Genomic DNA, 72,089 nt, shown 5'->3' on the forward strand with positions numbered 1-72,089 from the left:
GGTAATCCAAGAATCGATTCCCATCACTCGTTCTTTTGGCTCTCTAAACACCAAAAAAAAAAGTAATGAAAAATGAACATGTAAAAAGTGAACACATAGTATATTAAAAATGAACATGTAGTGTATTAAAAGTGAACATGATTATCTAAATTCATATAAGTTCAATTTCAATATATATTCTTATTAACCAACAATTTAGATAAAAAAAATCGTTTAAAGTATGTTCTTTATAAATAGTTGTATGATCATAGATAATAATGTACTAAATGTTCATTTTAAAGTAATAAATGTTTATTATTTTAAGGAAATATTGAATTTTGGTACCTCATAAATGGCCTATATTGATTTTTTGGTACCTATTGAAAATTATATTTTATTTTGGTACAGATTCAATTAAAAAAATCCGTTAGGGTTTTGTTAAATTAGGTGTATTATCAAATTAATTAATGATTTAATTTATTACGAGTAAAAAAAAAAACTTTAAAAAATAGAAAAAAGGAAAAATCCCAGCCACTGCCACCCCTCACCCATCCCCGTTAGCTACCCTTCCCCCTCCCCGTGCCGGCTACTGGTGCCCAAACGTTCCCTCGGCGCCGACGAACCCACCCCCTTCCCTTTCCTACTCTCGACATGCCCCCCACTCCCAACCCGACACCACCCAACTTCATCAGCCGCTACTCTAGCAACTGCAAAATCAGCCGCCTTCAACGCAACTCTAGCCACTACATCAAAGGCAGCCTTCATCGCAACTCCATCACGCAACGGTTCCAGCATCAATGCATACTCCGGCAACCCGCAAACTCTGGCAATAGAAGTGCGCGGCATCATTTGGCAGTAATACGACATTGAAAAGCTCTAATATGGGTCCAAATTGCTCTTGCTTTCATTAACTGACGATTTAGAGTTGGACGGAATTATACGGCTGTTATATATGGACGACAATGGTGGTTAGTGCGGCTGTGTGTAGTGTTGTGAGGATGCAAGGAGTGGTTACAACGGTGGCTTATGTGGTGCGGATTGCTATAGGCTGGTGTTTGGAGAAGGGGGTGGGGTCGCCGACAGCGAACACAGGGAGAGGATCTGGCAGTGAAGATGGTTGAGGAGGTTAGGGTGGCTGGACGATAGATGGGTCCACTAACGGAAACCATAATAACAAAAGTTAGACCGAGGTACCAAAAGCTATTATTTTTAAACTTGATAGGTGCCAAAATATAATGAAATTTTAGATGGGTACTATGATAGGAATGATGTCCTTCGAACAAGTGTATTATTCCGATAGTGGGTTCGGAATTATTAGAAAGCTAATTATTCAGTGAGGTCAAGTGATCGGAATGCCTATTTGGAGGCTGGTTCCGATCAGTAATATTAATGTATAATTGATATTACAGCTTAATCTTGAGCGAAACCTTTAGGTCATACCCAAGCAAACAGAAAATCCGTCACGACGAATTAAGGAATTAATGAGCACTCAAGTATTATGATCATTGGCGTCGGATATCGAGCTAAGAACGTCGAAACTAAGCATCACAAATCGAGTTGAATTAATAAGACAACGAGACGGTAATAATCAATTAATCATCAATTAATCATCAATTATCAAAATACCCCTAGCATCGGATTAGTCCGAAGAAAGTTTCCATGCGGACAGGACATGACATGTGGTTCAGGGTGTTCGCCCCTTCAATGAGCGGACATGACCTGTCCGCCCCAAGTTCAAGCTCAAATCTCTGCATACTCAGACGCATTAAGACGAGTAGAAGATCAGAGGAGGCGGCCAGTAAGCGTACGAGCCACCCCCTCTGAGGGGCAAATGTTTAGGGTAAAAATTACCCCAAAAACGTGGTCCAATCCCATAGTGACACGTGTCGCCCTTCACGCATCCCTATGGGAAGATGACGCGTGTCATATGCCCTAAAGGGCACCTGAAATCAGCAAGAGAAAAGGCCCTTATTACATCAGGGCCCAAATCCCGAGAAATGTTAGTGAAAACCGCAAAACGGCGCCCCTAGGCAACACGTGGCACTCTCTGATTGCGCAGCCAATCATGTCACGGAATTTTAGGGTACAAACCCTAAAGGGGAACACTCCCACCCCTATAAATACTCCAATCATTTATGATGGGAGGGGTGGATTGTGACATAAACTTAAAAAAGAGCATTAAAGAGCTCTAACTTCTCTCTACTTTCTCTCTCTAGATTTTCCGTTTCCCGATCTCTAACTTGATCGTCGGAGGCGAATATTCCGGTAAAGGAATATTCGTTCATTTTGCAGCTATCCGTGTCTCATTGCCTGATAAGCGCGACCAGTATCCGAGGACATCACAAAAAACCCCAAAACAATAGTGATCCTTAATATATCTAGTAATTGCACTTATCGAAGACACAATTCCTTAAGTCAATGTGTGTCGATTTGATAATATGATTGCATCTTATGTTGTGACCATATTAATCTACAAATCTTTTCTTGAAAACTGAGTTAGAATTACAAAACAAATGATTACTATGTAATCCATTTGAGCAAGGTGGCCATGCATTTTCTGAATTCTCTCTCCTCAAGGGGCCAAGACACATTCCTAATTAAATAGGTAGACTCAATCCAATCTTGTGGCAACCAAAGCTCCCACTCAACTTCAGAAATAACCGGGAACATACCCTTTATAATCTCCAGTTACGGGCAGACATTTGAGTGCACCACAACCATAACATCCATTGAATGAAATCAATATTCCACTCATGTCAAAGGAATCCACTAATATATTTGGAAGTTCTATACTTGAACTTCAAAGTAGGTCTATAGTTCGATCATGCATCATTCATGCATATCCATGTGATTGACCGAACATCACTACGCATTTGAAAACACTAAAATTGAACTTCGAAGTACCGATTCAAGTTCTGCTACTTCAATTACATAATCAAGCGAAAAAAACAAATATAAGTAATAAATTGCAACAAAAATAAACAAAATAGTATGAACTTTGAAGTTGTGATATAATACCTAATATTAGTCAATTTTCGCCAATTTTCGAAAATTTTGTTCCAAAAATGAAATATATAGACAATAGAATTAGTTGAAATTGAGCAGTTGTAACAACAGTTATGGCAGTTTTCGAAGCTTTTGAGCGATTGAAAATGGCTTGAAAAGTGCCAGAGTAGAGAGAGAGGAGAAAGAAAATGGCGGAGTAGAGAGAGAGGAGAGAGAAATCGCGCCTAAATTTTCATGCAGCATTCAATATGTCTGATTCAATCTGAGCCGTCGATCGCGCGCCTAATCTAACGGTCCTTATTAGTTCCCAATTCCTATTTTGCAATTGGTTCTCATTATAACCTTGTGTATAACATATCAAAAAAGATGATAATCCTTGCTCATTACATTGCCCTGGCCTATACATTTACTTGGTCATTTCATTTTTGTTTTGAATTGCAGACAGATTAAATGGCCAAAACTACAAAGAAAAAACCTCCAACACAACTAGATCCAGCAAAGGAAATTCCTGCAACAAAGAAGGTTGTTGCAAGTAAAAACGTTACTGCAGGAAAGAAATATCCTGCAGCCAAGAAACCTCCTGCAGCCAAGAAAGTTCCTACAAAATCAAAGCAATCTCCAATTAAAGGTATATAATATTAAAATACAATTGTAAACCATAAAAATTCAAACCTGCAATATATAATTAAAGAGGTAGAAAAATATACGTAAACAATTATTTCATTGATAATTTGTGGGGTTACAACTCTCGTAGATCTCTTGATTCCTCTCTCCAAAGGGTTAGGGTTTTGATATTTGTTTATAGTACGGGACCTTGTCGGCTTATTCCATACTGTATACCTACAATGTTTGGTAGTAGGGAGGAGAGATGGGGTCTTTGTGACTTGTTCCATCTGAGCCTAATTAAACCCTAGATACGACCCTCTTTATATAGAGTGTCGTAGGGTAAAAGATAATAATCTATGAGATTCTGAAGATAAATATCTTATATTTTTTTGATATTATCTCCTTATTTACATATATCTAACACCTAATAATTACAAAATTTCGGTGTCAACAACAATAATTATTTGATAAATTAAATATAAACTTATAAAGTAAATCATTTATCTATATAAGTCTATGTTACAAATTTAAAGATGCATACTATTACATAATTGAATATAAAGTAAATGGTTAGTTTAGTAAAGTAAATAAAAAAGCTTATAAAGTAAATATATATGGTTTAAAAGTTCTTTAACATGTCTATACTTATAAACTGATTGTGTAAACTAAGGGCCTGTTCTCTTACGTTGAAATTCAGTTCAGTTCAGTTCAGTTCAACTCAGTTTAGTTCAGTTCAGTTCAGTTCAGCTCCTAATTTCCTTCTCTTATAAAATATTCATTTCAGTTCAGTTCAGTTCAGTTCAGCTGAGTTCAATTCAGTTCAGTTCAGTTCAGTCAATGAGAACAGACCCTAAATGTATTAGGTGCTAAGCTTCAAAGGATTTCAAAAAAGCAAATATTGATAAAGAGAAGGATTAAGGAACTGGAAACATCAAAAGGTTCATGAAAGTTTATTAAATTAAATTCATATGTTATGTATAAAATTTATATAGTAAAGAATCTATTACTCCAAGGTATTAAAGTAAATGGAGACTGTTATAAAGTAAATAGAAATTGTTATAAAGTAAATAGAAACTCTTATAAAGTAAACATAAACTGTTATAAAGTAAACTGTTATGAAGTAAACTATATACCATTATATGTCTATGATGTCTATTGATAAGTTTAATAGAGTTAATAAAAATGCTAATAAGGTAATATATATAAATGTTTTCAAAGTTAGATAACATGTTTTAACAAATTATAGGAACAAAGAAAAAGATAAAATCTGAAGTGAAAGATAGCAATTATGAACTAGAAGAAGATCAGAATGAGGATGCTGATGGATCACCAGAGGCAAACAGAAAAAAGAGAAAAACCCAATAAAAGAAAAAAATGAAGCTTGACTATTCTGAACTTGATGTACATGAAGTTATTGCTGTTAATGATGATGATGATGGTAATTTGGAAATCAAGAAAACACACTGCAGGCCCAATGCAGTTGTTGATGCTTGACTAAAGTTAATAAGAATTTCAACAAACATGCTTCCATGGCTTTGTCACCATTTCAATGAAAGCAGCTGCATGTTCAAGATTGACATGCTGAAGGAATTTTCAGTTAGTTCTTATGATGTTGAAGATATATTCTTGCTTCTTCATGTAACTGAGAACAAGGTCAGTTTTCAGTTAAGGAAGCAACCTCTATCAAACTTGTTGATTCAAAAAGAATGGAAGAAGAAGCTATATATATATATACATACATTGATACATATATATATATATATATATATATATATATATATATATATATATATATATATGTATATATATACATATATATATACATATACATATATATATACATATATATACATATACATATATATATATCTTATTTTATTGATTATAATTAAAATTTATAATCCTACCTGATGCATTATGAAAATTAGATATATACGAAGTATTATTATTATTTTTTTTTTATCAAATATCGCGAGTTGTCCCGTATCATAAACACCCAAACACCCATGGACACACAAATATACAATACACCAATATAGTACCGATTTTAAGTTACCAGAGCTGAAACTAAGTAACTTTTCCGACGACATCTCTTCGCTTCAAATCTTAAAGTTTCATTTCCACCTACCATTGTTTTTGCAATTTCTTCCATTAATATAGCTTTTGGAGATCAAATGTACGGTGGTTCAAGCGACGGCGAAAGCCATGAAGTACCAGGCCAAAGGAAGATCCCGTCGGCTTCATCCATGTTATGGGTTCGAAACCTGCGCCGTTTCATCGGATCTGGTGCCGGACTTGGTTCTGAAGCTTTAATGGGTCTGTTTTTTTTTTTTTTAATCATTTTCTCTCTCTTCATTGCTCCAATTGATTCTTCTTATTATTTGTTACCTATTGCTATTTGTTTGTTGCAATTGTCACAATTTTTGCCTCTTTGTTGCTGGGAATCAACGAATTTTTTTTGTTTTTTTTTTTTAAAATTTTAGATGGGTAGTAAGCTGATTTTGAATGAGCGGAAAATGTATTTTCTCATTTTTGAAAATTTCAGTAATTGTAGGAGTAATTGTTGTTGGTTTGTTTTTTTAATCGTACTTTGTAGAAGTTGTATTCTCCTAATTTGATTCAATGTTTATTCTTTTATTGTGGTGGTGGTGGTGGTGATTGGAATGTTCTATTTGATGGATTGTTAAATTAATGTGGGCGAAGGGCGATGTCATTTAGGGCTGTGCAATGATAGTTTATGAATTAGTGAAAAAGGTTGAACTGAAAGCTACAGTATTGAATAGCGTGGATTAGTGGATGTAGTTGAGTGGGGAGTATGGTGCTATTTTGACAAATTAGATCAAACTCATAGCATGTATAATGCCATACACATCATAAAAGCTGCGTGAAGCATAAAATGTTGGGTTAACTTTTGTTGCGGCTTCTGGATTTGTTGTATCAAAGTAAGGTCAAATCTGGGGAAAGGTAGGAATTACATGAGAATATAGCAACTGCTGGATCCTCTAAGCAAAGCAATAGGCCATTTTATCCAATATTGGAGAGGAAATTCTCTTATCTTTTCTTATTTCACAATTTTCTTTCCTCATAAAATATATAGCTTAATGCTTCTTTTCCCTTAAATGTTCAATCAAAATTGGTCTAAAAGAAATGCAACGTGTGCACAAGCTTGCGGTTGTTTGTGATAGTAGGTTTAGAGTGTCATAAGATCAAATATAATTGGCTGCTTTAAGAGCCTTATCGGCTATTTTGATGGACGTCAATTATCGTGGTGTATTTTTATTTTTCTTTTCATGTTTGTGGTTGGGATGGGGAATGAATTCTTAAAAGAAGAAAGTGTGCTGTACGTGATACCTCGTTTGACCAACATTTATTTACTTAGTAGTTTGGAGGTGGATCATGGAAGCATCCTATGCTTCAAAGTATGTGCAATTTGATCCTTAATATCTGGGTTCAAGTGTTTTGCCCTCTCTCTTTTTCATCTTCCTTACTTGAAGCTATTCTTAGCTTCAGATGGTAATTTAGTATATTGTTTGAAATTATCAGTTATATGAAAAATGCTCCCTCTGTTCCATTATATTTGTCAACGTAGACTTTTTAGATTTACTGATGAATGTAATTGATGAGTAGACTTTAACCAATTTTAGGTTAATATAGTGGGAATAGAAAAAGTCTGTAGATGATTATTATTTTTTTAATGAAAGAAGAAATTGTTTTGGGATGCTGAGTGACAAACATTGGGGTGGAGCAATTGTTGTGTAAGATATTAATATAAATATGTAGTGGCTATTTTTTCCTGTCATGCTGATTGCATCAAATTTTGAATATGAGAATGTGCATTTGACAAACTGTCCTTTATGTAAATTAGTAAATACAAATGACAAGTCACTGCTGACTAAATTGTACTTTACCTATAAAAACTGATAAAGGCAAAAATTATAATATTGTTTGTTGTTTTGTGCTTGTCAAATCATGGCTAGCATCTACAATTTCTGCGTATTGGTTATACTGGAATATTGTGTCTGCGATGTGTTGTTTGTCATAGGATTTTTTTTATTTTTAATACTACCTCCGTTTTTAATAGTTGACACCGTTTGACTTTTAAACTATTTACTAACTACCCTTTGACTAGCATTTGTGATTTATAGCTACGACAAAACATAGTTAAGTGGGATCTTGTTTAAATCGTCTCAAGATATATTTTATTAATATCCGCTTTTTATAATTTTACAATGCCGAGAATTAGACATATTAATCATCAAAATAGTGTGTTGGCAAGCGTGAAAAGAGAAAGGTGTCAACTAAATAAAAACGGAAGAAGTATATATTTTACTTGGAGTTTAGTGGTGAGGCATGGGTATTGTGTAGTACACTCTTGAACTGAATATCTCTGCAGGTTCTATGACTCATGTCTTACATATGTCCTTTATGTCTTTGTAGAGCTTGAAACAAAGAGAATCTTGCTTGATATTTTTAAAGAAAAGCAACAGAAGAGTTCTGAAGCTGGTGCTATTCCAAGCTTCTACAAAAAGGTAAGAGTTGCTGATGTTAGGTGTAACGTAGATTTGTGCTAGTTCAACTGTAGGTTGTGATGTAGATGGCAAGAAAATTGTGAGTGAGGTTTATATATATCATTTGATTGTTGCATGGTATGAATTTTGTGAATCAAGGTATTATAAAATGAGTTGACGATGTTAATTATTCAAAGACAATGTCTTGATGTCCTCCCTGATTCTATGCAGTTTCATCTTTCCAGATTTGCCACTTATTATATTTCACTCATTTTCCTATGGCACAGAAACCAGAAGAAGGATCTATCAGTTATAGAGTGCAGAGGCTAGCAAAGTATCGATTTCTGAAGGTATTGAATGAACTTCCATTGGGATATATATTATAAATTTATGTGTGTGTGTGTTTGTGTTTTATTTTAATCAGTTGGAAACAACTTCTCTGCTCGCTAGGGGCAAGTTGCCTTTGTAATGACCACATGGCAGGATTTAACTTATTCTTATTGGTGTTGGTGGCTTTGTTTGTTTTTTTGGATGGTGAATCTGATCAAATATCCGGGGAGACTATAATCAGTGACCTCTTTGAAGGATCTAATTGTAGATATGAAAATATTCATATATGGTGTTTAGTCCATGTAGGGCATTTAGAGATTGAGTGCATTATGCGATTATTCTCTTACGTTTTACTAAAACTTAATGAACTTTTGCCTTTGACCTGTCGAACTGCTGGCTGATCTTCGTTGTGGAACCGCATTAAGTGATAAAGATCTTGGTGGAAATCACTGCATATAAGTTAGAGGGAGACTTAATGTGTAGAATTTTTTAATTAGGTTGATTGTGGTATCATAGGTGCAAATGACTGATAATAAGATAAATTGTTTTGTTATGCATCTCTAAGTTAGTGCATCGTGTAGATATTAAATGTTATTTCTAACAACTTGCAACATCATTTCTTGTTACAGAAACAATCAGACCTTTTGCTAAATGCTGATGATTTGGATGCTATGTGGGTTTGCTTAAGAGAGAACTGTGTGATTGATGATGCCACTGGTGCTGAAAAGGTCATCTTGCCTCTTTTAGTATTCATCTCCTCTTTTTTATATGTACTGTTTAAAAATTTTCTATTTTTGGCCATTGGTTGTATTCAGTTGTTTTCTATTTTTTGGCCTCTTACTCAAATTTTTTGTACTAAATAATTTTAATCGCAACTCCTCATTTCTATTAGCAGAATACTGTATATGGATCATACATGATTTTTTTTTTCTTAAAAAATAAAAAGCTTAAAGGCATCATTTTTGTGTCTAGCTTCGTATTGTTTAGTAATCTTGAGGTAGGAACCTATCGTATCCAACCATCTTTTTGTTAAAATGGTGGCCTTACAATGGCATTTATATGACTTGTGTTCAGGGAGCGGTAGATTTCTTTGAGGCAAGGAAGGGATTGGCTCGCTATTGGCCTATTGCATTACTTTTTTTTTTTTTTTTGTAGTCTTTCCTTTTTTCCCCTTCCTATAGTGTTAATATCTTCGGGTGCCATTTGTTTTCATAGAATCAGTAAAGGAAAAGGGTACCACTGCCTATGATTTTCCTTTCGTGTTGGTTTTAGTCTATGTTACTCGGACTCTTCATTTGACCTCACATACCCGTGTCAGACCCTCGACACTCGGACATGGGTGGGACACTTAGACACTTCATTTTAGTTCAAAATCATGGAATTTTTTCACAAAATAGCCATGTTGGACACTTTGACACGTATTTGTGTCGGACACGGGTACCCGAGTCCAAGTAACATAGGTTTTAGTGATCCTTGTAAGTACTCGCTGGTGACTTCCAACACCACCCCTCGACGGCTGCTCCAAACCAAGAATCATGACCTCCTTTGGATTGCAAGCGTAAATTACAAACACCATCTATTCTGAAGCGCTATCCTAAATTCTTCACAATGTACAGCCCCACACCCTTTGAGATACTATCGAAAACCATTGTCCTATCCACCTCCACCATCAATACCATCCCCACTATCCATTGCTAGAAACTTTGACATCCAACCTCACATCCTCTTCGTCCACTCTACCAAATTGACATTGGTACACCATTTAGCCATTTACTCCACCTTATCTGTGCACTATGCTCAATTCCGTTAGAGATAAAGAGTTTGATATGGAAGCATCTTCTGTAGCCACCAATAATCTTCTGCGACAAAGTTGATTAAATTATTGTTTATTACTATTATGGTTGAACTTTGACTTTGTGGCCAGTTGGCCACCTTATAGCTGGATTAAGTGTCGTGGTGGTTCAGAGATGACAAAGTAGTATTGGGATTGTGTTTGTCGCCAGTAACATAATGAACTTCTCTTAATATTGGCAACTAGTTATTAGAACCTAAGTATACAAATCAAATTCCCATTCTTGATTCCTTTCCCTTTTCATGTAGTGAACCAAACCTATGTTACTTGGACTTGAATTAATCCTGTCCACAACGGCTATATTTTTCAAGTGTCCAATCGGCTATATTTTGATTTTTTCTTTTCATGATTTTAGCCCAAATTAAATTGTCCCCGTGCTTGAGGAGTTGAGCGGAGAGGAGTTGACATAGGTATTTGAGAGGAGTTGAGGTGATATGAAGAGTCTGATTATCATAGAATCAAACAGCTACCTCTTATTTTATTTGGCTTTAGATTTTTTACTTTCAATACTTGCTCTCTATATATAAGAAAATAGCAAATTATCATTTCTTTTGAAGAAATAGATATTGTACAACAATGACCATGTCACAAGGACACTTCATTTTACATCATATATCCATATCACATTCTTGACACTCCAACATGGGTATGAACACTTTGAGAGGATGCGAGTACATGTGATTGTGTTACGTAGAACAACAAATTGATGTGTAATAGAAAATTATTAGTAATTATCATTTCTCATTAAATATGTCTTGGACCTATGACTTGTTGTTATCGCTGTTTACTATGCTCTGAAATCTGATCATATGCTTATGTTTGATGCCTTTTGCAAGTAAAGCAAATTATGTTTTTCATAATATCAGTTTCCAATGCTGTCATGTCAATGCGTATTACTGAGTACCAACAATGTGGATTGGTCTTAGGCCTATGACTTAACATGATCACTATTTACTATGTTATGAGGTCTGATTGTATGATGGTGAATTCCTCACTTTATTGGTTTGTTGGTTATCTTAATGATGGATATATCTTTCTTTTGTAACTTTCTATATCTTGATCTGTCTTGAAGCCTTTAATATTAAAGTATGTGCTATGATTGGATAACTTGCACAATTGGGTCCATATTGTTTCTAGTTTTCCAATTTAATCAGCTTCTAATATGCTATATTTTTATTTGGTTTTATAACCTTGCAGATGAACTATGAAGATTTTTGTCATATTGCCTCAGTATGTGCTGAGCAAATTGGTCCTAAATGCCGACGTTTTTTCAGCCCTTCAAATTTTATGAAGTTTGAGAAAGATGAACAGGGGAGAATTGCCATCCTTCCGTTCTACCTTTATGTGATGCGAACGGTATGTCCTGTTATCTATATAGCTGTGGTGTTTCTTAACCGTAATGTTTTTTTTAATCAGTTCATACAATGATACCTTTATGTGATACCGTTAACTTTGCTTGATCAGTGTCTTTTGTCCTTTTTGGAGGATGCTTAATAAAGATGTATGAAACTGGATAGGTTTCCTCAGCAGTAAGTCTTAATTATCTGATTTTGTCATGCCATAGCTAATTTACTTATTGTACAGGTTTCATTAACTCAAGCAAGAATAGATATGAGCGAGCTTGATGAGGATTCTGATGGCTTCCTTCAACCACATGTATGAAGCAATTCTACTTTTGATTTATTTAGTTTCAAGTACTTTTTTCATTTACTAAGTTTAATTATCTGTGATATATAGGAAATGGAGGCTTACATTAGAGGGCTGATTCCTAACTTGGCACAACTACGTGATATGCCTACTGCCTTTATGCAAATGTATTGCCGGATAGCTGCACATAAATTCTTTTTCTTCTGTGACCCACACAGACGAGGTTAGTTTGCTTTGCTATTTTATTTCTTTGATATGACCCGTCTTAAGGCAACTGTACTGCTTGGATAACTGTACATGAATTAAATTGTTCTTAAATTTTCTAAGGTCCAAATGTTTAAATTTTTATTATAAAATGCATTGATTTCCTTAACTACTTTTCTCAAATACACAGCTATCTTGAATACAACAAGTTTGCTTGCAAAACCGTTAGTGATAGAAATGCTAAATTTTCAGTGGGACGGTAAAAGTGACTTCAACTAATCAACTTCTGAATACCATGTCTTTGAGTAAGTCCTGAGTGTAGGTCTTTAGGATGACTGTCTTGTTAAAATTGGTAGTATCTACAATAGGACAACAGAACCTGGCTTTAAGACATGGAAATCTCAAACTCTGCCAAATATTGATATATTACCGGTTTTTTTTTTTTTTTTTGAAAGAGATTTATTACCTTTTATAATTAAGGTGTATGATAATTATGCTTTGCAAGCTTAGCCAAATCAGTGTAACATACGTTTCCATAGGGCTTGAATGTGGGGGGGGACTATGTGTGAGCTGTATGCATGTGAAGGAGATGTGACTGTATGCATGTGAAGGAGATGCGACTGTATGCTTATTATAATCAGGGTCAATGTTCTGGGCTACTGGTATGAGAGCTATTTAATAATGATGATTATCATTCTCTTTTGTTACTCCTGTAATATGTGAGTGTGATAGGGCTTAGGTAAATCATAGTAATAGCTTGGGATGACTAATAATGTCATCATTTTTGAATGACATATATTTGAACAGTTGTGTAATAGACTAACATTAGGGAGGGCAATTTGGGAAGGCTAGTACTTGGCCTTAGTATAAATAGGGATACTATATGCAGTAGGATGTTATGTGAATTGTGAGGAAATATGTTGAGAGTGGTAACCTCAAGTTACTAAGAGAGTGATAATTTAAAGTTATCAAGAGTGATAGCTTTAAGCTATTAATCTATCCTTTTGTATCCAAATTCTGCCATTATTAATCAAAATTCCAAGCTTTCATCTCATGCTCCATATAATGTACAAATCTGGAAATCAGTCCATTATGGGAAGTCTGTTGATTTTCATTTCAATTTTTTTTTTAAAAAAAAAAGTCAGCAATGATTTTTGAATCTGCTGAAAGATGTAACACAGCATATGCATAAGTGGATACGTGAAGAGTATCCAGCAAGAGAGAGCATGGAATTTCGGATCCCAATTAAGAGCGTAGAGTCCGATGCGAGGTTCAACTTCCAGAGTTTAATGGAAGAAATTTGGATGACTGGATTCTTCAATTAGAGGATTCCTTCCAATTTTTCCAGTTAAACGAGGAGGTGAAATTGAAGGCTGCCATCATTGGGCTTAGTGGCAACGCGTTGCAGCGGTTTGAATGCGAAAACCTATGGCAGCCATTTCGTAATTGGGCAGAATTGAAGAAGTGGCTGCTCCAATATTATGGGTTGTGGTGGCCATATAAGGAGGAAATGAAAGAGATCTTTCAAAAAATTTCAGAGAGGAAGGAGCGTGAAGTGAAAGAATCCATGAGGGCGGTGGTGGAGGCGGCAATTGCACAGGCAATGGTGGCGGAAAGAAAGAGGTTCAAGGAGAAGAAAGGCCATCTGGAATCCAAACCCTTACCCTTGGCCGAGCAAACCGTGGGCACAAAGAGGAAAGGTGAGGAAAGTTTCACAGATGAACCAACTTTCAAGTCTGGTGGTGCACTGGTTTCAGTGGAAGATAACCTGGAGTTGCCGGCGAGTTTGGTGGTGGACCGTGGACCTCAGGGGCGTGGTGGGTTGACCGGTGCCAGTGATTTTGATGGTAGGGCGATTGTTTTTGAAGGTGGCTTTGATGGTGGTTTCACAAGCAAACCTACCGAAGTTTTGTTTGACAGCAGCAGAGATGGCCAAGGCAGGTCTGAAATTGACTTTTCACCACCAATGGTCGCAAGGAAGGTTGGTGATTTCTCTGGTGGATTTGCTGGTGGAGGTCACGGTGGAGTGGACGGCGGAGCTCGTGAAAGGTGGGCTGTTTTTTGGACCATGCAAAGGGTGGAGGTCGATGTGTTTGACAGTGGTGGGATAAAATATTTGTTTGAGAAAGGCAGTGCTGACGGTAGCGGATCTGGTGGCGGCCCAGGTTTCCTAGCCAGAAAAGGGGAACATGACTGTAAGGCCACCATTAGCGGTGGCAGGAACAGGGACGGAGTTGACTTCGTGAAAGGAAGGTCCGGTGGAGGACCTGGAGTTATGGCCGGAAGAGGTGAGCTGAGTTGTGGTGGTCAGCACAAAGGGGAGGGCCCCGGCACAAAGGGTGGTGATTTCTCAGATGGTTTTACCGGCAGTGGGTGTTAGGCCGGAGGTGGAGCAGGAGTAAGGTTTCAAGGGGAGTGGTTAGACTGGTTACTTGGTGGGTTCTTCAAGTATGCAGAAGGAGCAGCTTGAAGGTTTGGCAGAAGGTTGACTGGAATCTTTGGCTTGTGGAGGAAGCCAATTTTGAAAAGTGCTGGTAAGGTTATTGTAGTCATACACCTTAAAGATATTGCAAAGGCATTCAGCCAAGAGCCCAAGACTCCCAAGAGTCATGTGCTTCAAACAAAACTGATGGCCAACACACCAAATATAGTGGGGTCTAGAGGTTAAGGTTTATGGGGCTTGCTTATTTAAAATTCTTTTTTTCTGTGAAGAAAGAAAGGCAAACAAATGGGCTTAATGACTTTAGGCCCAGTTTCTTTCTCCTTTTCTCACTGCCCAACTCACCACTCCACCTTACATGCAGCCTGCTCTTTCCACTCTCAAAAGTCATTCTCCTCCTTCATCAACTTTGAGAGATCATTGCTTTCGCCGAGAATCGAGTGCTGATTATTATCTACCTTGAGGATAAGGTGGAAGTTTAGGGGGCCGGTATTGTAACATTAGGGAGGGCAATTTGGGAAGTCTAGTACTTGACCTTAGTATCAATAGGGATAGTGTATGCAGTAGGATGTTATGTGAATTGTGAGGAAATATGTTGAGAGTAGTAACCTCAAGTTACTAGGAGAGTGATAACCTAAAGTTATCAAGAGAGTGATAGCCTTAAGCTATTAATCAATGCTTTTGTATCCAAATTCTGCCATTATTAATCAAAATTCCAAGCTTTCATCTCATACTCCATATAATTTACAAATCTGAAAATCAGTCCATTACAAGTTGTTTGTCAACTTGATTATACACTTAAGTTTTTATAAAGGCGAGAAACAAATGAAATGTGAGGGGCTATAGATTGAAGGGATTGCCAGAAGAGAAACTCTTTGCTTTCTACTCTTAACTCAGAGTTTTAAAGGGGGAAAAAGATAAAATTAATGGCTGTTTAAATAGTTCTCTTGCACAGGTCACTTTTATTCAGTACCCTCACCAAATAGTGTTTACATGCATGGTTAGGTGACAGGATAATGAGATTCAAAGATCTCTCTCAGCTTCTTTTTATATTATTTATAAGTTCTCAACTTGGCTCCTTGTCAGTTGTCAGTCTTGTCACAATTGCAAGAAACTTCATGTATACTATACTGTAAGTTTTTGGGATATTAAAGTGATTGTGTCTATACTTATGCAGGAAAGGCTTGCATAAAGAAAGTGCTCCTGAGTAATTGCTTGCAGGAGTTGATGGAACTTCACCAGGTAGCATCTTGTCTACCTTATACCGCCATTAGTATTTAAAGCTTTGAATAGGACCACCACTTGTTTTTGAATTTGTAATTTCCTTGCCATGATTTCTATGTGAAATTTCCTTGCACCAAGTGTGACTTTACTTTGTGTTTATCTTACGAATTTATAATATATGGTAAAATGTCTAACTTGTGTGTGACATAATCTCAAACTTGGTGTGTTCTTACTTTCTCTATGTTTTAGGAAAGTGAGGAGGAAGTCACTGACACTGAACAAGCTGAGAATTGGTTCTCGTTGACTTCTGCACAGCGCATTTGTGGTAGGTAATTCTGTTGGTTTGTTTGTTTGTTTGTTGTCTTTTTTTCCTTTTTATTGCTTCTTACAGCTGCCTCAAATATCGTTTTTGTTTTATACTTTTTTTTTGACAGGCATTTTTGTTTTATACTTGTGTTTCTTATAATATTGTTTTCTAGAGTCTAATTAAATTCTTTGAGACTGTTCTTTTCCATGTACTCTTTTGTTTTCTTTGCGTCCTATCAATTATGATGTTGCCATAAATAAAAAGTTATTACGTAGGTCAGTAAATTGTTTGTTGTGATAGTTTATAGATATGATATAGAAATATATGGGGAGCTCCAAGAATTTGTTTCTATTTAAATTACTGAAATAAAGCATGTTTAACTCTAAAAAACATTTGTCAGAAATTGCTTAACTCCATTGGTTTGAGCAAGAACTAGCAAATATAATCAGTTTCATTTTTGAAATGTAGCCTCCTGCTTTGATTTTTACTATTTAAGACTAAAAGGTCTTGCTTGACCCAACATATCGGCTGTTTATAATTGGCAGTTATAATGCCTCTATTTTCATATTTAATAATAATTCACATTATTTGCTTGGTTGTCGAGGAGAAGTGGCTTAGTATTCCCTGTTGCTCAAAATATGAATTTCATTTATATGTTTTGCAGCTGTGCACTAGTCTGCTAAACTTGTCTGTACGCTATATTGTTTTCATGTGTAAAGCAGTTACATTTTCTTTGCATGCTTTTTGTTATATATTTTGCATGTCTAACGACTTGATTCATGAACTTCGAAGATATGTTTCTGGCACTTGACAAAGATATGAATGGAACCTTAAGCAAGCAAGAACTCCGAGAGTATGCTGATGGAACACTGACAGATATATTTGTTGAGAGGGGTATGCCATTTTTTTTTTCATTGCAATTTTAGTCACTACAGCAAATGTCATTATTTTGGAAACTTCTCCAGTCATTTGCATGCATTTCTACATCTAAACTTTATAATGATTAATGATGACCCAATGCCTTAGCCAGATCTCTTATATTGTCAGATATGCTTTATGAATGTAGAAACGTATTATTCTGCCATACTTAATGATTCCCCTCTTTACTTTTTATTATGGGTATAAGATAGTGTACATGAACTTTCCACTTTTTCAGTGTGAGGTACTCTCTTAGTCTTTTATATTTAGATTTTACCTAGTTATATTGCAACTTTAATTCTAGATACTATTAATCATATACCCACTCCACACTAGACAGCTGGGAAATTTCAAACCCTCTTGTTTAAGTGCTGAGCTGGTCATCGTTCACTATTCACTCTCAATTACCATTTCTGTAGTTTTTGATGAGCATGTACGCCGGGGGAAAAGCGGTGGAGGAAACAGTCGGGAAATGGATTTTGAAAGCTTCTTGGACTTTGTTCTTGCTCTTGAAAACAAAGATACTCCTGAAGGTTTGACATACTTGTTCAGGTGTCTTGATCTTAATGGAAGGGGTTACCTAACAACAGCTGATGTCCATACACTTTTCAGGTACAACATTTTCTGTATTAGATGGATGTAATTCCTGCTTTTTTGCAGTTTTCGTACAAAATTGTCATGAGCTGTGCTAATATCTTGAAACCAATATCTGTGCAATAGTTGAGAATAAACATAATACACTTGCAATAAATGTTTAAGTAGATTGCTACTCCAACTTTTAGTTCCATGTGGTGGTTCTCATTTTAAAGCAATTCTGAAAGCAACATCCCTTGACATTTGATGATCAAGCCATGTAGTATCTGTCTAAAAGGTGTAAAAAAAGGAGGGTGAGGGGGGGGGGGGGGGGGGGGGCATCTGTTTAGGATTAGAATTTAAGTTTTGTGTGGACTTGATTCTTGTCAAAAAAAAATCGCTTCTGTCCTTTTCGGATGATCTTGATATTTCTTTTAGCTAAAAATAGCTGGATAATAGAGTTTTTACGAAGTAGAAGGGAAAATATGGACTAATCTTACTGTTCTGATGCTTGGACTAATCTAGGTTATTTGATAGCTCAATGGTGGTTCCTGTAAGACTTCTGTTCATACTACCATATTTTACACTAAACCATTTGGGATTGAGACTTTGTTGTTGTCATCATGCATAAATTATGGAAGAAAAGAAGGATGGCATCTGTAAGCTAGAGATGTTACTCGATACAATCTTCCTATAAAAAATTCTGTGCTTTCCTTTTCACAGTTCTCTAGTGTAGTCTGTGAATTCCAAACTGACAGAAACAGTACATTAGCATGATGTAATATTGCATTACATAATTTACATTTATGGTCTTTGTTTAAATATTCTATTTTGGCCTATTTAATCTCTTATGTCACCTCTCTCTCTCTCTCTCTCTCTCTCTCTCTCTCTCTCTTTTTTTTAATATTATTTTTTTAAAAAATATTAATCAGAGATGTACACCAGAAATGGATTGAGGGAGGAAATTATGAATTATGTATCGAAGATGTGAGGGATGAAATTTGGGATATGGTGAAGCCTATGGATGCTTTGATGATCACATTGCAGGATTTACTTGCGTGCAAGCAGGGTGGTACCGTGGCTAGCATGCTTATAGATGTCCGTGGTTTTTGGGCACATGACAATAGAGAAAATCTTCTTCAAGAAGAAGAGGAACCAGAGGAAGAGCCATGACTTTAGGGTGATCAATACAACCTTTACTACTGTATCTAAAACTATATGAAATGTTTTTTTTTAAACTTTTTTTTTTTTTAATTTTATTTTTAATAAATAGTAGAACTTGTATCAGATGAGTACTTGAGGTAATATTGGTGTAATGGTGTATGTAGTATGAGGATCTGATTAACGAAATCGAGTGAAACTGAACTATGTAGCTTATACGGAGTATGTAAATACATCGTTGGATAACTGTATCAACCAGTTAACCAAATGCCTAGCAATATTTATCAGAAATCTCCCAAGTTTCAGAATCACGGGATAAAATCTACTTCATCTATTCTTTAATATATATATATATATATATAGGGAGAGATCCGGTGAGAATAGGTCCATATGTGAGAATTCATACTTATATGTGAACTGATTTAAAATTTAGAACATGTGAGTAAAAATTTAGAAAAAGCGAGTTAAAATTTAGAACATGTGACTCAAATTAAAATTCTGAACATATGAGTAAAATTTAGAACATGCGAGTTAAAATTTAAAACATATGACTCAAACTAAAATTTTTGAACATATGAGTAATAATTTAGAATATTTGTACGAGTAATATATTTGTTTAGAACATCTGATTTAAGAATTAGAACAAGTGATTAAAAATTTATAAAATTTGCTTTATGGAATTTTAAACATATGAGTAAAATTTAGAACATCTGATTTAAGATTATGAACATGTGAATAAAAATTTAGAACAAACTGAGAATATCAGAGTGCGAGTAAAGAATTTAGAACATATGTGTAAAAAAATGGAACATACGCTTTAAAATTTGGAACATATAATTAAACTTAGAACACACATTTTAAAATTTAGAATATACTACCTTCGTTTTTATTTAGTTGACACGTTTTGACTTTAGCACTATTCACACACCTCCCTTTGACCGTGTTTTGTGCTTTATACGTAATGAAAAATATAGTTATGTGGGATCTTGTTAAATTTGTCACGTTATATACTTTCTAAATATTAACTTTTCATATTTTTTGCTGATTGATAATTAAAGATATTAATGATTGAATAAGTGCATTGGCAAATGTGACTAAAGAAACGTGTCAACTAAAAAGATACAGAGGAAGTATAAGTTAAAATTTTGGAACAAGTTATTTAAAATTAATGACATCAAACTTTACTAATTTATAGTTTAGAACATGTGAATACTAAATTAGAACATTTGATTTAAATTATAACACCTAAGGAAAAGTTTAGAACATCTGATTTAAAATTTAGTTTTATACGAGTAAAAATTTAGAACATAAAGAGTGTTCTCACATAAGAAAAATTCTCATGAGAGCCTACCCCAATACATATATTATTTTATTTCTTTTAAATAATGTCACACTTTAACTTTTGCACTATTCACAAATTAATGTTTAAGTAGAGTGCTACTTGCAATTTTGAGAAAATCTATACTAATATAACGTCGATGTGCCACGTAGTCCCTATTTTGTTGTGCCACGTCATCTTCTCACCATTTCATGACATCACATCATCATTCAAACAATGCCATATCACCAAAGCAACCAATATTACTCCATATAAAAAACATAAGGATATGGAGGTTCGAACCCTCAAACTCTTATAACACATGATTATTTAACCGTCTAAGTCAACATCAATTACGTTATTAATATGAAAAAAAAAAAAAATCATAAAGTGCAAGCCACAAGGATCAATTAAAAAAGAAAAAAAAGATATTTAAAGAATAAGTCAATTTTGGTTTGACAATAATGACAGTTGCAGCTTTGAAAAGTTTTTATGAAAGTTTATCAATTGCACGTCTACAACAGTAGCAACCCAGGGCAACGCACTAGTTGTAATTTATAACTGGTATGATGACACAGAGTTATGTGGGATTTGGCTTGAATCATCTCAATGAAAAATTTATTAATATCCATTTTTTTCCTTTTTCTTTTATTTATTTTATTATATATGTGTATATATATATGTGTATATATATATACATATATATATACATATACATATATATATATATATATATATATATATATATATATATATATATATATATATATATATATATATATATATATATATATATATGTATGTATATAATGTGAGAACCAACATGAATAACGAGACTCATCTCTCGACGGTTGATCACACTTCATCTAACGACTGATATCTAACCAGCCTCATTAAGGGAAAGTATTAATTGGGCACTTTGAATGAGTATCCAAACATCTCATCATTTTCTTATTTCACTGTTTCTCTCTTTTTCACCCTTTCTCTCTCTTCCTTCAAATTCTCTCTGTTGTGAACTGCGATTTCCCAATTCTCTTATATCAAATTCTTTGAATTTTTTCATCGATCTTCGTCACCTATTATTTTGAACAAGTTATTTTTTTTTATTTAATTAGTTATTGCATATTTAAGTTCTATTTTTTGGAATTTAAAATTAGGGTTTCCGATATGTTTACCTGTTTTTAGCATATCTAATTCATTGAATTTGTTTTTGGATCTTTGTTGTGGTTATTTTGGATCAAGTTAATTAGATTTCGATCTTCGTTTTTGAGTTTGATTTGATTCGAATTTTTGATTTATATTTTCTGATTTCGATTATGTTAATTCCGTTCAATTTCGATTGCGTTGTTTTCTGATTTTTTATTTCGATTGTGTTATATTTTTAATTTAAAATCGATTGCTTTATTTTTTTGATTTTAATTTAATTTGAATTTTTAATTTATGTTATTGAATTAATTTGATTTTGATTATCATTGTTGAGTTATTTACTTTTTTTTTTTATTTTTTTTATAGTTTTCTGCTTTATTGCATTTAGTTCTTATGAATCTTGTTCTGACCTCAAGCTTGATGATGCATATACTTGATTCAATTCTGCATATTTTGATTAACTTTTGGGTTTTATAGTTTAATTTTGAGAACCAAGCACAATTGCACTGTTATTTGCGGCAGGGTATGTGAGACTAAGCTAGTAGAGGACTACAAGGAGTATACAATGGAAGTACATAAGATGCTAGGTGCTTTTGCTAAGCGTCCTATTGTTACGCAATGGCTTCCACCCCTCCTTTGATTTCTTCTCCCATAAAGCTTGGCTGCATTTCTTATTAGTCTTGCACTTAAAACCACACTTCTACTACTTTTCAACTGAAAGGAATGGTGTCCTTTGAACAAGTGTATTATTCTGATAGAGGGTTCAGAATTATTAAAAAGCTAATTATTCAGTGAGGTCAAGTGATCGGAATGCCAGGGTGGAGGCCGCTTCCGATCAGTAATATTAATGCATAATTAATATTACAGCTTAATCTTGACTGAACCCTTCGGGTCACACCCAAGCAACTAATGAACCGAAGCGATGAATTAATTCGGAAGGAATTAATGAGTCGCCTGAATAATTAATATTTAGACATAAAAAATTTGAGCTTGGAGCGTAGAAACCGAGCGTCGGAAGTCGAGTCAAAAATAATAAAAGACGAGACGAGAAAAATACTAATAAACCAACAAAATTATCAAAATACCCCTAGCATCGGAATGCCCCGAGAAAACCGAGTGCTAGGGGCATATGGCCTAGCAAGGTGGCTAGCAGCTGGCCGAGGGTAGCAGCCCACACCAAGTGCGAGGCACCCTAGCAGGTAGCAGCTAGCAACCCTCACATTGGTGCGTGGCTTGCTAGCAGCAGCCTCGACCAAGCAGCTCGCACACTTAGAATGTGGCTTGCTGGGCCGAAGGGTATAGCAGCGGTTGGCAGCCCACCTTGGGTGCCTTAGTGCCCAAGTGTGAGTGTCACTTGGCGCAATTTGAGAGGAGGTCTTGAGGGTGTAGGTGGCGGTTTTTGGTGAGAGCTTGGGGAGCAAGTTTGGTCCTCCCCATCTCTCAAATGGTCCTCACCTAACCTCTCTTATGAGAATGCCACTTATTGATTTATTAGTAGCTTGATTATTAATTGTATTTCTGATTTAAAATAAAATGGAAAAATCAATTCTCCCACAATGATGGGAGAGCTTTTCTCACTCTTGCTTTTCCCTATAAATACCCTAGTTGGGGTATTGGGAAAAGCACTTGAGTAAGTGTTGAAAAAAGCATCACCATTGTGAAAACCTTTGAACACAATTAATTAATCGGGTTTAGGTCGGGCTTAGCTAACTCCTAAGCATTGGACCATTTTCGGTGCTCAGTTTGCGAGTGGACTTCGTTGGAGGTCCTCGTGTGAGTGGGACTTAGAGCTTTCGAAGTAAGAGCCCTTTTGGTGGGTGAAGCACGCGCCAAAGGTATTAGTCTCTTTCTTAATCTTGTTGTTTTAGTTAATTATGCTTTATGGTTATAATTATTGTGAGTGTGGTCTTGGCGAGGGTTTTCTTCCGCGGTGAGTCGGACTCATCAAAACACAACAGCGGTATCGGAGCCTCGCTCATTTATTTTTATAATCATGTTTTTCAAGGTGTTTTAATGCCTTAATTTTCTGGTTTTTTAAGTTGCTAATTAGATTAGTGGCTTGGTTTTATTTTTTAATCCTGTTTTTAATACGATTTTTGGCCCCGACCCAGTTTTTCGCCTAAAAATAGTGAATTTTTGGTGGAAAAGGCGTTCTGGAAATGTTTTTAGCCAAAATCGAACCAAGAATGTCTTTTTCGAGGGATTTTTCGTTTTGACGAAAAATTTTAAGTCTTTCTTACCTTGAATCTTTATGGCATATTTTGTGATTATGTAATTGGTTCTTTCCTTAATGTTTCTGCATATTTTAACTTCTTTAAGCATGGTTACTTGGTAGTAATTAGTGCTTGAAAGATTTGTTAGTTTTTACATAATTGCAAATTGATTGCATTTAGTGTGAAATCTTTTTTATACATATATATATATATTTTTTTATTTTTCTGAGGTTTCTAAGTACTAAAGATTCAATCTTTAATTATGTTAAGTGATTGAAACGTTGAGTTACTAAATTCAATGAATTTTTGTTGAACTTTGTTGATTTAGGGCCTGTTCTCATTGACTAAACTCAGCTGACATGAACTGAACTGAATTGAATTGAGCTGAACTAAACTGAGCTGAATTGAATTGAACTGAACTGAACTGAAATGAATATTTTATAAGAGAAGGAAATTAGGAGCTGAGCTGAGCTGAACTGAACTTAACTAAACTGAGCTGAACTAAACCGAACTAAACTGAATTTCAACGTATGAGAACAGGCCCTTTGTCATTTGTTAGTTGACTGAAATAATAAAGTTTCAATCTTGTGATGGAAATTTTATTAAATCTTCATGTGGGAAGATGATTTTTCAAGGATTCACAAGTGTAAAAGTTGAAATCTTTATTTGAACATTTGTGTTCATATTTCCAACTCCCTTTTATTGTATCAAAAAACTCATGATTAATTTAAATTAATAAAATTAATAGTGAGTATAGCCTTATTGCATCAACTTGAACCAATCTTATTAAAGAATAGTTCTTGGGAATAACTTAGGTTTAATGCACTTTGATGAATTTATGTGAGTTAAAGACTTGTTTAATTTTCATTTTGCTCATTAAATTAATTCATAAATTAATTTAGAATTAATTATTTAGTCACGTAAAAACTCGGGTTTAAATCCCAAGAGTATGGCACGCAAACAAAGACAACACCTTTCGGCTAGCCTATGCAGCCCGCATGTGGCTGCCAAGGTGTGCTACTTGGTGCGCGCCACACATCGAGCGTGGTTGGTGCGCCACAAGGCAACAACACAACAAGCACATCAGCCAAGCAGCAGCGTGCTGCGGTAGCATGGCTGTGCGCGCAAGCTGCTTCTAGGAGCGAGCTTGTTGCGTGCATTAGTTGGTGCGGCTGTGGGTGTGCGTGTGGGGTATGTTGCAAGCTTGCGACACAATGAGCACAGCAGCAAGCTTGTGCGGCGTCGTGGCTTGTGTCGCAAGCACGCCTCGTAGAAGAGTCGACGCGTATGCGGTATTCTAAGCTATGGTTGTGACGCTTGGCATGAGTCACGGCTGTGCGCACAACCCCTCACTTAGCACATGTACCCCGAATTTAAGGCTATGTTATTTTACATTTAGCGGTTTTAATTATTTTAATTACGGTCGTTTATTTTAATTAAAATTTTTGGAGGCTAGGTCTCAGTTTTTGAGCGGCATTGCTAAACTTTAATTTTGGCAAATATTTGGGTTTACCAGCTTAATTAATTGGATTAATTAAGATAGATGCGGAATTTAGTGGGAGCTTCAATTATTAATTGCGCTAAATTCCATAATTGGATAAACAACTTTGACTAGTTTTAATTAGGCGTGTTAATCGGATTAACCACCTAGATTAGTTACTAGTTCACGCTTATTTTATGCATTATTACTTGTTTATCGCTTTAAAATGCATGGACCATTCACAAATAGTGAATGGATGAATGGAATGTATATTCTCTAACAGGTTTTATGAAATGGCAACTAGTGGGGCCCGATAAGGATAGAAAATACGGATTACGTTCTATGATGTATTTTTGTAAGTAGCGTTGAGTATTTTTGTACCTTAATATCTAGCAAACATTTGGCACTCAGGACATTTTTTGACATATTGTATGCAATCATGTTCCATAGTGGACCAATAGTACCCTTGTCGTGAAATTATTTTTGCAAGCATTTTACCATTCATGTGAGGTCCACAAACACCTTTGTGAGTATTCTCCATAAGGGGTGTGGTTTCGGGTTGGTCTATACATAACAAACTTTAATTTGACCATCAGTTCCTTTTTTGCATAATTGACCAATTAATAAACCGTATTGAGCGGCAAGTGTTCGTAAGGCTCGTTGGTCTTTCGATGAAGTATTTTCGGGATATCTGCCATGAGTAATTCATTGGAGGATATGATCATACCAAGGATTGTTTCCTTCGATGTCATTTATTTCCTCTATTGCGTTGCAATATGATGGTTCTTCTCTTCTATCAATGCATAATGGCATCATATTCAAGTGATCTGGAATGTTGATCATTCAGGATAATTTTGCTAGCGCATCGGCAAATTGATTATCGTCCCTTGGGAGATATTTAAAGTTAATATGTTCAAAATGCTCGATGAGTTGCTCTAGGTGTGCTTGGTATAACATCATTGTGGAGTTATTTATTTTTCATTTTTTCAGTATATGATTTATAATTAAACTGGAATCTCCATATACCTCTAATTTTCGCACACCTATGCTAGCTACTGCTTCTAATTCAATAATGCACGCTTCACATTCTGCGGCATTATTAGTAACCTCAAAGTCTAGTTTGACAGAGATTGGAGTATGTGCTCCCTCTGGACTTATGAGTAACACTCGTACGCCACATCCTTTTTGGTTGGATGCACCGTCGAAGTACATTACCCATTTGTCATCTTGTGCCATGAGAATCTCTTCATCAGGAAGATGAGTAGTTTCTGCATGACTTGTTTAAATTGCATGTTGGGCCAGAAAGTCGGAAATTACTTTTCCTTTCATTGATTTTTCTGGAATATATTTTAACTCAAATTCGGCCAATATCACCAACTGGCAAAGGAAATAATCGTGTTGTTAGACGTCTATCCCTAGATCAAATAAAATTTATAACACTCAACTAACCTAATATGAGTATATGGCAAGAAGAGGGGCCGAACCACAGGGAACAGATAAACACTACCAAATGCTATCAACAACTAAGCTAGTTCGGAATAAGGGAAGGTAATCTAAAGGCCTAAACAAACTTAAACTAGAGATAAAGCATTAAGGGAAATGGTCTAGGAGTAGAAATCACTCAAGCATAAACAAAGGCATAGAAGTTGAATTAATTATGAACTAAACATGCTCGAATATCAAAGTAAGGTCCAATCTAGCCACCTTCCGAGGTTCACTGGCTTCTCCTAAGATAGCCTCTATGCTTCCACATTAGAACCATATATTAGGAAGTGCAATCAAAGAACAATCGATAGTAATGAACCCTAACTAAGTCAACTTCCGTTCCTTGTTAGCAAAGATTCACCTTTAATCAACCAACAATGTGCACTTGCAAGAAGATCAAAGAATATCAAGCATATAAAGACTTTAATCACAAATAAATCAAATTCCAAACCTTGGAACATGCTTAAGATCCAACTACACCACAACCATCCCCTTAATGGGGGTAATTACTCACTAATCATGCTAACAACAAGATTAATTAACAAATAATCAAGAATCACATGATTAACAAGCAATACCAACAACTAAAACAATAATCAAAAGAAAGCAATAAAAATAGAGGAGAGAGAGTTAGAGATTCTCATTGATTGAAGATGAAAGTCTGTAAAAAAAGATGATCAATCTTCTTCTTCAAAATCCAAGCTCAACAATGGTGAAACCCTCACTTTCTCTCTCTAAACTATCCTAATCCTAAGCTAAACCTAGAAAGAGAAGTTCTCCTAAAAACTAATTAGAGAATAGAATAATAGCTAAAATATTCTCCCCCTCTAATTACCCTAAATATGGGTATTTATACTAACTTCATAAAACTAAGTAAAATAAAAGAAAATGAGAAAATAAGGAGAAAAAACAAAGGAAAATAAAAGAGAAAAGAAATAAGAAGAAAATAAAAAAAATGAAATAAAATAAACCCACAATTCTCCCCAAACCGTCAGACCCCGATCTTCATCAATCATCAACATCATTAATGGACATCATCATCACAAATCGAAGATCAACGGAAATCACAAAGCTTCAATTGTTTGTACTCATTAATTATCACGTGAGAAGCTCGTGCTACGGTTCAAAATGAACCCAGAAGACCGCGCTCGCGGAACACTAGGCCGCGCCTGCGGTGGTCTGAGCCGTGCCATCTCCTAGACATCTCCTCTGCATCTACCGAAAATTAGATAAGGGGTGGATGGACAGTGCCGCGCCCGCGGCAGAAGAAGACGCGCCTGCGGCGGCCAAGGTAGCTGCAATTGCGAATTTGGGCCAATTGATTGCGGTGGCTGCTGCTCCGAGTTACGGTAGAGCGGAGGAGTTGGTTCGCTGTTGCGATGGTCAGGTGAACTGCGCGGGAGATTGAAGGGATGAGAGTAGGTGCTAATTGCGGTTGTGATATTATTGCGGGCTGCTCTGTTGTCGATTTGGGTGGCTGAAAGTGGTTGATTGTGGTGGTAATTGAAGGTGGGTCAGGGCTGCTAGATGTGGTTTGTGGGTGCTGGTGGTGGTGTGACGTGGGGAAAACTAGGTCGTTGGGCTAATTCTCCCTAAGCCAAACAAAATTCATAAACACTCAACAAACCTAAATACAAGTATAGAGGTAAGTCAAGGGTCGAACCCAAAGGAACGGTAATGTCTAAGTGCTTCCAATTATATGCCTAAACTAGGTCGAAGACAAGGGGTAAAAGATGACTCTAACAACTACTAAAACGAGGAAACCAAACAAATAAAGAGCTAGGGATTAGGATTCGCAAATAATAGCAATGAACATAGCAAATTGGAATGGAAAGTCGACTAAGTCAAGCAATGTGAGGGTAGATCAAACATGCAACCAAAAGAGCATATCAAGCTATTCTCCTAGAGGTCTAACTAGCGTCAACTACGATAAACTCTAGCTAGGAAACATCACAAGACACGTCAATCGTGTAAATTGCAAGCCACAAATCAATGGTCCGTATCAAAGTGGACTTACAATGCAATCTAGTGCAATAATCAAAGTTAGCTACTCTTTAATTAATCACACACATGCTCATGATCAATCAACCAAGTTTAATCACATCATCAACTCCATCAATTATCCCCAATTTACATCAATTCATTACAACATAAGCTTCACCAAATCCCTAACCAAACAACTACTCAAACATGATCATCAATTCAACCAACAACTAAAGAGATCAACAATCAACAATCAAAGAAGAACAAATCCACTAATAAAAGATCAAATATCAATATAAAACCAAACAATCATGAATATCCAATATCAATCATCAAATCATAAAATTCCAATCAAAATCAGCAATCAAAACAATGAATATTAAACAAAGCAATAAATGAGATAGAGTTTAGAAATGCTCTTTGATAATAGAGTAGATCTCCAATACAATTGTCACATTTGAATCTTCAATCTCTCAATCACCATTGAAATTCCTCACTTTCTCTCTCTAAAATCTACTCCTAAAATTAACCCTAAAAACTAGAGAGAGAAGCTCTCAACTAAGCTAGGAAAATGATCTTATTGTAATTCTACTTGTTTCTCTCTCTACCCAAAAATGGGTATTTATAAATACAAGAGTAAAAGAAAATAAAAGAGAAAAGAAAAATAGAATAAAAGAGAAAAGGAAATAAAAATAAAAGGAAAGGAAAAGAAAAGAAATAGAAATAAAAATAAGAAAAGAAAAGGAAGGGACAAAGAAATATAGAAAATAAAAGGGAAATTAAGAAATGAAAATTCCCTTCAAGCAGGGCTCGAAACTGATCTTCAAGGATGGGAATTAATCCCATGTTTCGCACCCAAATCAAACCCAGCTGTGCGCTTCATCATCAATCAATGCTTCAACTCGTACCCAGCTATGTGCGGCCGCATTCTTTGAATGTGCGCCCGCACTTGCTGAGGTACAAATGAAGTCGGAGCTGCGGTGGTTGCGGAGGCCAATTGGTGGCGGACTGGTGTTGCTGCAATTGTTGTTGTGAGGTGGTTTGCGGGGATTGTTGTTGTGAGGTGGTTTGCGGGAATTGTTGTTGTTTGTTGGAAGAGGTGGCGCAAATGGGGGAAATTGGTGGCTGAAATAGGGGGCTGCGGCTGGTGTTGTTGCGTGAGGTAGCTGGTGGGAATTGGTGGAAGGATTGGAGGTGCGAATGGTAGCTGTGATTGCAGGAAGTTAATTGCGGTTGTTGTTAGTGAATTGGGGGGAAATAAGGGGCAGCAGGGGAGGCTGCCAATGGTGGCTGGAGAACAGGGGAAGCGGTGGTTGTTGGTGGTTGGAGCAAGGGAGGTGGCAGCAGCTATGAAGAGATGTTGCGTGAGGCAGCTGTTGTTGAAGCAAGCTGTTGCTGCGTGAAGTGAGGAGCAGGGGAAGTCTGCTGCTGCTGCGTGAAGTGCGGGAACAGGGGAGATAAGGGAGGAGTTCCTGGTTGCCTTAATCACCATCACCATCATCACCATGATGGTGATGAAGAATGACTATGCAGTAGCTGTTTTGGGTGTTTTTGTCCCTCGGGAGAGTTACAGCTCGAAGACTGGTCCGGAGCGGCCTGTACCTGCAAGACAAACGGAGACACCTGTTGGTTGGTGGTCTGCCTCCGACGATCAAGTTAGTAACTTGAAAGGAGAGAAAAAGGTGCAGAAATTTAGGTGGGGATCTGCTAGGATTTCTAGCTCAGTTGTCTCTATCAAAGGGACAGCTTGTAATAAATGGAAAAACGTCTCCTCCAAAAGAGGGGAATCTCCCTATTTATAGGGTCCTTGGGATTTGTGCCCCTGATTAGGTGACAGAACCCTAATCAGTGATGGGCTGCGCCGCATTGCGGCTTTCTCGGGATTTGGGCCTGAAGGCCGACATTTTCCCCCCAAATATCTGGGATGACACGTGTCAAGCAAGGATTGGTCCATTTTGGACCATCCCCGGGCTGACACGTGTCGCCCTCTGATTGGGCCACATGGCGGGGTAAAATTACCCTAAACATTTGCCCCTCACAGATGTGACGTGGCACGCCACGTGGCATCTGTGACACGTGTCACTCTTTGAATGGTGGTAATTTTACCGCCAAAATTTTACTGTTCAACTTCTGGGTAAATTACGGGAATACCCCTTCATTTACCCTCTTTATATAGCCGTTTACCCTCATATTTTTGGTACGTTTCACAAAAATTTTTAGAGTAAACTTAGAGAGAATCTTGAAAGAGAGAGCAGAAGTCATCCGTCTGAGTCAGACGCAAGTTCAAGGAAACTCAGCCTCTTCAACACAGGCGGACCCGTCTACCTTCAGATCTCAAATCTAAAGGTACCGTCTCTGACTCTCTCAGCTCTTTTTTCATTTTACCGCTTGTATCTATTCCTTGCAATAAATGGATTCATCACCAACACACACGGCACAACCTAGGGTAGAATCCAGCCGTTCACCAGGGATGGCTGAGTCTAGGACTGGTAGTGCCGTCTCAGGGTGTTGGGACCACCCTCATGCTCGGATTCCGACCATTTTCGCGTCTGTGCAGGACACAATGGCTCGGACAATGCAGACGGCTAGGGACCCAAATTATAAAAGCGAAGGCTCAGGCGGCCAAACGCCTGAGGGAGAGACGTCTGGCTCTGAACACCATACGACTCCGGAGAGATCCCCTCCGCGTGACCCCCAACTCCTCCTGACTCATTTTTGGAAGAATGCGACCAAAGCGGGGAGGAGGTCGACGACCAAGGCGGGGAGGAGGTCGACGACCAAGGCGGTGAGGAGGCCGCCTCAGCTTCCGTTTCCCAATCTAGGGAGGAGACGGGAAGCGGACTTGACGTCTCTTCTTCTGAGAGCAGCGATGATCTTCCTCCGCTTGTGGATAGCGAGGAAGAAGAAAGGAAGAAATGGAAGGAGAAGGATGATCCCTTCAAAATCCACGTCTCCTTGAAGGACATAGACCTCATGGAAAAAGGTCTTGAAATTTTTTTGAAGATGCACCCAATGGGAGACGGGTGGAAAATAAGGGTGCCTCCCCCAGACGGCACCGTCTCCTGGGAAGACACTGAACGCAACGCAAACGGCTACTTTGGCTGTTATGAAGCGACGTTCAAGGCGGGTCTTCGCTTCCCCCTTCACCAGGCGGTGAAGGCAATTTTGAGAGGCTATGGCCTCGGAGTCTGGCAACTCACCCAGTTCTTGGGAAAATATTCTGGGGTACGTTGCCGCCTGTGAATTCCAAGGAATTTACCCCGGTTGGGAAGCCTTTGCTAAGATGCATTATCTTAGCCGCAACCCAGGCGGGTACAGAGCGTGGTATACTCTAACCACGTTCCCTCAATATATGATGACCTTGGATAAGGTCTCCAAGTTTGACGGCTGGAAGCATATGTTCTACCTGCTGACGGCTCCCACCAGGCGGGAGAACTTTGAGCTCCGCCAGTACAATAAGAAGCCCGACCTTCTGGGTCGGAAGTGTTGTCTTCCCCGGATCCCGGATGAGGACTTCGACAAAATAATTGAGGCTGATTTCTTCGGCCTCACAGACGCCACACTGTCAACCAGGGAGACAATAAAAGTCCCCAAGAACTGGATCCCTAAAAGCGCCTGGTTTAGGGATGAGTGCTTCCTAGCCGCCTGCGGGCTAGGGCACATGTTTGACAGACGTATGCGCCTGAATACCTTCCGTCTGTAGTACTTTTGTGTCGGAAATATTTTTTGATAATGTACTAATTGATTTCCCGTTTGTTTTTACAGAAGAAGCATTAAACATGTTGCCTGAAGAGAAGACCCCCAGACGGTCCTCTGCACAGATCCGCCGAGACTTGGCGGAGGCCCAGGCGCGGGAGCTGAAGGCCAAGGTAAACGCCTGACCATTTTGTGAGTTTACTTTCAAAGTTTTCTTTCTTTGTCTGCTAACATTAAGTTGTTATTTTTTCAGGGAGGCAAAGTGGACAAGACGTTTGAGAAGACTCTCAAACGGGCTAGGGAGGAGACCACCGTCTCTAACCCCAGCAAGTCCTCCAAGAAGGCCGCCTCCTCTGCAACTCCCGACGCCCCATCCGGGAGACAAATGCGGATAGCGGGGAGGAAGGAGAAAGTGACCGGCTCTCTTGGCCTTGACTTGGCCAACCCTCTTCCTGCAACCGGGGGGTTCTCAACGGCTGCCAGCGGCTCTCGCCTGGCCGGCTCTGCAGGTAAGAACCCTTTTGAATCCCCGCCTGAGCTAGGATGGCCGTTGCGAGTGAAATCACACTCCTTGCAGACGTCATCCTCAGACGGTCGGAACCAGATAGGCGCTGCTTTAGTATCTCAATCTGACACTGATTATGGTGCAGATTAATCTCCCCGTTGGCCAGACGTCCAAAAGCATGCCAAGGCCATGCTGGATGCTGTCAGCAAACGGGATAAGGATGCTATCCCGGGGATAGAGACGTTCAACCTTGAACGTATTCTGACCCTTCTGGTTGAGGTAGCATACTTGATCAATTTTTCAATAACTTTTTCCGTCTCTTTCCCCGCCTGCATTGTTAACCTTGTTTGTTTTTGCAGGCCTTGCTGCGGGTAGATGGGCTCAAGCGTCCTTACACCCGCAAACGGGAAGAGGTAAGACGGTCCAAGCAGGCCGCCACAAACGCCGATGATGTTGCTTTGTACTCCTGTATAGTTAACGATCTTAAAACTAAAGGAACCGAAATGACACAGGCGGCCAGGATTGCAGAGCTGGAGACAAGTCTGCAGGCGGCCAACAAAAAGGCTGAGACTGCCGAGGCGGCCCAAAAACAGGCGGAAGTGTACCTCCCTAAACTCAGGGAGGACCTCAAGAAAGCCCAAGAGAGCCTCCAAACGCTTCAAGGAGTCTCTTCAGAGAATGCTGATCTGAAGAGCAAAATTGCCAAGTTGGAGGAGGAGGCGGCCAAAGCTCAGGAGAACTTCCGAGCGACTCTCCAGGCGGAGCAAAACCGTCTGGTTGCTGAGATGGCCGCTGATAATGAGGCTATGATGAAGATTGCCTGGGACGCCTTGTATCCCAACAAGAACTATGGCGTCTGGGCTCTGGCTCACAAGTATGCTGACGAAGTTATATACTTGCGAGAGAAGGGTGAGCCAGAGCCTGAGTCCTTCCTTGCCTGGGCTGAAACCGAGCAACCTGAGCAACCTGAAGCCGAGGCTGAAGCTGAAGCTCCAGAGGTTGAGGTTCTTGAAGAAGAGGAGAGGAACCAGGAGGGTCCGCCTGTAGGGCAAAAGTTTCAGCGGCTGTGTGCCAAGTCTTCTTTTTTTTTTTTTTTTTTTTTCTGCGGCAGTATGCCATTTGTTATGCTTTTCCGGCCTGCGTGCCGAGTACATTTGTATCTTTACTGGCTGAGGAGCCGTGTTTATCAAACAATTTCTCTTTCCCGGACGGGGTTCGGATAACAATTAATCCATCACAGCCGTTTGGCTGGGTGGAAATTTAATGAATGCACCGACTGAGTCGGTTTTTATTACTTTGCGCTTGTGTTTGCCTTTTCAATTTTTTGCATTTTCAATTTTTGCCTAACTTATTGAAAGCATCCGGCGAATTTAGCCTACCTTATCAAAAGTACGCGGCTATCCTTGCCCCTGGACGGCTGTGTGGTTGGTTTCAAATGGAGTTGGTTGATTGACTTGGGAACGTCTGATGCTGCAAAGAGCATGATACGTTTGTAAGTCAATCAATCAGAGTAGTGATTGCCCCAAACCAAGTGCACAGCCGTACATTTACAGGCGTTTCAGCTTCTACCTAGACGGTGTTGTCCGTCTAGGTGAAGTTCATATAGCCATTGCACAACTCTTTTGCCCCAAACGAGGATGTGTACAATTTAGAAGCGAAAAAAAAACGCTAAGTAAGAAATGCAGTCGGTCGCCGACTGATGTCCTTAGACATCCGGGTTCCAAATCTTGATCATTCCTTAAGCTGTTCAGGCAGACGGCTATGAATGGCTGATTCAGCCGTCCAATTGTGGCCGCCTGCATTGGTACGTAGAGTAAGCAAGTTGGCTTCTCTCTGCGACGATTGCACCCGGAGGGGTGTCGCTGGACGCCTTAGTCCATGTAGGGACAGGCGAATTTATGGGGAAATCAGCCGTCTGGCCATTGGCCTCTGGTCTTGTTTGAGACCGGCTGTGTAGCTACTAAGCGTTTTTGTGCTTAGCTTAATTATCTGGCCATTGGCCTCTCGTCAATCAGACATTAATTTAGTTTCCAAGTATCAAACTCAGAAAAACAAACATGTGACCCGTCTGGTATTCAGACGGGGTATAAGACAATCAAAAGTGAAAACAAAAAGCATCTTCTCATTAATGTACTTCTTGTTTACAAAAATTATTACAAAATCTCAGAAGTAGTATTTTTTCAAATTATCTACGTTCCAATTTCTAGGCAGGCGCCTGCCGTCTGGGGTTTCAGGCGGTAGGTGCCGTCTCTTACTTCTTCATAAATCCGGTAGGGGCCTTCCCAATTAGGAGTTAGCTTTCCAAGCTCATTGGCCCTACCGGTTGCCTCCATTTTCCGTAACACAAGGTCGTCCACTTTCAAAGGGCGCCTGTGTACTCTCTTGTTGTAGGCTCTTGTCATTCTCAGACGGTAAATCTCATGACGCAAGGCAGCATTGCCCCTGCGTTCTAGAAGTGAGTCCAATGCCAGGCGCATTGCCTCCCAGTTTGCCTCTTCATCATATAGCATGACTCTGAGAGTCGGCTCATAGTGCTCGATGGGCAAGACGACTTCAGCACCGTAAACCATGAAAATGGGGTTTCACCGGTTGCCCCCTTTTCTGTTGTCCGGATGGCCCATAGGAGATGGATTAATTCCTCAGCCCATAAGCCACCGGCTCTTTCAATTTTCTTCTTTATACCGTCTGAGATCAGTTTGTTGAAGGCTTCAACTTGGCCGTTTGCTTGGGGACGGCCGACTGATGCAAAATAACTTGAGATCCCCTGATCTCCCAACCAAGTTTTAAGCTGAGGCGTCTCAAACTGAGGACCATTATCAAACACCATAGACATAGGAACCCCATACCGGGTGATAATATTCTTCCAGATGAAGGAGATGACGTCTGATGTCTTGATGTTCTTTACCGCCTCAGCCTCTACCCACTTGGTAAAGTAATCCACAGCCACCAAGATATAACGCTTTCCGCCTGGAGCAGGCGTGTAAGGACCCAAAATGTCCATGCCCCATTTTGCAAACGGGATTGGGCTGTGGATGGCCGTCAGATCAGTAGCCGGACGGTGAATAAGTTTGCCAAATTTCTGGCACTTGTCACATTTTCTCACCAATTCCTTGGCGTCTGCCTCTAGAGTGGGCCAAAAATAATGTCGTCTGGCTCTGACGGCTAGAGATCTGCCGCCTACATGAGAGGCGCAGAATCCTGAGTGCAAGTCTTCGAGAACTTCCTTACCCTTTTCTGGGGTTACACACTTCAAAAGAGGCTTAAGAAACCCCGCCTTGAAGAGATCTCCATTTCTCAACTCGAAGCTTGCGGCTCGCTTTTTCAGAACGGCTGCCTCCTGTGGCGAATCAGGAAGTGTCCCGTCTGAGAGATATGCCCGGATGCCATCCATCCAGGTAGAGATTCGGTCTAGGACTCCAATGGGATCTTCATAGATGCTTCTTTTTTCAAGTACTTCCCAAAAGACTGACCGAGGCGTATCATGGCAGGCGGAGGATACAAGCTTTGACAGGGCATCCGCCTGGTTGTTATCAGACCTGGGTACTTGATTCAAATGGAACTCCTCAAGTGACCCAACCTCCTCTTTGACCGCCTGAAGATATTTGATCATAGCCGGGTGAGTTGCTTCAAATGTTCCCTCATATTGGCTAACGACCAACTGTGAATCAGAGTAGGCGTCAATTTTTGTTGCCCCTGCCGCCTTACACATGCGGATTCCGGCTAGCAGGGCTTCATATTCCGCCTCATTGTTTGAGGCCTGAAACTTGAACCATAGTGCATACTCATATCTGTCCCCCTCGGGAGACTCATAAATTACGCCTGCACCACAACCGTTCTTTGTAGAACTTCCGTCTACATACACTTTCCAAACCTGATCGAGATTATCTGGAGCCACCGGACGGGTCATTTCCACAATGAAGTCGGCAAACGCCTGACCTTTCACTGCCTTTCTTGGTTCGTAAGTGATTTCAAGACTTTGCATTTCAATAGCCCATTTTAACATTCTGCCGGATGACTCCATGGTAGACATCGACCGCTTGAGTGGCTGGTCGGTGTAAATCACCACCGGATGAGCCAGAAAGTAAGGCTTCAACTTTTTGAATGCCATATACAAAGCAAGATAAAATTTTTCAACCACGGGGTACCGGAGTTCAGCATTTTTAAGGACATGGCTAATGAAGTAAACCGGGAGCTGAACGCCGTCTCGCTCAGCAAGGAGAACGACACTGAGAGCATGATCTGAGACGGCTAAATACATATACAACGTCTCCCTAGGTAGAGGGCTGACCAGCCTAGGCAGAGAGTGCAAGTGCTCTTTTAGCTTCTGGAATGCCGTTTCAGCATCGTCTCCCCATTCAAACCTGGTCTTCTTCCTGATTGCTTGGAAGAAGTAAAGGCATTTGTCACCTGACCGGCTGAGGAACCTTCCCAAGGCGGCCAGGCAACCGGTTAGCCTCTGAACTTCCTTGACAGAACGGGGTGACTTCATGTCAATTACCGCCTGTATCTTTTCGGGGTTAGCCTCTATTCCCCTTTGATCAATCAGGAATCCGAGAAACTTCCCAGACTCAACACCAAAGACGCATTTCTTGGGGTTTAACATGACCTTATGCCGCCTGAGGGTGGTGAATGTTTCTCGGAGATCAGCAAGGTGATCCGTCTGTTTCTTGGATTTGACTATCATGTCATCTATGTACGCCTCCACATTCCTCCCAATTTGATTAATGAAGACCGTATTAATCATCCGTTGGAAAGTGGCAGGCGCATTCTTCAAGCCAAACGGCATCACAGTATAACAGAATAACCCCAAATCAGTGACGAAGGCCGTCTTCTCTTGATCTTTTTTCCAGAGGGGTATCTGATGGAAGCCGGAGTAGGCATCCATAAAGCTCATCAAGGCTGTAGAATCGACCAGACTGTCGATCTTTGGAAGCGGGTAACTGTCCTTTGGACACGCCTTGTTGAGGTCTGTGTAGTCAACACACATGCGCCAGGTCCCATTCGATTTCTTGACAAGGACCACATTGGCCACCCAGTTGGGGAAATTACAGGGCCGAATGAACCTGGCGTCTAGCAGCTTTTTGACTTCGGCAGCTGCCGCCTGACTCCTTTCCTCGCCATGGTTTCTTTTCTTTTGCCGGATGGGCTTCTTTTTGGGGTCCACGACGAGTTTGTGGACAACGAGATCCGGGCTGACGCCTGGCATCTCTTCCACTTCAAAGGCAAAGATGTCTTTGAATTCTTTCAGCAGAAGGTGCAAGCTTGCACCCAGAGTAGCATAACCAACCGTCCCAACCTTCACAGTACGCTCTGGACGGCTGTCGTCCAGAACGAGATCAACATTTTCTCCAGCCGGTTGGGGACGGAGCTCATCTGACCGTTCCCCGGTCAGTGATTGCTATTTTTTCTCTTTCTTCACCTCCACCAGCAGAGGTGCTTTTCTTTTCTTACCAACGGCTGGTGGGGCAGGGTTGGCATCCTTGACATCGTCAAGGTCTATTGGTTCCTTCTCTTGGCCGTCTGAGGCCACAGTATCTTTCACGGCTGAGAGACAGCACTCCCTAGCCGTCTTCTGATCCCCGTTCAGGGAACCAACAGAGCCGTCATCCCGCTCATACTTGATGAGCATGAGTGACGGGATTATCACCGCCTTGGCTTCGTTGAGGGTTGGCCTACCAATGATGATATTGTAGGCGGTCAACTCCTCCACGACCAAGAACCTGACGACAATATGTCGTCCCTGGCCTTTTTCTCCCAGCCGGATAGGCAAGTCAATTCTGCCGGCTGGGTAGACCATCCCACCCCCAAAACCAACCAAGGGGTGGGTGACCGGATGCATGCTGCTGACATTGTATTTCAGCTTCTGCAGGCACCGGAGGTTGATAATATCCGACGAGCTGCCGGTGTCAATAAGGATTCGTCCAACCAGCTGGTTGGCAACCTTACATTCAATGACGACCGGGTCGTCATGCGGACGGCGGATGCTGCCCCTGTCCTTCTCAGTTATGAGGACGTCTGGGAAGGTGGAGGAGGCAGACGCCTGCTCATCATCATCCTTGTCCATCTTTGGAAGATGGCTTTTGGTGCCCCGGATGGTAGGGCCACCACATGAAAATCCGCCTGCTATGGTGTAGACCGGATCCTTGTCGGTTTCCGAACTACTAGTAGGCTGGGGGGCAGCCTTGGAGGACTGACCCTTGTTCTTCTTCTTTGCCCCAGCCGGGGACTTAGAAATGTAGGACTTTAGAAGCCCTTTGTCAGCCAGACGGTCCAACGTCCGCTGTAGACTGAAGCAGTCGTTGGTGTCATGGCCAACCTCCTCATGGAACTGGCAAAATTTATTTTTGTTCCACGACTGGACGAAACTCTTCATCGGATTCGACTTCTCAATAGACAGCCGGTCCTTTACCTCCATGAGGATAGAGTTGCAATCTTTGTTAAACTCGTACTTGGGGACGTACGGTTTAAACTCTTTCTTTTTCTTCTAGGACGGCTGGTCAGAGTCACTAACCGCCCAGACTTCTTTTCTCTTTTTGCTCTCTTCTTTTTTGTTACCCGGCTGAGCTGACCGGCTTTCTTTTTGTTTGTCAGACTTCTTGGAGTCTGACTGGCTACCAGGCGAGCAGAGGTCGGTGGCCAATCGGTCTATTAAGTTTCCAAAGGGGAGAGTTGAGGATGTTCCTCTCAAGATAGGAGAGTTCATCATTCCCGTTGATTTCATTGTGCTTGAGATTGCGGAAGATGACCATATTCCTATCATCTTAGGAAGACCTTTCTTAGCCACCTCAGGAGCCTTGATAGATGTTAAGAGAGGTCGTATTACCTTGAGAATCGGTAAGAATGAGGAAAGTTTTGATTTGAAACCAACACATGAGTCTTTGTCTCTTGTAAAAGGAATTATGTGTGTTAATTCCCCTCGCCCTATTGATGATGTATGCATTATTGATTCTTCACATAACGATTTTCTTGAGAATTATGATGATGTGCTTTTGAGTTGTGATTGCAAGAAGGTTAGTGAAGATAAAGTGATGATTCCCAAGCTTATGGACGAGGAGGAAGTTGATATTCCTCATTGGTTTGAACTCTATCCTCAAGATGAAGGTGATGTTTCTATGAGTTTAGATGGTGAAGAACCATGTACAAAGAGAAACAAAGCAAAGAAAAGAGCACGAGCTTCTAAGAAAAAAAGAAAGAGAAAGAAGTTGAGGAAAGAAAAGCTTGCATTTGAAAGGTCTTTGTATGAAGGCTCATCAAGCAACAACGAGAAGTTGCTAGAAGTTGAAGAGAAATTTGCTCTTTCTACCACCTTGAAGAAGGTGGTGTTCTTTGACCCTCCATGATTTGGAGGAAGGGTCGAGCTTAGGACCTTAAGCAAGCGCTTCCCGGGAGGCAACCCGGAGATTCTAACTTTTCTTTTTGATTTTTGAGTTTTCTTGTTTTTGTTTCTTTTATTACCTTTTCTTTTCTTTCACTTTTCTACTTGTTTGGATTTTTAGGATGAATTTTGCGGGATTGGATTTCTTCAAGAATGCATGGCAAATGAAAGGTGTTCATGGCACATATCATATTTTGTTCGATTCTAATCGAAATTTGAGGTAAAAGGGGTAAGAATTTTAGAGAGGTAAGATAGGAAATTCATGTTTTGAAAGTTGGAGTAAATTGATACTTAGTGAATTTTCAACTTTGAGATCTTTAAAAATGATTTTAGCTACTGCCTATGGTGTTCCTCATCACCATCATGATTCATGTGCGCACCCAAATAGGCAGTAAGTATCAAAAATAAGAGAAAAAGAAAGACCGGAGAAGCACAGCAAGGTGCGGGCGCACAACAGGTGTGTGCGGGCGCACAGGCTACAGGGGCGGCCGCACGCCCCCTGTAGCCTTGCCATTTTATTTCTTCTTCCTTCTTATTCTTTCCATTTCCTCATTCTTCATTTCCTACCTCACGCTCTCCCTCTCAAACCCTCCTCACTTGTGCACACTCCTCACTCACCATTCACCATCAAAATCCCTTGAATCCAAATCTTGTAGTTTAGTTTAGTTCTTTAGTTTGTTTAGTTACTTTCTTGCTTTCTTAGTTTCCTTTCTTTTATTCTTTTTATTCTTTGATTAGTTTAGCTTTTATTTCCTTTAGTTGTATATACCTTTTGCTTGGGTTAGTTTCCGTTTATTTGTTGTTTTTTTTTCTTTGTTTTAAAGTTACTAACCATTTTCTTTGTTTATAGTTTCTTTTGTATTTCTTTTTCTCACTTGGTTTCTTGAAGAAGCTTTTGGATATGGAATGCAACGAGGTGGTTTCTACTTACTTCGTTTATTTTTGCTAAGCTTGGAGCCCGGTGAGATCTTTCTTATTTTTCTCTTTATTTTTCTTGGTTGCATAGAATAGGATTAGTTTAGGGGAAGTTGAATGGTTCAAGGATGAATGCATGTTAACACGTAATGTGTTTGGGATCGATGACGATGATGTCGACCGATCACTTGTTTGTCGATTGGGATTCTTATGTGTTTAACTTGCTTTCTAGTCCATTTCATATTATTTCTCCTATTTTCCTTTTCTATGTCTCCATTTCTTTTCTTTTATTTTTTCTTATACTTTCCTTTTCTTTTTTTTCTTTTATTTTTCTTTTTATTTGTGGTTTGATTTTGAGGCCTTATTTTTCATTTTTTCTTTTGAATTGAACTTTGTACATTGGACTTGTCTTTTGCATGATTTTCTTCCTAGGTTGTAAAGGTATGCACGGTTTGAGACTATGTTTGGTTGACTCTAGGATAGGTGTATGCTAGGATAGTTGGTTTGAACTAGGAGGATCATGAAGCCGCCGGATTCTACTTGGTTGTGGCATGTTGGTAGTTGCTCCCTATAGTCAATTTGACACCATTAGTGAGTTTTTGCCACATCCTTGTGAGGTTACTTGTTTTTCTTGCCTTCAACATTCTTTGTATGAGCGGCGTGGATCCTTGACTATGCAAACCTAATCTAATAAAGCTTGATGCATGATTCTTAAACCCGAGACCGAACTATCTAGGAAGGACAAAGCCACATTTTTCGGGGTGGTATTTTTCATTTTTGTTATATTTTGTTATTTTCTTTATTTTTGGGTTTACATTTGCCTTCTTGCAACCATTTGAGCCTTATCCCTTCTTTTCAAGCCACATCTTTAGTTATTTGACCTTTTGTTTCATTTTCTTTCTTTTTTTGGTTTTTGTGAAGCAAAATGATCATTTGAAATGGAGTTTGTGGTGGATGAGTTGGAGTTTTGGTTTTTATGAATGCAAGTTTGTGATATCATTTTCTTTGTGAATAATGGCAAATATTTGAGGAAAAGCCGTCCTACTTCAAAAAAGGCATGGACAAATAAGTTGCTTATAGAAAAAGCCGTCCGAATTAAGTAAAAGGCAAGGACATTGCAAATTCTTAAAAAAAAAACAAAAAAATTGAAAAAGTGAAAAATTCAAATATATTTTGATGTATTCTTTTCTCCTTCTAAGCATTGAGGACAATGCTTCATTTTAGCTTGGGGGAGAAGCGTGTACGCTTTTTGTATATATTTCTTTGTGAGTATAGCTTCAAGTAAGCTTGGGGGTGTTGTTTTTGTTTGGTGATAACTTAGTTTTGGTGTAAAGAAATGCGCAATCTTTGCTTCACTATTAGGAAAACCACCAAATTTTAAATTTTTAGCCTACCTTCACCCTTATTGCCTTACGTTACAGCCTTGGGGAAAGACCTTTCGACCTAGATAGTTGAGTCACTATTCGGGGGAGAGCATCATGGGTCATTGCCTAAGGAAAGGGGATGCATAGTCGAGATTGTCGAGTAGCCTTAAAATAATTCTTTTTCCGGTTCCTTCGAGGAATCATTGGGATACTCACTAAGGGGAGATTTGAGACTAGTGGGGAGAACGCGGTAAGATTGTTTGGGATGAACGTGGATTGTGATGTCTAGTTCCTATGCCTAGCATACCCTATGTTTCAATCAATCTTAGATATCTTGAAAAGTGCATACCTTAATTACTTGAGAAAGATTTTCATTCATTTGCATTATAGTCTTTATGTGAGTTCATTTCGCAAAGGTTTGTTTTCATTTTCTTTTCTTTTATTTTCATGGTTTGCCTCATTGATGTTTGGTGGAGAGTTATGGGTCAAACTCTTAGGATACCCTTACGAGACCTCACTCGTCCTCATAGGCGACTTTGGGGTTTAAAGGGCTTGTTGTAGCTAAAAGCAACCGTGATTCCTACGACAGTGAGTCTTAGTGTATATTCTTATCTTGAGTCTTTCTTTTTCTTTTTCAAATAAATTTTTCATCCTTGATCTTTCTTGCTTTGTTTTGCTCGAGGACGAGCAAAAGTTTAGCTTGGGGGAATTTAATGAGTGACATTTATGGCACTCATTTGGTCTTTTTTTTTGATGAATTTTATTTCATTTTATTACTCTCTTCTTTAGTTTTCCTTAGTTTTATCCCTATTTTCTTCATTTTATGCTTTTTGTAGTTAGTTTCTCTATTTTATGCATTTTCTAGTTTACTTGCTACTTTTTCCCTTTTACTTGCTTTTTATCCTTTGTTTGTAGGTTGTGATTGATTGTCCAAGGATTCCCGAGCTTCCTCTCCATGGTCTTTCATTGTTTTTCATGCCTAATGCTTGTGCAAAGAGTTTCAAGTCAAAGGGGGATCCAAGGAGCATGCTTCAAGGCCTTGTATATGCTCTTTTCATGGCTTATATCCTTCAAGAATTCCAAGAAAGTTGCTGCCTACCTTGTCCTCCATCACCATCATCTAGGATGTGTGCACCACATGAGCTAGGACGAAGAGAAGAAAGGGGGGGCTGCCAGTTATGTGAGGGCGCACATGGGGAGTGTGCGGCCGCACCTGAGGTGTGTGCGGGCGCACCTTTCTGGGTGTGTCCCGTGCGCACTTCTCTCTCTCCTCCGAGCGCCCGCACCGGCGTGGGTCTATTTTTGGACGTCAATCCTAACTTCTCCTTTGTATATATAGTTATTTCCTTCCATTTTTAGAGGGAGAATTTGATCTTCATTAGTTAAAATTAGATTAGATTAGATCTTAGAGAGAGAAAAACACTAGTTCTTAGCTTTTTAGAGAGAGAAAATGTGGGTTTGATGATTGATGATTGAAGATTGCTACATTTGATTTGATTTCTATCAAGTTTGTAAGGATTCTTTACTCTTTAATGCAATTTAATGTTTGATTTCATTAGTATTGTTGTTTGATTTGGATGATTAATAGTTTGATTGATTTTGATTGAATTTGTTGGTTTCAATTGATGAATTTGGTTATGATGATTAGCTTAACTTTGATTTTGATGTTTTTAATGGATTGTGAGTAGTTTAATTGCTAGGGTAGTGGTGAAGCATGTATTGATGATGAATTGAGATTAATTTGGGGGTAATTGATTGAGTTGATAATGTGATTAAATTGGTTGTTTGATTTTGTGCATGTGTGTGCTTGATTAGGCTTGATCACCCTTGTTATTCACACTAGATTGCATTGTGAGTTCACATTGATACGGACCATTGATTTGTGGCTTGCATTTACTCGATTGAGATATCTTGTGATGTTTCCTAGCTAGTGTTTGATGTAGTTGACGCTAATTAGACCTCTAGGAGAATAGCTTAATGTACTCTCTTTGTTGCAATTTCGGTTTTCCCTCATATTGCTTGACTTGATTGGTTAATTCCCCAAGTTGATTGAACTTCATTGTTGATGCATGTGGATCCATTCCCCTAGTGCCTTAGCATTCAATTAGTACTAGCCTTTTGCATTGCCTAGGTTAGCTCTAGTTTCTACCATAAACCCCTACTAGACTTCGGAATAGCTTAACTTAGGCATCGTGCATTCGACCTCCATTCCTTTGGGTTCGACCTTGACTTACCACTACACTTTATAGGGGTTAGTTGAGTTACAAATTTTGTTTGATTGGGTGGGGTGGTAGCCCAACGACCTACCGTTCTCCTTCCCATCAAAATGGCGCCGTTGCCGGGGAATAGTGCTTTGAGTGCATGTTGTTGTTGAGTCTATTCCACTTTATTTGCAAAATACAAAAAGATTTTACACTTTAGGCTACACTTGTAGCCGTGCTACTAATATTTTCTTTGAGTTTTGTATGCATAGATCCCAAGTCATGGGAGAAAGCCCAAGAATTGCGTTGAAGGAACTAGGAGTGCCCGGTGCATATAGGTTTGAGAGAGGCATTGCTCCACCTACAACACCGGAAATTGACTTTGAAATTCGGCCGGCAATGATCACCTTAATTGAGAGGAGACAATATAGTGGGGCTAAGAATGAGAGCCCATTGAACCATCTTAAGGAGTTTGAAAAATATTGCAACACTATCAGTGTCAATGGAGTTTCTCAAGAGTTTATCCGCCTTAAGTTGTTCCCTTTCTCTCTCATAGGAAGATCTTTGGAATGGCTAGACAAAGAAGTGAAGCCCAATTACTTGAAGACATGGGATGATGTCACAAAAGCTTTCTTGTCTCGTTTCTGCCCACCAAAGAAGACGGCGGAGGCTAGAGCCTTAATCCAAAGTTTCAATCAATTGCCTAGAGAGAATCTCTATGAAGCATGGGAGAGGTACAAGGACTATCAAAGGGAATGTCCTCACCACGGAATTCCAACATATCAAGTGATCCAAATCTTCTATAGTGGTTTGAGCTTTCAAGGTAGATCGAGCCGAGATACCGGAGCCGGAGGGCCAATCATGAACAAGACGGAAGAAGAGGTTGTGGATGTTATAGATGATGTGGTAAGGAATTACATGGATTGGCATGATGTAGAGAGGGAATCGGCAAGCACAAGTTGCTCAATCGATCAATCTTATGTCATCAACAAATTATCCACAATGGTCTCGGAGTTAGGAAAGGAGGTGAATTCTCTCAAGAACAAGCTCGAGAGTCCTTCACAAGCTTCTAGTCTTCCCTCCCAATTTAAGGGGAGAGGTACATCTTCCTACTCTAACCCTCTTTTTGCTTCTTGTTGCATGATTAGAGAATGCTTGGTTTGTGATATGTGTGGAAAGAATGATCATGATGGTCCTAATTGCCCCAATGTTCCTTGTGATAGATATGATGGATATGAGAATGAGCATGTGAATTGTGATGATAATAATGATTTTAGACCTAGATTTAACGCTCAAAAGATTGTTGGGAATATGAATTATCACAATAATGGGAGCTATGATAACTACAGCCAAAAGAGTGGTTATGGTAACCGTGTGACCCAAGAATTTTTTGGTAACCATAACAACTTTTGTTGTAATGATCAAAGCTATGGCCAAGAATATGGGGATCATAACCAAGGTTATGGTAACCATAATCAAAATTCCGGCCAAAATCATGGTAAGGGTAATTGGAGTAATCAAGGTAGGGGAGGTTTTCAAAATGATTTTCAAAGAGATACCCCACCCCAAATTACTCCAAAGATTCAAAGCCAAGGTGATGATTTCTTTACTCAACAATCCCAATTGAATAGGCTAGAAAATTTCATGATGGATCAATCTAGGATGTTGAATGAATTCACATTGTCTTGTAATAAAATGTTTGAGGTCCTATTTACTCATGGAAAGATGCTTGAGAACCAAATTGTTCAACTAGTCAACCCTTTGAAAGATTGTGTTAGTCCATCTCCTTTACCTTCACAAGAAGTTGATTCTAGGGAACCGATGTGTGCTATGACCAATAGGAGTGGTAAGGTCCTTAAAGAGAGTGTTTCTAAGAAGAGTAAGGAGAGTGAAAAAGAGAATGATTCGAGTGAAGAGAATAAGAATGAAGAGTCTAGCAAGATGAGTGAGGATTCCAATGATAAGCCTAAGGAGAAAGAGCGGAAGCAAGATGAGGTTTACAAATCTAGACTTCCTTACCCCCAAAAGCACAATAGGCATAAATTGGATGAGCAATTTGGGAAATTCATTGACATGCTTAAGCAACTTCATCTTACTCTTCCCTTTACCGATGTTGTAGAACAAATGCCAAACTATGCTAAGTTTCTTAAGGAAATTGTGAGCGGTAAGAGAGATTGCAATTTGGTGGAACCGGTGAATTTAGGGGAGTGTTTTAGTGCCTTTATTCAAAATGACCTACCCCAAAAGTTGAAGGATCCCGAAAATTTCTCCGTACCTTGCAAAATCAAAGGAAAATTGTTCCAAAATGCTCTTTGTGATCTTGGTGCTAGTGTTAGTATCATGCCTTATTCCGTTTTTAAGAAACTTAAGCTAGGTGAACTCCTTCCATCCAATATTACCCTTCAATTGGCCAATCGGTCTATTAAGTTTCCAAAGGGGAGAGTTGAGGATGTTCCTCTCAAGATAGGAGAGTTCATCATTCCCGTTGATTTCATTGTGCTTGAGATTGCGGAAGATGACCATATTCCTATCATCTTAGGAAGACCTTTCTTAGCCACCTCAGGAGCCTTGATAGATGTTAAGAGAGGTCGTATTACCTTGAGAATCGGTAAGAATGAGGAAAGTTTTGATTTGAAACCAACACATGAGTCTTTGTCTCTTGTAAAAGGAATTATGTGTGTTAATTCCCCTCGCCCTATTGATGATGTATGCATTATTGATTCTTCACATAACGATTTTCTTGAGAATTATGATGATGTGCTTTTGAGTTGTGATTGCAAGAAGGTTAGTGAAGATAAAGTGATGATTCCCAAGCTTATGGACGAGGAGGAAGTTGATATTCCTCATTGGTTTGAACTCTATCCTCAAGATGAAGGTGATGTTTCTATGAGTTTAGATGGTGAAGAACCATGTACAAAGAGAAACAAAGCAAAGAAAAGAGCACGAGCTTCTAAGAAAAAAAGAAAGAGAAAGAAGTTGAGGAAAGAAAAAGCTTGCATTTGAAAGGTCTTTGTATGAAGGCTCATCAAGCAACAACGAGAAGTTGCTAGAAGTTGAAGAGAAATTTGCTCTTTCTACCACCTTGAAGAAGGTGGTGTTCTTTGACCCTCCATGATTTGGAGGAAGGGTCGAGCTTAGGACCTTAAGCAAGCGCTTCCCGGGAGGCAACCCGGAGATTCTAACTTTTCTTTTTGATTTTTGAGTTTTCTTGTTTTTGTTTCTTTTATTACCTTTTCTTTTCTTTCACTTTTCTACTTGTTTGGATTTTTAGGATGAATTTTGCGGGATTGGATTTCTTCAAGAATGCATGGCGAATGAAAGGTGTTCATGGCACATATCATATTTTGTTCGATTCTAATCGAAATTTGAGGTAAAAGGGGTAAGAATTTTAGAGAGGTAAGATAGGAAATTCATGTTTTGAAAGTTGGAGTAAATTGATACTTAGTGAATTTTCAACTTTGAGATCTTTAAAAATGATTTTAGCTACTGCCTATGGTGTTCCTCATCACCATCATGATTCATGTGCGCACCCAAATAGGCAGTAAGTATCAAAAATAAGAGAAAAAGAAAGACCGGAGAAGCACAACAAGGTGCGGCCGCACAACAGGTGTGTGCGGGCGCACACCTTGCGTGTGCGGGCGCACAGGCTACAGGGGCGGCCGCACGCCCCCTGTAGCCTTGCCATTTTATTTCTTCTTCCTTCTTATTCTTTCCATTTCCTCATTCTTCATTTCCTACCTCACGCTCTCCCTCTCAAACCCTCCTCACTTGTGCACACTCCTCACTCACCATTCACCATCAAAATCCCTTGAATCCAAATCTTGTAGTTTAGTTTAGTTCTTTAGTTTGTTTAGTTACTTTCTTGCTTTCTTAGTTTCCTTTCTTTTATTCTTTTTATTCTTTGATTAGTTTAGCTTTTATTTCCTTTAGTTGTATATACCTTTTGCTTGGGTTAGTTTCCGTTTATTTGTTGTTTTTTTTTCTTTGTTTTAAAGTTACTAACCATTTTCTTTGTTTATAGTTTCTTTTGTATTTCTTTTTCTCACTTGGTTTCTTGAAGAAGCTTTTGGATATGGAATGCAACGAGGTGGTTTCTACTTACTTCGTTTATTTTTGCTAAGCTTGGAGCCCGGTGAGATCTTTCTTATTTTTCTCTTTATTTTTCTTGGTTGCATAGAATAGGATTAGTTTAGGGGAAGTTGAATGGTTCAAGGATGAATGCATGTTAACACGTAATGTGTTTGGGATCGATGACGATGATGTCGACCGATCACTTGTTTGTCGATTGGGATTCTTATGTGTTTAACTTGCTTTCTAGTCCATTTCATATTATTTCTCCTATTTTCCTTTTCTATGTCTCCATTTCTTTTCTTTTATTTTTTCTTATACTTTCCTTTTCTTTTTTTTTCTTTTATTTTTCTTTTTATTTGTGGTTTGATTTTGAGGCCTTATTTTTCATTTTTTCTTTTGAATTGAACTTTGTACATTGGACTTGTCTTTTGCATGATTTTCTTCCTAGGTTGTAAAGGTATGCACGGTTTGAGACTATGTTTGGTTGACTCTAGGATAGGTGTATGCTAGGATAGTTGGTTTGAACTAGGAGGATCATGAAGCCGCCGGATTCTACTTGGTTGTGGCATGTTGGTAGTTGCTCCCTATAGTCAATTTGACACCATTAGTGAGTTTTTGCCACATCCTTGTGAGGTTACTTGTTTTTCTTGCCTTCAACATTCTTTGTATGAGCGGCGTGGATCCTTGACTATGCAAACCTAATCTAATAAAGCTTGATGCATGATTCTTAAACCCGAGACCGAACTATCTAGGAAGGACAAAGCCACATTTTTCGGGGTGGTATTTTTCATTTTTGTTATATTTTGTTATTTTCTTTATTTTTGGGTTTACATTTTCCTTCTTGCAACCATTTGAGCCTTATCCCTTCTTTTCAAGCCACATCTTTAGTTATTTGACCTTTTGTTTCATTTTCTTTCTTTTTTTGGTTTTTGTGAAGCAAAATGATCATTTGAAATGGAGTTTGTGGTGGATGAGTTGGAGTTTTGGTTTTTATGAATGCAAGTTTGTGATATCATTTTCTTTGTGAATAATGGCAAATATTTGAGGAAAAGCCGTCCTACTTCAAAAAAGGCATGGACAAATAAGTTGCTTATAGAAAAAGCCGTCCGAATTAAGTAAAAGGCAAGGACATTGCAAATTCTTAAAAAAAAAACAAAAAAATTGAAAAAGTGAAAAATTCAAATATATTTTGATGTATTCTTTTCTCCTTCTAAGCATTGAGGACAATGCTTCATTTTAGCTTGGGGGAGAAGCGTGTACGCTTTTTGTATATATTTCTTTGTGAGTATAGCTTCAAGTAAGCTTGGGGGTGTTGTTTTTGTTTGGTGATAACTTAGTTTTGGTGTAAAGAAATGCGCAATCTTTGCTTCACTATTAGGAAAACCACCAAATTTTAAATTTTTAGCCTACCTTCACCCTTATTGCCTTACGTTACAGCCTTGGGGAAAGACCTTTCGACCTAGATAGTTGAGTCACTATTCGGGGGAGAGCATCATGGGTCATTGCCTAAGGAAAGGGGATGCATAGTCGAGATTGTCGAGTAGCCTTAAAATAATTCTTTTTCCGGTTCCTTCGAGGAATCATTGGGATACTCACTAAGGGGAGATTTGAGACTAGTGGGGAGAACGCGGTAAGATTGTTTGGGATGAACGTGGATTGTGATGTCTAGTTCCTATGCCTAGCATACCCTATGTTTCAATCAATCTTAGATATCTTGAAAAGTGCATACCTTAATTACTTGAGAAAGATTTTCATTCATTTGCATTATAGTCTTTATGTGAGTTCATTTCGCAAAGGTTTGTTTTCATTTTCTTTTCTTTTATTTTCATGGTTTGCCTCATTGATGTTTGGTGGAGAGTTATGGGTCAAACTCTTAGGATACCCTTACGAGACCTCACTCGTCCTCATAGGCGACTTTGGGGTTTAAAGGGCTTGTTGTAGCTAAAAGCAACCGTGATTCCTACGACAGTGAGTCTTAGTGTATATTCTTATCTTGAGTCTTTCTTTTTCTTTTTCAAATAAATTTTTCATCCTTGATCTTTCTTGCTTTGTTTTGCTCGAGGACGAGCAAAAGTTTAGCTTGGGGGAATTTAATGAGTGACATTTATGGCACTCATTTGGTCTTTTTTTTTGATGAATTTTATTTCATTTTATTACTCTCTTCTTTAGTTTTCCTTAGTTTTATCCCTATTTTCTTCATTTTATGCTTTTTGTAGTTAGTTTCTCTATTTTATGCATTTTCTAGTTTACTTGCTACTTTTTCCCTTTTACTTGCTTTTTATCCTTTGTTTGTAGGTTGTGATTGATTGTCCAAGGATTCCCGAGCTTCCTCTCCATGGTCTTTCATTGTTTTTCATGCCTAATGCTTGTGCAAAGAGTTTCAAGTCAAAGGGGGATCCAAGGAGCATGCTTCAAGGCCTTGTATATGCTCTTTTCATGGCTTATATCCTTTATGAATTCCAAGAAAGTTGCTGCCTACCTTGTCCTCCATCACCATCATCTAGGATGTGTGCACCACATGAGCTAGGACGAAGAGAAGAAAGGGGGGGCTGCCAGTTATGTGCGGGCGCACATGGGGAGTGTGCGGCCGCACCTGAGGTGTGTGCGGGCGCACCTTTCTGGGTGTGTCCCGTGCGCACTTCTCTCTCTCCTCCGAGCGCCCGCACCGGCGTGGGTCTATTTTTGGACGTCAATCCTAACTTCTCCTTTGTATATATAGTTATTTCCTTCCATTTTTAGAGGGAGAATTTGATCTTCATTAGTTAGAATTAGATTAGATTAGATCTTAGAGAGAGAAAAACACTAGTTCTTAGCTTTTTAGAGAGAGAAAATGTGGGTTTGATGATTGATGATTGAAGATTGCTACATTTGATTTGATTTCTATCACGTTTGTAAGGATTCTTTACTCTTTAATGCAATTTAATGTTTGATTTGATTAGTATTGTTGTTTGATTTGGATGATTAATAGTTTGATTGATTTTGATTGAATTTGTTGGTTTCAATTGATGAATTTGGTTATGATGATTAGCTTAACTTTGATTTTGATGTTTTTAATGGATTGTGAGTAGTTTAATTGCTAGGGTAGTGGTGAAGCATGTATTGATGATGAATTGAGATTAATTTGGGGGAAATTGATTGAGTTGATAATATGATTAAATTGGTTGATTGATTTTGTGCATGTGTGTGCTTGATTTGGCTTGATCACCCTTGTTATTCACACTAGATTGCATTGTGAGTTCACATTGATACGGACCATTGATTTGTGGCTTGCATTTACTCGATTGAGATATCTTGTGATGTTCCTAGCTAGTGTTTGATGTAGTTGACGCTAATTAGACCTCTAGGAGAATAGCTTAATGTACTCTCTTGGTTGCAATTTCGGTTTTCCCTCATATTGCTTGACTTGATTGGTTAATTCCCCAAGTTGATTGAACTTCATTGTTGATGCATGTGGATCCATTCCCCTAGTGCCTTAGCATTCAATTCGTACTAGCCTTTTGCATTGCCTAGCTTAGCTCTAGTTTCTACCATAAACCCCTACTAGACTTCGGAATAGCTTAACTTAGGCATCGTGCATTCGACCTCCATTCCTTTGGGTTCGACCTTGACTTACCACTACACTTTATAGGGGTTAGTTGAGTTACAAATTTTGTTTGATTGGGTGGGGTGGTAGCCCAACGACCTACCGTTTTCCTTCCCATCACTTACCTTTTGCTCGTCCTCGAGCAAAACAAAACCAAGGGAGTGAAAATGACGAGCTTATTAAAACAAACTAGAGAGAAGAGGAGACAAGAATATACACTAACTCACTGTTGTAGGAATCACGGTTGCTTTTAGCTACAACAAGCCCTTTAAACCCCAAAGTCGCCTATGAGGACGAGTGAGGTCTCGTTAGGGTATCCTAAGAGTTTGACCCATAACTCTCATAGTAATACAAACAAGGCAAAGCATGAAAAAGAAAACAAAATACAAGAAAAGCAAACAAATGTTCATGAAAAGACTTTTGCAAATGTTCAAGCACAAGTGGATGCAAATCTTTCTAAACAAGTAAGGGAGTGCACGTTCCAAGATACCTAAGGTTGATTGAAACATAAATATGCTAAGCATAGGAACTAGCTTTCACAATCCACTTTCATCCCAAACGATCTTACCGTGTTCTTCCTAATAGCTTCAAATCGACCTCAAATGAGAATCCCAATGATTCCATGAAGGAACCGGAAAAAGAGAATTTTTAGGCTACTCGACATCTTGACTTTTGCATCCCCTCTCCCTATTCCTAAAACTCACATTCCTCTCCACCGATGAATGACTCAACCATGTAGGTCAAAAGGTCTTTCCCCAAGGTTGTAACGTAAGGCAATAAGGGTGAAGGTAGGCTAAAATTTAAAATTTGGTGGTTTTCCTAATAGTGAAGCAAAGAACGGGCCCTTTCTTAGAATCACAATCAAGTAGTCACCAAACAAAAACAAACTAACACCCCCAAGCTTATTTAAAGCTATAGATCACAAACATATACACAAAAAGCGTGAGAACGCTTCCCCCCAAGCTTAAATGGAGCATTGTCCTCAATGCTCAAAAAGGGAGAAAACTCACATCAAAATATTTTTGAATTTTTTCATTTTTCACCTTTTTTTTCTTTTTTTTTTCATTTTTCAAAAATGCTTTGTCCTCGCCTCTTTTAACTTTGGACGGCTTTTTCGACTTTTGCACTTATTTGTCCATGCCTTTTATAATATAGGACGGTTTTTACTCATACTCATTTGCCATTATTCACAAAGAAGATATAACACAATCTTACTTTCATAAGAACCAAACATTTCAACTTCTCCACTACAAACTCCATCAAGAATGATCAATTGCTTCACAAAAACCATGAAAAGAAAGAAAATGAAAAAAAAGGCCAAAGATCTAAAGATGTGGCTTGAAAAGAAGGTATAAGGCTCAAATGGTTGCAAGAAGGCAAATGTAAACCCAAAAATAAAGAAAGAAATAAACTATCCTAAAAATGAAAAATACCACCCCGAAAAAGGTGCCTTTGTCCTCCCTAAATGGTTCTGTCTCGGATTCAAGATCTATGAGTCAAGTTTCAAGATTAGGTTTGCAAAAAGTCAAGGATCCATGCCGCTTATGCAAATATAGGTAGAAGGCTTGAAAAACAAAGAACTCACACGGATGTAGCAAAAACTCACTATTGGCGTCAAATCAACTATAGGAAGCAACTACCAAACATGCCACAATCAAGTAGAATCCGGCTTCAAGTTCCAACTAGTTCTAACCAACTACCTTAGCATGCTTTATCCTAGAATCAACCAAGCGTACTCTCAAACCGTGCACACCGTTACCATTTAAGAAGAAAAGCATTCAATTATACAAGTCCAAATGTTATTATGTCCAAAGCAAGAACAAAACAAAACACATTGCAAATTTGCCTTGATAGAAACAAAAATCTTTTTGGAGTTTTTCAAGATTTAAGAAACATGGAAAAGCATATACAAAGGTGTATAACACATAAGGATCAACATCCCACCAAACATGATAGAATACCTTCCCCCAAGCTTGAATGAGACAATAAACTCAAACATAAATCATATAATCCAAGGGAGGGGAAAACAAGGAGATTAATCCAACAAACCAACATATGTCCAACAAGTCTCCAACCAATAGAGAAAGAGCAAGGAAAGATATTACCGGATTTGAGGTTGGTGCAAATACCCACAAATGACCCAATTTTAACCTTTCAAAGCTAATTTCTCAAGAATTGAACCTTGTTTCCATATGCTCGCAAAGATAGGAGTCAACCTTCCTTGATTCTTGATCCAAATTGAAGAACCAAAGTATATCAAGTCATGTACGTAGCAAAAGGCACACAAAAATTTCCATGAGAGAAAAATCTATTCTAAAAAGAAAAGGAAAATCTAATCTAAAACACTGGTTACTTCCCGAGAAAGGCTTGCTTAAGGTCCAAGCTTGACCGCTCTAGTAAAATAATATTGCAACGATCGCAAGAGCTTGTCAAATGCACTACTACACATTTCATATGAGAGCAAGTATGCACATGACAAAAATAGGGCATGCAACAAGCATAGTACACACCTGTGGAGTTGAGAAGAAGTATGCCAAGAAGAAAAAGGAGAGAAGGGAAAAACAAGAATGTAAGAAAAAGGAAGAGAAATTAAAGAAAAAGAAGAAGGCATACTCTTCCCAACAAAATATTTTTGGTTGAAAATCCCACCATCATCCTCAAAAGTCATCAAATGAGGCACTTGAGGGACTAAAGGCTTTTCAAGAGGAGGGGATATGAGAAAAGAAGGTAATGACATGGGATAAGAGGGAACAAGATCAAGCTTTCTTGAAAATGAGGTGTAAGGTGAAGGAATAGGAATTGGTTGCTCACTTACACCACTATCCATTGAAACACAAGCTCTCTCATCCAATGAACTCACATCCAAAGGGCTCTCCTCCAACTCATCATCATTCAGATCAAGCTCATTCTCAATCACATCCTCCTCACAAACTTCACACCCTAAGAGAGCTCTCAAAAGCTTCAAATCACGATCAAGGTTCAAAGGAAGCTCATCAAAGGGTTGAGGGTCAAACTTGGGAGATAGCTCAAAATAATCATGAGAAGTAAAATCTCCCTCTTAAAAGGCCTCATCCATCTCAATGGTGGAAAATGTAGAAGAGAAAGGGTCATCAAAGGTGAAAGAAGAGGGCAATGGTTGAAAATTTGAGATAGGAGTTGGAGATTCAACCTCCCCAAACACTTCACTCTCATCTTCATAATCATCTAAAGTAAGTTCTACCTCCTCAACCTTATCACATGGAACCTTTTCTTCATCAAAATCATCTAAGCTCAAGGCTTCACCCTCAAAGAAACCACGGTCATCATACAAAGGATATGGGGTGGAAGAAGGTTGGTCTTCAAAATTGAGGAATAGGGGAATGAAATTGCAATCAAGGGAGGTGGGTGGGGAAATGGACTCTTAAATTGGTTTTTCAACACTCAAAACCTCTTGGTTCTCATCACCCTCAAACATCCAATCTCCCATGGAAACTACTTCATCCTTCTCATCCTCACTCTCTCTCCTCACAACTTCTCCATGCTTCAAAAATTGCAATGTCTCATCCTTCTTAACTTGAATTAACGTTTCCTCAAAATTAAGAGAAATCAACCATTTTAGTTTCTCTTCAACTCCATCTAAAGGGTCAATGGAACGAAATTCAAATTGGGAAGGAGGTTCAAAATGCAAACTCTCTCTTGGAACATCCATCTCTACATCCTTTTCCTCACTCATAGGCTCTCTAATGTCCTCCTCACACACCTTAGGCCTCTCAAAACAATCATCATCATCATCTTCCACATCTACCAAAGTAGTAGAAATTTCATTTACATTCAATATTGATGACAATTGACTCTCCATCTCCTCATTCTTTCTAAAAACAACCTCATTGCTCTCTTCCAACTTTTTCAACAATTCCATTTGGCTTCTTACAATCTCCAAATATCTCATCTCATTTGGTTCCAAATTAGAATTCATCTCCAATTTTCTCAAAGAACCACCAATTTGATTATAAGAAGACTCAATGTTAGGCTCCAAGGTTTTCAAAGGTGAAGAGGGTTGAGGAGCATAATGAGGAAAATAATTATGAGCAAGCATGTGATGAGGATCAACACTAGAGATATGAGTGGCATCATTAATATGGGGGATGGGGGCACAAGAAGGCATGCAAGATTCATTATTCATGGAACATGGACCATAACAATCATCAATAGAAGCATTTGAACAACCATGACCATGATTATAACTATCTCTAGCAAACCATACATAAAAATCCCAAGCATCATCAATTGACAATGCCCGAAATCTACCATTAAACATGCTTTAAACAATGTCTCTAGTTTGCTTAGTCAAATTATGATAACAAATCCCACAAGCCTCCCAAAGATTATAACCATGGTAACTAATGAAGTCCTCTAATCTATTAAAGTACACCCAAAATGGCTCATTCTCAAATTGAGGAAACGAGGTATTTCCCATTTTTATACAAAACAAGCAAAAATCAAATAAAAGAAAAGTATACACAAAGACCTAGACTCAAGCAATCAAAAACACTCAAACATAGACACCGTTCCCCGCCAATGGCGCCATTTTGACGTGGGGAAAACTAGGTCGTTGGGCTAATTCTCCCTAAGCCAAACAAAATTTATAAACACTCAACAAACCTAAATACAAGTATAGAGGTAAGTCAAGGGTCGAACCCAAAGGAACGGTAATGTCTAAGTGCTTCCAATTATATGCCTAAGCTAGGTCGAAGACAAGGGGTAAAAGATGACTCTAACAACTACTAAAACGAGGAAACCAAACAAATAAAGAGCTGGGGATTAGGATCCGCAAATAATAGCAATGAACATAGCAAATTGGAATGGAAAGTCGACTAAGTCAAGCAATGTGAGGGTAGATCAAACATGCAACCAAAAGAGCATATCAAGCTATTCTCCTAGAGGTCTAACTAGCGTCAACTACGATAAACTCTAGCTAGGAAACATCACAAGACACCTCAATCGTGTAAATTGCAAGCCACAAATCAATGGTCCGTATCAAAGTGAACTTACAATGCAATCTAGTGCAATAATCAAAGTTAGCTACTCTTTAATTAATCACACACATGCTCATAATCAATCAACCAAGTTTAATCACATCATCAACTCCATCAATTATCCCCAATTTACATCAATTCATTACATCATAAGCTTCACCAAATCCCTAACCAACCAACTACTCAAACATGATCATCAATTCAACCAACAACTAAAGAGATCAACAATCAACAATCAAAGAAGAACAAATCCACTAATCAAAGATCAAATATCAATATAAAACCAAAAAATCATGAATATCCAATATCAATCATCAAATCATAAAATTCCAATCAAAATCAGCAATCAAAACAATGAATATTAAACAAAGCAATAAATGAGATAGAGTTTAGAAATGCTCTTTGATAATAGAGTAGATCTCCAATACAATTGTCACATTTGAATCTTCAATCTCTCAATCACCATTGAAATTCCTCACTTTCTCTCTCTAAAATCTTCTCCTAAAATTAACCCTAAAAACTAGAGAGAGAAGCTCTTAACTAAGATAGGAAAATGATCTAATTGTAATTCTACTTGTTTTTCTCTCTACCCAAAAATGGGTATTTATAAATACAAGAGTAAAAGAAAATAAAAGAGAAAAGAAAAATAGAATAAAAGAGAAAAGGAAATAAAAATAAAAGGAAAGGAAAAGAAAAGAAATAGAATTAAAAATAAGAAAAGAAAAGGAAGGGAAAAAGAAATATAGAAAATAAAAGGGAAATTAAGAAATGAAAATTCCCTTCAAGCAGGGCTTGAAACTGATCTTCAAGGATGGGAATTAATCCCATGTTTCGCACCCAAATCGAACCCAGCTGTGCGCTTCATCATCAATCAATGCTTCAACTCGTACCCAGCTATGTGCAGCCGCATTCTTTGAATGTGCGCCCGCACCTGCTGAGGTACAAATGAAGTCGGAGTTGCGGTGGTTGCGGAGGCCAATTGGTGGCGGACTGGTGTTGCTGCAATTGTTGTTGTGAGGTGGTTTGCGGGGATTGTTGTTGTGAGGTGGTTTGCGGGAATTGTTGTTGTTTGTTGGAAGAGGTGGCGCAAATGGGGGAAATTGGTGGCTGAAATAGGGGGCTGCGGCTGGTGTTGTTGCGTGAGGTAGTTGGTGGGAGGATTGGAGGTGCGAATGGTAGCTGTGATTGCGGGAAGTTAATTGCGGTTGTTGTTAGTGAATTGGGGGGAAATAAGGGGCAGCAGGGGAGGCTGCCAATGGTGGCTGGAGAACAGGGGAAGCGGTGGTTGTTGGTGGCTGGAGCAAGGGAGGTGGCAGCAGCTATGAAAAGATGTTGCGTGAGGCAGCTGTTGTTGAAGCAAGCTGCTGCTGCGTGAAGTGAGGAGCAGGGGAAGTCTGCTGCTGCTGCGTGAAGTGCGGGAACAGGGGAGATAAGGGAGGAGTTCCTGGTTGCCTTAATCACCATCACCATCATCACCATGATGGTGATGAAGGTTGACTATGCAGTAGCTAGCACCAATTTGGACTTGGAACCAACACCTACAAAACACACATAAAATCGAGAAATAAAACAAAGTGAAATAAAACTAAAACCAATAAATAAAAGTAAAAGAAATAAAATGAAAATGAAAATAATAAAAGAAAGAAAATATAATAAAATGAAAATAAAATAAAATAAAGAAAATGAAATGGAAATAAAATTAAATAAACTAAAATAAAATAAAACTAATTTTGTAAAATCTAAAGTAAAGAGAAAACAACTAAAATAACGAAAATAAAAGAAATAAAGGGGAAAAATACTAGAAAACCATAGAAAGGTAGAAAAGAGAGAGAAAGCATAAAACCGAACATATACTGAGCAAGAAAGCTATGAAAAGAGGATAAAAAGGACCTAAATGCTCATCAAATGTGTGCCATTTACGACACACATCATGATGGGAGTGACGATGGAGCAGGGGAATTGTTGGTTGACAGTGGAGGTTGGTGCAGCGAAGGTGAAGAAGAGTTGGAGCAGGGGAGGCTATTTTAATGTGGTGTAGGATAAGGGGAAATAGAGAGGGAGTGTGTGGTGTAGGATAGGAGATGGTGGGAGAAGTACATTGAACTTCGAACATTAACTATCACCTACACATCAAACCAATGACAAAAAGTGAAAACGAGAAGTAAAATCAAATAAAATAAAATAAAATACGAAAATAAACTAAAACTAATAAAATAAAGAAAATAAACTAAAACACTCCAAAATTAACAAATAAAACTTGAAACTTTATTAACGAGAAAACAAGAGAAAAAAAGGAAAATAAGGGAAAATAAACACGGAATTAACACTCAAACTACTCTCTAAGAGTGACATAAATGTTACTCATCAAATTCCCCCAAGCTTAACCTTTGCTTGTCCTCGAGCAAAGCTAGAGCAAAAGAGAACAAGATGAAATTATTGAAAGGAAAAGAAAGAAAAATAGAAACAAAGAGAAAGAATGTACACTAACTCACTGTCGTTGGAATTACGGTTGTTTTTAGCTACAACAAGCCCTTAAAACCCTAAAGTCGCCTATGAGGACGAGTGAGGTCTCGTGAGGGTTTCCTAAGAGCATAACCCACAACTCTTGATAAAAACCAAGGCAAGACAACAAAAGGAAAAAAAAAAGAAACATGAAAAGAGAAAGCAAAACACAAGCTCATATATGGACAAGAGATAGGGACAAGTACTAATGAATGTAAACCTTTCTAAATGGACAAATGTATGCACGTTCCAAGATGTCAATGGTTGACTGAAACATAACACATGCTAAGCATAGAGAACTACTTAGGACTCAATCCACCCTAGCCCCAACCAATCGGGCCACGTTGTCTCCACTAGCTTCAAATCAACCCTTAAGCTAGCTTCTCAAGATTCCACGAAGGAACCGGAAAAAGATAAAGAAATGAAAAACTTTGAGAAGGTAATCCCGACGTCTCAATTATGCATACTCTTTCCATAGGCTTGAAGTCTATCTCCCTCCACCGTTCTTTTTACCTAACCCACTAGAGTCCAAGGGTCTTTTTATTTGTAGTAACGTAAGGCTAAGGGTTAAGGCGGGAAAAAATTTTAAAATTTGGTGATATTTCCTAAGTGAAGCAAAAAGTGTGGCCAACACTCAAGAACAACTCAAGAAGTCACTAAATATCAAATAAAAATACCAAAAATGCCATTCTTTAAGCTTATTCAACACAAACACACAATATGTACAAAATGAAGGAACGATCCCCCCCCCAAGCTTGAACAAAGCATTGTCCTCACTTCTTAAACTAGGGAAGAAACTGAAACCATCGAAAATATTTTTATTGTTTTTGTTTCTTTTCACTTTTTTTCTTCTTTATTTTTTTCTTTTTTTTTGGTTGTCCTTGCGTTTTTAACTATGGACGACTTTTTCTTGCAACATCATTTGATTATCTTGAATTGTATCTTTCTTTTGAAACTTTTCTTGCATAGTCATTACAAGCTCAACTTTAAATACCTACTTAAACCATATTTCAAAGTGCTTCTTGTTTATGATCAATATTCTCCAAACTCAAATTAACCTCACATGCCAATGCTTCACTAACTAAAAGGGTTGGTAAAATTAGGCCATTAGGTTTGTAACATGGTTTAAACAAGAGCAGGAAACATAAGGCTCAAATTGGTTAGCAAGTAGGTTTATGAAAAATGAAAAATAAAATTTGTAACAAAATAAAAAGAAAATAAAGAAAAATGAGAAAGAGTGCCCTTTTCCTCCCCTACAGTGCTTCGGTCACGATCTTGGGAGCTATAAGTCAAAACAAGGATCAAGACATGCATAGCTAAGGATCCAAATGTTCCACACAACAAAATGATGAAAGCAAGAACAATGTTACCTCATAAGGGATTATAACTAGTCAAATACCAACCAAGGGTGTAAAATCCACTATAGAGAGCAACACCATCTTACCACATACCCGTGAACTAAGGCTTCATGGATTCGTAAAAGTTCTTAACCCGACTACCTTAGCATGTAATATTCTAGAGTTAACCAATGACACTCTCAAATCATGAACACATTAACCACTTGGGAAGAAAGGCATTCAAGAGTAAACAAATTCACAAGATATATTGTCCAATCCAAGTTAAAACAAAGACACAACACCTAATTGCCTTGATTAAAATGAAAATCTTTTTGTGTTTTTCAAAAGCACGAAAAATATGGAAATGCATATACTCATTAGCGTGGCATATAAGAATCAAAATCCCACTAAACATGATAGAATACCCTCCCCCAAACTTGAATGAGGAAACATGCTCAAACATAAACCAATTAATCCATGGGAGGGAAAAAAGGAAGAGATCAAACCAACAAACAATACATGTCCAACAAGGCATCAACCATTAGAGAAAGATCAAGGAAAGAAATTACCAGATATTAGGTGGGTGAAAATACCCGCAAATGACCCAAATAAACCTTTCAAAACTAAATTCCTCTAGAATCGAATCTCGCCTTCCATATGCTAGCAATTGGTGTGCCAATCTTCCTTGATTCTTGATCCAAACTAATGCACTAAAGTATATCAAGTCATGTACCTAGAAAAAGGCACATAAACATTTCCATGAGAGAAAATCTATTCTAAAAAGAAAAGAATATGAAAGCAACAAAACACGGGTTACTTCCCGAGAAAGGCTTGCTTAGATTCCAAGCACGACCAATCTAGTAAATAACCCGACAAAGAACGCAAAAGCTTGTCATATGCACCGGAAAACATATCAAGAAATAGAGCATACGCGATGCTCATATGACAAGAAAACATAAATTACAAGGAGACTTTATGCTTGAAAGAAGGAGGAAAAGAAAAAGTAAAAGAATCAAAAGAAAAATCAATAAAATAAGAATTAGAAAAATCAAAACTAGAACTAGGAAGAAAACAAGGAGGAGCAAACTCATTTTGTTGCATTTTGTAATCACATCATTTAGTTCAAAAGAGGGATAATGGGGAGCTAAAGAGATTAGGGGCCCCTTAATTGGTAGAACTTTGAGGATATATGGAAGCGAGATAGGTAAAGAAGGAATGTTGGTAAGCTTTCTTAGAAATAAGGTAGGGATTGAAAGAATTTGAATGGGCACCTCACTCACAACTTCAATCACACCACCTTGCATTGAAACACAAGCCTTTTCTTTCAAAGAATTCCCTTCTAACACATCCTAACTAACTTCAAAAAGTTTAAAAATATCCTCAACCACTAATTTGGATTCATCACTCTCAACAAGAGCATGGTTTACATTATCAACATTCCCCAACTTAACATGATCAAACATGAGTATCTCATCATCACCACAACCCATCTTTTCTCTTAACAACCTCAAATTAGTTTTAGGTCCACCAAAATGGGATCTTCAATGGGTTGCAAAGAGTGTTGAGGTTCAAGTTGGATAAAGGGGGTGGTTTTCAAAATTTCATCAAATTAATTATCTTCCATACACCCTCTATCGCTTTCAACATCATCATCATAATCATCCTCAACCATGCACTCAAAAGCCCAATTGTAGACACCTAAAAATGTCTCCCCAAAACCAAACCCGATGATGAACACCTTTCACCTCCATTATTGGCCGGGTTGAGTATTTAATATTTGGAGTGCTTAAATCCATGTTTCTATCCAATACCTTTCATAAACCAATCCATTTCCTAGCTCATTTCCCTAAACCATAACTCACTTTCCACTTTCCATATCCACATCTCAAAACCGAGCTGAACTGATTTTATGGATATAAAATTTTGATCCAATTGTTTGTTGGTTGGATAGGCCTTGAACTGAGATTTCCAACCATATATCATAAGCCCAATTCCGAGCTATAACAAAAAAGATATGAGCAAAACACTAAACTCGGCCCAAAATCAACACCCTTCTACTAAAACGGTAATATCTTAACATCTAAAAATTATTTTGACCTGACTCTAATTGTGTTGGAAAGTAGACTTGATAAGCTTTCCAATGATATATTATATGCCTCATTCTGAGTTACGGATCCAAAGTTATGATGTTTTTAAAAACGGGTAAAAACCTGGAATCACCGTGCACAGTGCAATTCCACCGTGTCACGGGAAATTGCACCGTCCGACGGTGGGATTCCCCGTGACACGGTGCCCCTGCTGTGATACGGGGCTATTCCGTGTCCTTTTTGCGTTCCTACCCAAACAACTCCCGGGTCACGACATTTTCCACCGTGTCACGGGAATTTGCACTGTCTAACGGTTGGATTCCCTGTGACACGGTGTTGTTTCCGTGTAATTTCTGCGTTTCCTATACCGTGACACAGTGGATACTGCCGTGTCACGGAATCTTCTCGTGTCTTTTCCGCAAAATCCTTCACGCATTTTTACTCCTGTAGGTCAAATACTTCCCACGTCACTCTAATTTTCCCCGCGTCACACTAATTTCCCCCGTGACACGGTAGAACCTGTCGTGTCACGGTAAAATCTACCGTGTCGTGGTAGCCTTTTTTAGGGTTTTTATCATTTTAGGGTTCTATGTGTTCCCTCTGCTCATTTTCCCTATAAATAAGACCCTCATTTCTGCAATTCGGGGCATCAAATCCTTCTCTCTTCCTCTCTTTTCCACCAAAAATCATTCTCTTCTCTTTCTATCATATTCTAAGCCTCAAACCTATATTCCTATTTACGCTCACTACTAGAAAAAGGTCCATTTCCGACGGAAATTTTCCGTCGGTAGAGGCCTGAATTCCGTCGAAAATCACCTTTCTGACGAAATTTCGTCGTAAACATTTGTCGGAAATAGGCTCGTAGGAAATCAGCCAATTTTCGAGGAAAATTCCGTCGAAAAGTCGTTTACGACGGATTTAGTGTTGTTGGAAAAGATTTTGACTTTGGGTCATTGTCCGTCGTAAATCTTCGACGAAATTATTCCGTCGTAGATTCATGTTAGCGACAAAATTTTCCGTCGGAAAAGGCATAATCTACGACGGAATATTTCGTCGCAAAACGTAAACATTTGCGAGGGAATATATTTCCTTCGCAAATTTCCGACAGAACAATCTGTCGCAAATTTACGACAGAATATAAATCCCTTGCAATTGTTTACCTTTTGCGACGGATTTTATGCTCAGTAATTCCATCGCAAATTGGTTTTTCCGACGAACTCTTTTTCATTTTTCCGTCGGAAATTAGTGTTAACAAAACATCAAAATTAGTTTGTTTTCTGCCATAAAGTAATATTGAAAACCTGTTCCTGCACCTTATTCCTGTTAACAAAATTAATCGAATATCGATAATATTTTTATATATATTTCCACAAAAGCTATGCTCCTAGTTGAACATAAAATATATAGTTATTTCCAAAAGAGCAGAAACATAATCAAAGGCTATACAAATTAGATTAACTACATGTCCGTACTACATGAGACTACATGTCCATACTAGATAAACCTAACCTAGGCTACACAATTGCCAGGGTACCCTGACCTGCTCCTTAACTACCCGGGTCATCCCTGGGGTCTCGATGTTGAGGCTGAAAGGTAGAACATGAGTCATTGCGAGCGAATCGACTCATGAACTCATCCCACCGCTCCTTGTTTTTCCTCTCTATTTCATCCACTTCACTTTGAATTTGGAGTTGCATCTCAGTTTCCATTTCACTTCGGATTTCATCGCGAAGAGCCTGAACCCTATGCTCCATCTGGTCCTGCATCTGAGAAACAACGGACGGTGTGTACTTCTGTGACGACCTAGAAACTTGACCCATCCGGTTGCTGTAGTAAACCTCCGCACTTTGACCAAGACCCCTTACACGACCCTTCTTGGCCACCCACACTCTCCCAATACAACTCATTGGGACTCTTATGAATCCCTTGAGTACTTGCTTCTTCAGCCTTCTTCTGGTAGGTTCCTACAAGATATTCATTATACAAACATATATTAAACAAAAATATATGAAACAGCATAAGTTAATAGTTTTTGAAGGTGTCCATGACTTGAAATGAAATAAAAAAACCAAATACTTGAAATTAGGAACCATTTTCACCCAGACACATTCAATAATGGCCAAAAGACCTTTTAGTTTGCCTAATCTCTTCATTTCTTTAATTATGAACTCATTCTTTCTCAAAATACTTCACTTTTACATAATTATAGGTGGTCATGGCTTGTAATCACATTAAATAAGCTATTTACTAAATGTAAATGCCATTTTACTCAAAAGAGAGCCAAATAAGGCCTAAATGCCTTCTAATGTGCCTATTCTCTTCATTTCTTGGATTAAAAACTCATTCTTTCTCAAATTAATTCACTTTTACATAGTTATAGGTGTTTATGGCTTGTAATGACATTAAATGAGCTATTTGCTAAGTATAGGAGACATTTTACTCAAAATAGAGCCAAATAAGGCCAAAAGGCCTTCTAGTTTGCCTATTCTCAACATTTCTTGAATTATGAACTCATTATTTCTCATATTAATTCACTATTACATAGTTATATGTGGTCATGGCTTGAAATGAGATTAGAGAAGCTATTTACTAAGTATAGGAGCCATTTTACTCAAAATAAGGCCAAATAAGGCCAAAAGGCCTTCTGTTTTGCCTATTCTCTTCATTTCTTGAATTATGAACTCATTCCTTCTCAAAATACTTTAAATTTACATAGTTATAGGTGGTAATGGCTTTTAATCACATTAAATAAGCTATTTACTAAGTGTAGGAGCCATTTTACTCAAAATAGAGCCAGAAAAAGCCTAAATGCCTTTTAGTGTGCCTATTCTCTTCATTTCTTGGATTATGAACTCATTCTTTCTCAAATTACTTCACTTTTACATAGCTATAGGTGTTAATGGCTTGTAATGACATGAAATGAGATATTTGCAAAGTATAGGAGACATTTTTACTGAAAACAGAGCCAAATCAGGCCAAAAGGCCTTCTGGTTTGCCTATTCTCTATATTTCTTGAATTATGAACTCATTATTTCTCATATTACATCAATTTTACATAGTTAGAGGTGGTACTGGCTTGAAATGAGATTAGAGAAGCTATTTACTAAGTATAGGAGCCATTTTAACAAATAAGGCCAAAAGGCCTTCTAGTTTGCCTATTCTCTTCATTTCTTGAATTATGAACTCATTCTTTCTCATAATACTTCACTTTTATATAGTTATAGGTGGTAATGTCTTGTAATCACATTAAATAAGCTATTTACTAAGTGTAGGAGCCATTTTACTCAAAATAGAGCCAAATAAGGCCTAAATGCCTTCTAGTGTGCCTATGCTCTTCATTTCTTGGATTATGAACTCATTCTTTCTCAAATTACTTCAATTTTACATATTTATGGGTGGTTATGGCTTGTAATGACATTAAATGAGCTATTCGCTAAGTATAGGAGACATTGTACACAAAATAGAGCCAAATAAGGCCAAAAGGCCTTCTAGTTTGCCTATTCTCTACATTTCTTGAATTATGAACTCATTCTTTCTCATATTACTTCACTTTTACATAGTTATTGGTGGTTATGGCTTGAAATGAGATTAGAGAAGCTATTTACTAAGTATAGGAGCCATTTTACTCAAAATAGAGCCAAATAAGGCCAAAAGGCCTTCTAGTTTGCCTATTCTCTTCATTTCTTGGATTATGAACTCATTCTTTCTCAAATTTATTCACTTTTACATAGTTATAGGTGGTTATGGCTTGTAATGACATTAAATGAGCTGTTACCATTTTACTCAAAATAGAGCCAAATAAGGCCAAAAGACCTTCTAGTTTCCCTATTCTCTACATTTCTTGAATTATGAATACATTCTTTCTCAAATTACTTCACTTTAACATAGTTATAGGTATTATGGCCTGAAATGAGATTAAAGAAGCTATTTAATAAGTATTGGAGCCATTTTACTCAAAATATAGCCAAATAAGGCCAAAAGGTCTTCTAGTTTGCCTATTCTCTACATTTCTTGAATTATGAACTCATTCTTTGTCAAATTACTTCACTTTTACATATTTATAGGTGGTCATGGCTTAAAATGAGATTAGAGAAGCTATTTACTTAGTATAGGAGCCATTTTACTCAAAATAGAGCCAAGTAAGGCCAAAAGGCCTTTTAGTTTGCCTATTCTCTTCATTTCTTGGATTATGAACTCATTCTTTCTCAAATTAGTTCACTTTTACATAGTTATAGGTGGTTATGGCTTGTAATGACATTAAATGAGCTATTTGCTAAGTATAGGAGCCATTTTACTCAAAATAGAGCCAAATAAGGTCAAAAGGCCTTCTAGTTTGCCTATTCTCTACATTTCTTGAATTATTGATAAGTGACTTTTATGTCACTTTTAGGGTGTTTATTGAGTCGTATTCCGGCTTATTTTCCAATAATTTCACCCTTTTTATCCTTTATTTCTATTATTTTATTATTCTCGTCTTTTTTATTTATTTTGAGTATTTTTGCATTTTTATTAGTATTTAGTTTATTTTTGTAGTTTTAGTTAGTAATTTCCGGCTTCTCTCATTTTATTTATTTTCTTTTAGTTTCTAGTTTGTTTTATTTTATTTTATTTTATTTTATTATTTCTTTTGTTTTAGCATTTTATTTTATTTATTTTATTTTACTTTATTTATCTTATTTTATTTTACTTTATTTTTCTTATTTTATTTTATTTTATTTTCCAATTCACCCTCGTGTTTTTAATTGTAGGTGTTTTCAGGTCCGTGGTCGATCGGGTTTAAGGTCCGAGGTCCAAGGTTCGAGGCACAAGCTCCCAAGCAAACTGCTGCCCTGTTGTTGCCTTGTTATCCTACACCACACCCATTCACTTATCCTCCACCACACTAGCCCAACACCACAAACCAACTTCCCCTGCTCCCTGCCTTCCCCAACATCACCAGCAGCAACTAACACCACCGCAGCCACTCCACCACACACACACACCACTCAAACAACAAACACACTGCCCTGCTCCAACCTCCACCCACCAACACCAATAGCAACATCAATAACACAACACCAGCACACGCACTTCCCCTGCTTCTATAGCACCAACCTCAACAACACCCATCTCACAGTAACGCAACTCACCCCACACCCAGAACCACCATCAGCCACCAACATCCTCAGCAACAAACACAACACCACCAACACCAACACCAACAGCAGCGATCACAACCCCCAAAAACATTTCCCCTGCTCCCTCAATTCCACCACAAAAACCATCAGCCACAACAACCAATTCCGCCACGCAACTCCAATTGCAGCACCTCCTTCACCAATTCGCACCAATTAAACCACCAACACCACCGTCACCTCCCATTTCGCCACCAAACCGCCAACAATTACCACCTCCAATAAACAACAACCACCCAAATCGCCACCAAATTACTTACCTCATAGCCGCGCAACTCATACCATCTCAAGCCTCCTCCGCGGCCGCGCAGCCTTGTCAGAAGGCGCACACAATTGAACTCCTAAAAACAAAATGATACAGAAGCTTTGCGCGATCTCTGCGCGACGTCTTCGCGGGCGCGTAAATGTGGGTACAATCACGAGCTTCTCACGTGAGTTTAATGAAAATTGAACGGCCTTGATTGATGCTTGATTGATGACGATGAGGATTGACGGTGGTGATTTGTTGGATGATGAAGAGAGCAGCCAAGATCGAAGAGGAAGGTAGAAATGGAAGTCTGATGTATTTCGTGGGTTTGGTGGGAATTTTGGGGGTTTTGGGGTTATGTTTTCTATTTTCATTTTCCTTTATTTTCATTTTATTTTAGTTTTTTTTTTTGGATTTAGTTTCATTTAATTTTATTTATTTTATTTTTATTTTATTTTCTTTTAACTTGTATTATAAATACTCCTTTGGGGTTATTTCCTCTTAACTTTCAATAACTCTCAACATTTTATTTTACCCTAGATTAGATTAGAGTAGCCTCTTTTATTTTTCTCTCTCTTAGGGTTAGATTAGGAGTTTCTCTCTCTAGCTTAGGAGTAGTTTAGAGAGAGAAAGCTTGGATTTTTCATGGAGTTTTTGGGATTTTGAAGAAGCAAATTTGTGGATTTTTCCTCTCATAAATTCAATGAGTCTTCCTAACTTTCTCTCACCTTTATTGATTTTATTTATTATTGTTTTTGCTTATTTATTTGTTTATTTGAGTAGATTAATTAGTTTAGTTATTTGATTCTTGCTTTTATTATTATTTTACCTTGTTTTTCATGTTTTTGTTCATCATGTTAGCTTAGGTTTTGTTCTAGGGAAATGGATGAAGGTTATGTTAATAAATTGAATGATTGATTGTGATTAGTATGAAATTGTTTCTTGATTATTGTGTATGGATGATGCTTTTATGGATTAGAATCTTTCTAGCTAATTGATTCTTTGTTCTTAATTGTATTTTCAATCAATTGCGCGAGAGTGAGTTGGTTGAGAGCCCTAAATTCTTCCATACCTTTGCTAGGCTAGTTGCACGAGAGTGAATTAGTTTAGTAGGATAATTAACATGCTTAATTGTGCGAGAGTGAGTTAAATGTGCTGATTGTTCCTAATCGAGGTCATTTTCTTCGAATTGTATGATATTGTTGAATGCATTGATGTAATTGGATTCCACTTTCCCTAGTTTTAGTTATTTTCTCTTAGTAGTGTTTAGTAGAACATCTCTCTATCTCTCAAGCTTTCCTATTGGTCTAATTAGCACAAATTGATACACTTAGTCCTTTTGGGGTCGACCCTTTACTTACCCCTATACTCGTATTAGGGTAGTTTAGGTTTTTTAAATTTCTAATTTGATTAGGGTTAGTAGACCAACGACACTATCTAATCCCTCGATCAATTATGAACTCATTCTTTCTTATATTACTTAACTTTTACATAGTTATAGGTGGTCATGGCTTGAAATGAGATTAGAGAAGCTATTTACTAAGTATAGGAGCCATTTTACTCAAAATTGAGCCAAATAAGGCCTAAAGGCCTACTAGTTTGCCTATTCTCTTTATTTGTTGGATTATAAACTCATTCTTTCTCATATTACTTTACTTTTACATAGTTATAGGTGGTTATGGCTTGTAATGACATTAAATGAGCTATTTGCTAAGTATAGGAGACATTTTACTCAAAATAGAGCTAAATAAGGCCAAAAGGCCTTCTAGTTTGCCTATTCTCTTTATTTCTTGGATTATGAACTCATTCTTTATCAAATTAGTTCTCTTTTACATAGTTATAGTTAGTTATGGCTTGTAATGACATTAAATGAGCTATTTACTAAGTATAGGAGCCATTTTACTCAAAATATAACCAAATAAGGCCAAAATGCCTTCTAGTTTGCCTATTTTCTTCATTTCTTGGATTATGAACTCGTTCTTTATCAAAAAACTTCACTTTTACATAGTTATAGGTAGTCATGGCTTGTAATCACATTAAATAAGCTATTTACTAAGTATAGGAGCCATTTAACTCAAAATAGAGCCAAATAATGCTAAAATGTCTTCAAATTTGCCTATTCTCTACATTTGTTGAATTATGAACTCATTTTTTATCATATTACTTCACTTTTACTTAGTTATAGGTGTTCATGCCTTGTAATGACATTAAACAAGCTATTTACTTAGTCTACGAGCCATTTTACTCAAAATAAGAGCCAAAAATTTGTAAGTTACACATAAATGATAAGTTTGGAGACTAAATTGTGTTGAAGTTGTTACCGCAATCTCCTTGGCTTGGTCATTGGCAGGTTCTAGTCCTTTCCCAGGGACATCCTTGAAGTGTGTCTTCAAGAAAAGCTCATGCAGAGTTGGTAACTAGCCTTTATTCTTCTTAGCCTTTGAGTGTACATGCAAAAAAACAAAGGATAGGTGTTAGAAATGATTTCACTATAGAAAACAATTAACTTCTATTTCACTTGCTTAATAAACAACTTTACAATCCTTTTTGCATGTTGCACAGCTGAATTTGAACCCTGAAAGTGTGTTGTTTGAACCACATTGTCCATATATCCACCTCTTCTGTTCTTCTAATTCTGTTCAGACCGCTTCTTAAATTTCTCATCTTTGGTAACAATGTCCATCATCTTCTTGTGGACCTCTCGTTCAGCCAGCCTAGCTTGACGCCATTCATCCTTTTTGTGATTGTGTGGAACATGTCTTTCAGCCGTTCAGCCAACTTCACTTCAAAGGCTCTCTTCACATGGTCATTGAACTCAGGTGGCCATGTGCATTGTTTTTGCAATGACAAACTTTTAAAGTTAGTAACCACAAGTCACTTAACACATTTAGTAATACATGTCTAAAGTAGAAAATGATATACGTTGAACAAGTTCCACCATGGGTCTTCGTTGGTTCATCAACCTCTCCATAATTTCTCCAAGGGTCTCGATAGTAGCCTGTTAGGACACCGGAGACGCATTTAGTCACGTCCCCATCATCAAACCTACATTTAATGTGGAACAACGTCACATGATCATCAACAACATAGGTCCTAGATATGAAAATTGGAATATAAGTTCAAGTAATGTTAACAAATCTACAGACATAGCATTGCGAAGCAGGATCTAATATTATCAACTCAGCAGACTGTGATCCCTGTCCTTTCTGCCTCTGCCCCTGTTGCCCCTGAAGCTGTTGTCCATTACCTTGTACTTGAATTTGAGATTGGGTGAAGGCGGGATCCTCGGGGTCACTCAAATCATGGGCCTCCGCTTCCTCCATTTCCTTGTCATCATCAAACACCAAAGCACGTGCTTTCTCCTTTCCCTTTTTTTTCTTCGACGCTTCTCCTTTTTTGCCTCCCGCCATAACCACTTGAGATAATAATTGTTAGTAACAAAGACATGATATTATGCAAATAACAATAGTTAGAAGTATATTGCGTTCATATAATGCAATGTAGTGTTATGTAATAGACATAATACAAAATAGAGCAATGTTACCTGATACAAAATACAATAAGTTTAATAATCTCATATTGATTTTACAATAACAAACAAATTGTCCTAATCAGTAATTTCAACACTATTATCACT

At 38.1% G+C, this 72,089-nt stretch overlaps 1 protein-coding gene and 2 non-coding genes across 3 annotated transcripts; 2 read left to right on the forward strand and 1 right to left on the reverse strand.

The window, feature by feature from the left end:
* The first annotated feature begins 5,568 nt into the window (after nucleotides 1-5,568).
* LOC145607943 (putative serine/threonine-protein phosphatase 2A regulatory subunit B'' subunit TON2) lies at nucleotides 5,569-18,971 on the forward strand. Its single transcript, XM_081663534.1, has 12 exons — nucleotides 5,569-5,907; nucleotides 8,029-8,120; nucleotides 8,387-8,449; nucleotides 9,059-9,157; nucleotides 11,479-11,637; nucleotides 11,866-11,937; nucleotides 12,019-12,151; nucleotides 15,750-15,814; nucleotides 16,046-16,121; nucleotides 16,896-16,997; nucleotides 17,441-17,633; nucleotides 18,527-18,971. Exons 1-12 carry the CDS (start codon nucleotides 5,766-5,768, stop codon nucleotides 18,765-18,767), a joined length of 1,437 nt encoding a protein of 478 aa, XP_081519660.1. The 5' UTR covers nucleotides 5,569-5,765; the 3' UTR covers nucleotides 18,768-18,971.
* On the forward strand, nucleotides 18,243-18,360 carry LOC145609883 (small nucleolar RNA snoR104). The gene has a single exon (XR_014106156.1). It is a non-coding gene; the product is annotated as a small nucleolar RNA snoR104 (small nucleolar RNA).
* A 26,132-nt stretch (nucleotides 18,972-45,103) lies between the features above and the next one.
* Nucleotides 45,104-45,209, reverse strand: LOC145609849 (small nucleolar RNA R71). Its single transcript, XR_014106128.1, has one exon. It is a non-coding gene; the product is annotated as a small nucleolar RNA R71 (small nucleolar RNA).
* Nucleotides 45,210-72,089: the final 26,880 nt, after the last annotated feature.

Source organism: Chenopodium album, chromosome 23 (assembly GCF_948465745.1).
Source record: "Chenopodium album chromosome 23, dcCheAlbu1.1, whole genome shotgun sequence".
In the NCBI taxonomy this organism is placed as follows: Eukaryota; Viridiplantae; Streptophyta; class Magnoliopsida; order Caryophyllales; family Amaranthaceae; genus Chenopodium; species Chenopodium album.

Excerpts from the sequence above, each read along its gene's own strand:
- LOC145607943 (XM_081663534.1), top strand. The coding sequence starts at position 5,766 with ATGTACGGTGGTTCAAGCGACGGCGAAAGCCATGAAGTACCAGGCCAA. Across the intron at positions 5,908-8,028 it reads TGGTTCTGAAGCTTTAATGG|AGCTTGAAACAAAGAGAATC; the intron begins GTCTGTTTTTTT and ends ATGTCTTTGTAG. Across the intron at positions 17,634-18,526 it reads GATGTCCATACACTTTTCAG|AGATGTACACCAGAAATGGA; the intron begins GTACAACATTTT and ends AATATTAATCAG.